This window comes from Myxocyprinus asiaticus, chromosome 1 (genome assembly GCF_019703515.2).
Source record: "Myxocyprinus asiaticus isolate MX2 ecotype Aquarium Trade chromosome 1, UBuf_Myxa_2, whole genome shotgun sequence".
In the NCBI taxonomy this organism is placed as follows: Eukaryota; Metazoa; Chordata; class Actinopteri; order Cypriniformes; family Catostomidae; genus Myxocyprinus; species Myxocyprinus asiaticus.
The window spans coordinates 67,131,881-67,198,270 of record NC_059344.1 but is presented as its reverse complement, the minus strand read 5'-3'; the positions used below and the strand labels follow the sequence as shown (position 1 = coordinate 67,198,270).

Sequence of the window (66,390 nt, the reverse complement as noted above, 5' to 3'; positions counted from 1 at the left end):
GGAAACAATATGAACGTCTAGTTCAATGACATGTTTATAATATTGTTTTTGTATTTTATAGTTTCATCTGTTGAAGATTAAAGTCAGTATGCAGTAACAGAGGAAGAAACTTCAATCTGAATCTCTTTAAAAACGTTCAGAAGACTTTTCTTACATTCCTGTTAATTATTTCACCACGTTTCATTTGTTGTATAATTGATTTATCATTCATATGATTTTAAAACATTGTATTTTGTGTTTCTGCTTTTATATGCTTTCTGTTTGAATCTTTTACTTGAATATTTCCTGTTCTGGATTAAAGTCACCTGTTTCATGTTCAAATAATTAATAACAGCATAAACACTTTAGTTTTAATCTTATCTAGTTTTATTGTGTGGATTTGTGTGTGATCTGATGTTTCGTAGTTTAATTAAGCGTGTCTTTGGGTTTTAAAATATTCTGGACTATATGCTTTCTTAAAGATTTAAATACTATCTTAAACTCTTGACTATTAATGTCATAAAGTAAATATATTTTGCACTGCAGAAAATAATTATTTCTTTAAAACAACTGAAGACATTTAAATTTGAACAATATTTGACATCATGAGTTGTTACACTCCTCACTCTTTATGTAAAACATGAGTATATAATATAGTGTCATTTTCATCTCTCTGTTTTTGTTTGTTTGTATACAAATAAAATATGGATGGAAGAGTTATGATGAAATTAAAGTTACATGATTTCTCCTGTTTGAAAGTCAACTCAGGTTTATTTGTATAGCACATATCACAATACATTTTGATTCAATGCAGCTTTACTGAAAATTGTGCCTTAAAAGTCCACAGTTAAAATAACCAACAGCGATTGTGGCAAGAAATAAACTCTATATGTTTAAATAGAGAGAAAAACCTTGAGGAAACACATTATATAATACAATAGTTACACTTATGGAAAGTTATTAATGGATACACTGTAGGAATAGGCCGATCGATGTATCGATACTCCCGATACTGATGTTGTATCAAAAATATCGACCTTCACACAAAAATATCGATTCTAAATAATACATTTATTTTTTAAACTAGGGATATTATTATTTGTTTACCACGAACAGTAATCATAAGCTTCAAAGTGAAATAAAAAGGATTAGGCTATATTAGCAAACACTTGTGCATGATGGGAACTGTTTCTTCTTCCGCTCATCTTAACATTCATAAATGCTGAAAGACACAAGCAGACAAGCGCTTGTGCCATCACAAGACTCGTTCAAACAAGAGGGATCAGTGTCTTGTAGAGGCAATGATAGACAATCAGAGAAACAGCTTCTGGTCGTGTAGTCTAGGGCATAAGCAGTCATACGTCGTATGTCCTCCTATCTGTTTTAGGATTTTGCGAATGCCCACCTGAAATAAGTGATGATACCTGTGGCCGCCAGAACAACGAGTAGTCTTTTGACCCGGAACTGTTTCAATCTAATAACGCGAGGCCGCAGTACCGTTGAGTGAATTGTGTTTTATTATTATTATTATTATTATTATTATTATTATTAAATGTACAGAGTCGGACTAGGCTGATCCACCAATCAGAACGTTCATTTCAGACGCGATTGGATATTTGCTAACCAATCATATTTTCTGTTTTAGTAAGGGGCGGGACACTTTACTGCTGTCGGTGGTGCCTTTTTCTCGTGATATCAAATAAGTAAAATTTATATTTCTAAGTAGGAAAACAATGTCACTCTACACAGAAAAGCACATAATAGTACACAAATAAAATAAAAAAATAAAAACATTAAATTTGATGTAGGCTATACATGTGTGTTAATGTGAACATTACTGCTCATATTAGCTACAATGCTTCACAATAAACTGTTTATTATGAATTAGTTTATTAGTTAGAATAATAATAAAGTATTAACAATTTTTATAGTAGCCTAATAAAAGGAACAATAATGACACCTATTAATTTAAATACATATTTAACATGAATGTATGAGTAGTCTATTAGTAATGAGTAATGTGTTAGTCCAGCAGGTGGCAGTAATGGATTGTATAAAGTTAAGTGCATTTGCTGAGGAAGCAGGTGTGGTCATTTGTATATGATGTGTGTTCCACGTGGAATAAAGACGCCAGCACCAGCAATCCTTTTCTCTTTATTTGTTGTCTAATGAACAATACAGTAGGCCACATTTTAAAATTATATTTTAATTCGCTATTTTTAATTTTACACAAATATTCCTGTCATGAGCCCTGAAAACACAGACGGGCGGAGTGATACTATATGAACAGTCAAGAAAACAGTTGGAACTTGTTTAACGTGACGTGCATGCTCTCTATCACGTCCGCACTCCCAACCCAGCGCTGTTGGGTTACTGAGGAACGGTTGCCAACCCAAATTGGGTCAAATCAACCCAGCTTTCTTACCCAACAGTCTCAACACTTCTGCGTTCAAGAAAAAGGTGGATATGTGTGTTGTTGTAATTATTACATTTATTTGAATGGACTCAAATCTTCAGGATCTTCAGATTAACTGATTACAGTCTAATTATTGTATTAACTTGTGTTTTATACAGAGAGACCAAAACCTGAAGTGACTGTAAATCCAGATCATCATGTGTTCAGAGGAGAGACAGTCACTCTCACATGTGACATACAGAGAGAAACACACACTGAGTGGAGATACAGCTGGATACTGACATAAAGTCTCTTGTGTTGTTATCATCATCTGCAGCAGTGACTCGAAGCAATATAGAAATACGGTTCAATAGATTCTTGTGTGCTGAAACATCCATGTTTTTTAATACACAAAGAAACCACTGCATAGTATTTGTTTTTTCTTCATGTTTTTCATATTAAAATAGAGTTTGAGTGTGAGACATCGGATGTTTTAATTTGTGTCATTGAGAAAGAGAGTGTCAGTGGAGTTCAATAACAGTTCAGTTTGTAAAGCAGGTGGATACACTGAACATTGAAATGATAAATACTGTATATGATCATTGAGTGGAGAAACAGTGAACTGATACGGAGCTCCACTGACACTCATTTCTTCTCCACATTTATAAATGCAAATGTCATTGCCAGAGAATCAAGTTTGGATACAAGCTCGTTTAAAGATAATGTGTGTGACTCTTAAAAGAGCCTTTGTGTTAATTGAGAAAACAGATGTTATTGTTCTTGGAGCTGGTGTATTTGGTGACGGTCTTTGTGCCTCAGACACGGTGTGTTTGTCCAGTTCAGCGGGCAGCAGCAGACGCATGGCAGTCTGGATCTCTCTCGATGTGATGGTGGAGCACTTGTTGTAGTGAGCGAGACGAGACGCTTCACCGCCGATGCGCTCGAAGATGTCGTTCACGAAAGAGTTCATGATTCCCATCGCCTTGGAGGAGACACCGGTGTCAGGATGAACCTGCTTCAGGACTTTATACACATACAGACCTGCCAACCTTGATAAAATATTTTGAGTACCAGAATAGTTGTAACGTTTAGTTCACAAGCTTTAGCATCACGGCATGGTCTGCAGCAGCTAACGGCAAGTTGTGTTCTACAATGAATGTAGTGAAAAGGGTTTCTGCCCGAATTGGTCTCAAATCGTGTGCTTATAGGAAGAATGTATTAATTCTAGGGGCTGAATCTGTAACAGTCACAATTTTTAAATGTTTTTTCCCTCTACATGGCATCGACAGTCTCCAACACACACACACACACACCTTTCTTCATAATTCTAGTTTTGACTGTTGAAGTGATCAAGCAAAATTTTATAATTTGACCCGATTCTAAAATATCACTTGCACTTGTCTATATTATAATAAACAGTGAAAGTCAAAAGTTTCAGAACACCTGCTTAAAACATTTTTATTTATTTTTTCATGATTAATTTTTCATTGTATGATATGTGTGCTTATACAATCTGATTACCATAATTGCATTCAGTTATTTAATAATAATGGAAATTATTTTACATATTTTAACGTTTTCATTTTCAAGTATTAACAGAAATTTGTTGTAATGTAAAAAAAGTAAAAAATAAAAACTTATGTTGTGAAGAACGGTACTATGAAAAAACACGTTAAACAGTCTGCGACACATCAAACATGTAACTTACCGTTATTAAACCTATTTCGTGTTGCTGTCGTGTTTGCAGTCTCTTGAAAAGATTAACATTACGTATTTGTCAATCATCCCCGCTTGATATTTGGGGGAATGAACCCAGCGCTCTGATTGGTCGAACTCTTCTTCTTCTTTTGTTTTTCGGCAGACTAGACGCTAGCGCCTCCTGCTGTAAGACTGGAGTACTGCACGAGCACAATTGAACACAAAGGCGTCACCAGCTTTTTGCGTAGTTTAGAGTGAAAAATCCTACCAGCGTACTTTGATGTTGAAATGCGTACAGGTTAGCAGGTCTGCACGTAGATAGCGGAACTCAACTTCCGGGACCTCTTGCGCTTCTTTCCTCCTTTACCGGCGGTTTTACTGACGGTCTTCTCGGATCCTTTCTTCGGTGCGGACTTCACTGGTTCCGGAATGTTTCCACAAGCGAGTAAACCAATAAACATTTATCGAAAATTCACGTGTATTTATAAGCTCGTTTATGCTCATTTCAAAAGGGACAAAAGGCTCTCTGTGATTGTGTGTCTTTATGGGTGAACCCCTGAAGCTTTCTTTGAACTTCAGAACAGCCAATCAGGAGCTTCTAAATGTTAGTCCCGCCCATCGTCTCGTGATTGACAACTACCATCACCAACATGATTCAGTTCCTTTATTCCTCCAACTTCCTCTTCCGCGCTTTATTATTTTTGTTACCAATTGGACACGAAAAGTGCACATAAAAAATAAAAAGAATTAAATAACAAAAAAAGTGAACTTGATGAATCCACGAAACACACAAGAGTAAAAATAACCTCTGATATCACCTCTAATAAAATCAGACCGGAAATGATCTGTCAGTGGGATTGAAGTGACTCTTAAAAGAGCATTTGGGGTTGATGTGTGTGACGTCACTGTGGATTTAAGCGAGTTCTCCGCGAATCCGGCGTGCCAGCTGAATGTCTTTGGGCATGACGGTGATCCTCTTGGCATGGATGGCACACAAGTTGGTGTCCTCGAACAGAACGACCAAATAATCCTCGCTGGACTCCTGCAGGGCCATGACAGCTGAACTCTGGAAGCGCAGATCCGTCCTGAAATCCTGAACGATTTCTCTCACCAGACGGTACCGGGCCTGTAACGATGAGGTTTCTTGACTCCACCGGTGGCTGGAGCGCTCTTACGGGCGACTTTAGTAGTGAGCTGCTTCCTCGGGGCTTTTCCACCGGTGGATTTATGAGCGGTCTGTTTGATTCTTGCCGTGACTTCAACGATCTCTTCTCTATTCTTCACAAGAAATGCAGATGTTCGTTACACCGCTGCTTTTTAAAGGCTAGTTCGAGCACGCGCTCTGTGTGGGGAGGGTGAAGAGGCTTGTGATTGGCTGATATGGACGTCTACGCATCAAAGTTGACCAATGACTGTACGGATCGTAATTTTAAACAAGCGGCGGCAGTTTCCCGCTCAAGATCTTTTGTTCAGTTCATCTCTGTGCGCATGTCACAAATGCTGCACATTCATTTCAGTATATTTCATACTCATGTAGTTTCATTTATTTGTTTTGAATAATTAATAGTCTTATGATTAGTAATAACAAATACATAAATAATAGTTAATGTGATCGGTTGTTATTAATAGGCTAATAATAATCCAAAGAAGTATTATAATGGTGAATAAACTATTTTATTTTATTTTTTGTGGTTGTTCACATAGATAAAAAAAATAATAAAAAATAAAGCAATCCCATTAGTGTCTCAATCACCTAAAGAAACATTCACTTTAATAACAATTTTGCATTGATATTCTTTAAACACTGTTTGTCCTAAAACCACTGAATTTGTATGTTAATCTATATTGTATACTGAACGTAATTAGAGGAACAACTATTAAAGGAGTATTATCTGTAATTTATGTTTCAGCATACACAATATATATATATATATATATATATATATATATATATATATATATATATAATATATATATATATATATATATATATATATGTTATAACTGTTTACCTAAACATGTATTTTACAGCCGATACTGTCCTATTTTATAGAGGTACAAATTAAAATGAACATATTGATTTCTCATGAGTTTACATTACTATGCAGTTTTTCCTCACTGCGTTTTTGTATTTTAAACATCCGCTTATGAAAAGATTGATTTTATATTTCAGTAGAAAAAATGACTCTTATAGTTCAAGTGTGTGACCTTTAAAAGAGTCTTTGGGTTTATATGAATCAGACTTTAGTCCATTTACTTCTTGGCGGGTTTCTCAGTCTTCTTGGGCAGCAGCACAGCCTGGATGTTGGGCAGCACACCATCCTGAGTGATGGTCACTCCACCCAAGAGATTGTTCAACTCCTCGTCGTTCCGCACAGCCAGCTGCAGGTGACGGAACGATACAAGTCTTCTTATTGTCCCGAGCGGCATTTCTTGCCAACTCCAGAATCTCAGTGGTGAGATACTCGAGTACAGCGGCCAGATAAACAGGAGCACCGGCATCAACGCACTCTGCGTAGTTTCCTTTGCAGAGCACAAACATCACGGTTCTATTAGCCCACAAGTTTGTTCTGTTTGTTTTGTCATTTTCTCTCCCTCGTGTTTCACAGGCACACTCCAATGGCATGAACGGAGTTTCCATGGGAATGTTCATTGTTCTCATGGCAGCACCGATCATGCCACTGATTAGCTTGTTGAGCAACACCTGTTCCTGCCTGATTTCACTCCCTACTTATGCCCTCATGTTTTTCTGTTTCTTCGATTGATGATTCTACTAAGTTGAGTACTAACCTCGCTCTCTTTGTTTAGCTGGTCCTGCCTTGTCACTCTGTTGGTTGCTCGCATTGTTCGGGTTGTGGTTTGCCTTCCAGTCTTTGCTGAGTTTCAGCCTGGCAGTCCATGGAGGAATTTCGGTCTATGTCTGCGTGCTGGGGATCAACACTTTTGCTGTTACTTGCATTGTACACTTGCATTACCTAACTTCTACTGAGGATATTTCCAAGCTTTGCCTGACTTCCAGGACGCACACGCTCCACTAACAAACACACTACTCATTACCCTCTGCGCGGTGGCACATGACTGAATTTCTACATATTATTGTGAATAAATATTTTGGAACTGTTTCCCCTGCTCCTGGGTCATTCTGTCCATCATTTACACGTCACACATTTCAAATCAAATCAAATCACTTTATTGTCACACAGCCATATACACAAGTGCAATGGTGTGTGAAATTCTTGGGTGCAGTTCCGATCAACATAGCAGTCGTGACAGTGATGAGACATATACCAATTTACAATAACATCAAATTAACACAACACAATTTAAACATCTGTTATACACATAATTACACTCAACAGTATACAAATAATAACATACACTGTACAGTATGCAATACGCACTATATAGATACACATTATTCAATAAAAATAAAAAATAAAAATATATAAAAAAGTATATATATATAGAATGTACAGTATTGTACTGTATTGACATTCAGGCTGTCGGCTGATAGTCAGTTGTTAAGAGAGAACATAATATAATAATAATAATATAATTTATGACAGTCCAGTGTGAGATATAAGAGTAAGGGTAATAAAGTGCAGTGCTGATGTATTTTGATCGTGGGAGATCAAGAGTTCAAAAGTCTGATTGCTTGGGGGAAGAAGCTATCATGGAGTCGGCTGGTGCGGGTCCTGATGCTGCGATACTGCCTACCTGATGGTAGCAGTGAGAACAGCCCATGACTCGGGTGGCTGGAGTCTCTGATGATCCTCCGAGCTTTTTTCACACACCGCCTTTTATATATTTCCTGGAGGGAGGGAAGCTCACCTCCGATGATGTGTCTGGCAGTTCGCACCACCCTTTGCGAAGGTTGAAAATGTCCGTAAAAATACCAGCCAGCTGGTTCGCGCGCGCTCTGATGATGCGGCCCGGAATGCTGTCTGGGCCCGCGGCTTTGCGGGTATTCACCCATCGGAAGGATCGTGTTACATCCGCTACAGAGACGGAGAGTGAACTAACCTCTGTAGCTTCAGCCGCGAGAGCTCTCTCCGCGAGGGCGGTGTTATTTCCCTCGAAACGAGCATAAAAAGTATTTAGCTCATCCGGTAGAGAGGCAGCGATGTTCATGGCGGAGTTTTTATTCCCTTTAAAGTCCGTGATGATGTTAATTTCCTGCCACATGCTTCTAGAGTTGGTGGTGTTAAACTGTCCTTCAATCTTACTCCTGTACTGGTGTTTTGCGGTTCTGATTTTTTGGAGGGCATAACTGGCTTGTTTATGCTCCTCCACGTTCCCGGAATTAAAAGCGGAGGTCCGCACATTAAGTGCCGCGCGAACATCGCTATTGATCCAAGGTTTCTGATTCGGATAGATTCGTACAGTTCTGGTTGGAACGACGTCCTCTACGCACGTTCTGATGAAGCACATTACGCTATCAGCGTAAAGCTCGATGTCGTCATCAGAGGCGGACCGGAACATCTCCCAGTCCGTGTGATCAAAACAGTCTTGTAGCGTAGAATCTGATTGGTCTGACCAGCACTGGATCGTTCTGAGGGTGGGTGCTTCCTGTTTCAATTTCTGCCTGTAAGCGGGCAGAAGCAGAATGGAAGAGTGGTCCGATTTGCCAAATGGTGGGCGGGGGAGGGATTTGTAGCCATCCCGGAACGGAGAGTAGCAATGGTCCAAAACTCGGTCCCCTCATGTGTTGAAACTAATGTGCTGGTGATATTTTGGTGCGACTGATTTGAAACTGGCTTTATTAAAGTCCCCTGTCACAATGAACGTGGCCTCAGGGTGCGCGGTTTCCTGCTCACTTATTCTCCCATACAGTTCCTTGAGTGCCCGGTCTGTGTCGGCTTGTGGGGGTATGTACACAGCAGTGATAATGACCGCTGTGAATTCCCTCGGTAGCCAGAGTGGTCGATACACACTTTCACTCTGTCCGCTCGGTGCACGGAGAACCCCGCGGGTTCAATGGCTGAGTCTGGAATCTCCGCAGACATCCAAGTTTCTGTTAGGCAGATAATGCAGCAGTCCCTTGTATATCGTTGGAAAGAGATCCGCGCTTTCATCTCGCAGAGCTTGTTATACAGAGACTGAACATTTGCCAGTAGAATAGTGGGTAGCGGGGGTCGATTTGCACGGCGTCTTACTCTGATGAGAACGCTGGCACTGTTTCCCCTTTTCCTCCTGCGTTTCCGCGGCCGTGCTGCCCAGACAAAGGACATTTCAACTAAATGGGAAGTACACATTTGTCACTTCTCACTCTTATTGTTCTTTTCTCACAGTTGAATTTGGCCCTTTTTTTTATTGGATGGCATGTAAAAATGTCTATCACTCAACCTTCAGAAAGTGTCTTGAGCATTTCATTGCTGCACATCTTTTCACTGGATCTGTTGCTATGTTAATTAAAATATCTAAAATACAAAGCTTTTGAGTGAAATAGGAACTTGAAATATTGATGTACAGTTACAGTTCTCTATAGTGTTATGTATCTAGGTAGACATTAAAACAATTTTGACAATACAATTAACTTATTTACAACAGATGCAATGAAGTCTTATGTCAGAAAGCAAAAAAAAAAAAAAAAAATCAAAGTGATTTAAATTAAAATTGTAAATGCAATACCTATATGTGGTATAAAATATGGAGAGCTTTTGATTTTCTTTTAAATGTATATATTGTATATTTTTTCCATGTTGTCATTTTATCTTTATGACTATCTTCTGTTCACATGTGGCTTTAAACATTCTCACTCTGTTTTCACAGCTTTTCTATTTGTGTTTGTTTCCAGGAACACAGAACATGTTGTGTTAGCAGATCTGGTACAGCAGTTTCACACTGTTGTCTTGACGGGTCAGACTTTCAGCATCTTCTTTAACTCCCTTAAAGAGTTCTGCTCTGTTTCTCATCACAGCTTCAACAGCTTGAATGCACTAAAAGAGAAGTTAAATATCTTATTTTTTGTTCTGCATGCATTGGTCTGTAGACCCTTGTCTTTCTCCCCGTGCCTTTTCTTTCTGTCTCTGAAGTGTGAAATGACGTTAGAACACAGGAAGGGTTTGGTTTAGACACACAGCACTGCTAAAACAGATCATTAATGTGACAGTATGGAGTCCAGTGTGCTGCGTCTTATACTCTGTGAGTATTTTATTATATTCTATATTATCTTCTGTTATTTCTGTGTGTGTGTGTGTGTGTTAGAAAATATATTCTGCTGAAGATAAAACAAATGATTGTGATGTGGGTGCACAGGTCTATACTGTAGATTTACTGTCTCAGTGTTCATGTATTCTTTATTCTGTTCATATATATATAATGTTTTGTGTTATAGTGATGATGAGAGTGAAGACTGCAGTTATTACTGTGTGTTACAGAACAAATGCATCTGTCTGTGTTCATGTGAAAGATGATGGACTTGTGTTTTAACTCTTCCGCTCAGTTTTGAGGTCACAACTGTAACGTCATCATAAGAAATAATACATCGACACGTACTGTTCACAGTATTTAAACGAGCTCGTCTGTCGCCTATTGGTTAAAGTCTGCAAAACATTTCAACCAATCACTGCACTTCCGTCTAAACTTCAAGCCCCTCCCCCTATCTTCCGTCATATGAGCCTTCAAGCGTTTCAACTCCGAAATATTTAATGTAAAAACACAAACAACAACAACAATAATAATAATAATAACAATAATAATAATAATAGTAGTAGTATATTTAACATTAAGTTTAAATATATCTGACCAAAAACAAAACAGATTTACTTCATTAGTATGAAAACTCAAAGACACAATCGCTCTTGAAACACACATGAGAACCATATAGACTCAACCCGCTCATCTCAGTGTGTGTGCGTTTTCTCCTCTCACATTTACAGTAAAACTGGAGTGATTCAATAGTTTATTGGACTGAAAACAATGTGAACACCGAGCAGGACTTCTGTACTTTATTTAGAGACAAAAACACATGACGATGTAACGATGTGACGTTTATTTCAGCGTCGAAATCAGGGGCGGTTCTAGAGTCAGTGAACATCCGGGGTTTATCCCACAGACATCCATGTGTGCATCATAATACACGAGATACACTTTAAAATATGTTTAAAAGTTACATCGGCAAAGAGTCCATTTTTAAATGAAGTAAAAGTCTTTCAATATTGTTTTTTAATAAAGAGTGAGAGAGTGTGTGCGTGCGTGCGTGCATGCATGTGCGTGTGTTCATGCGTGTTTTTGTGCGTGTGTCTTTCAGTGTGTGTGTGTGTGTGTGTGTGTGTGTGTGTGTGTGTTTGTGTTTTGGAAAGACTGCTGCTGTGTGAGGACTAGTCAGATACTTCACTAGCTTTTCTTCCTCAGAGAATTTTTATTATTATTATTATTATTATTATTATTATTATTAAATAACACAAAAATGAAAATAATATAATGATGAAATGTATAGTTGTCTCTTACAGTTTCAAGGCTGTTAAGGGACAAATCGTTAACCTCATTTGATAGTGCAATTAATAAGTAGTAGTTACACATACATGAAGCAGAATACATCTTGCTGTTGAAGTGCTGATGTTGACTGAGGCTGTTTTACTTATTTTTTTTAAAATGTCCATTTCAATATTCTAATAAATCTCCTCATCAAGACAAGTGCACACCTACACAACATTTGTCTCTAAAGCATCGAGTTACTTACATCCAAAAGTCACAATCTCATGGGCTGATCGTATTAAACTTCTTTACGAAGATTGGCCAGTTTACATGTCAATCAGTACTTCTTGTCTGATTGGGCGGTTCTTGTCAAGAGTGAATGAAGAGTATCCGCTTGTTAAGACATGACTGATCAACTATAGATTATGGATGTATAGCTTATGGGTCTGCGTCTAAAACTTTTCTGCAGAAAGTAGAAATAATTCGGTCACAGGCATTACGTATATGTTGTGGTGCTCTCAGATCTTCTCCTATTCCTGCCTTACAGGTAGAAATGAGTGAACTGCCTCTTGATATTTGAAGACTAAAGTTAATGTTGACTTACTGGATATCAGTAAAGGGACACTATGAAACTCATCCAATTAAAAAAGTATTGGTAAAATGCTGGGAATATGAGTCAGCCAAGTTAAGAAGTTTTTGATGGATTGCAGAAGAAGCCCAATCATGTGGAATAATAAATGTAGAAGTGAGCCCCACAGTAGTAGTGTCAGCTATTTCACCTTGGCTATTCCCTTTACCATTAGTAGATCTTAATCTGCAAGAAATTATTAATGATAAAAATAGAGTAATAGCAAAGGATGCAATGGTTAAACAGTATCTAGAGCAGAATTACTACTCAATACTTACAATTTTCATTGATGGTTCTAAAGATCCTGAAACAGGTCGAGCTTCAGCAGCTGTATATGTCCCACATTTTCAAGTTAAAATTGGTAAAAGAGTATCTGACCAAGTAGGAGTTTATTCAGCAGAGATGGTAGCAATATTATTAGCTATCAGGAATGTGGTGATATGCTCAGATTCATTCTCTGCTTTATCAAGCCTTGTTAGTGGGAGATCCTCTAGACAAGACATTTTATATGAAATTCTTTTAAGTATGTATAGAGTAACTAAGTTAGGAATTAAGATGTGTTTCCTGTGGGTTCCAGCACACGTGGCAGTGGATGGAAATGAGGAATTTGATCATTTAGCAAAGCAGGCGCTGAAATTATCACATATAGAAATGAATATCCCACTAAGTAAAGAAGAAGGCCAAAATCACAACAGCTATAAAAGGGAAATGGTAAGAAATTTGGAATGAGGAGGGAAGAGGAAGACATCTGTATCATATTCAAAATCAAGCAGGAGGTGAAAGAGGGAATTTTGGTAGTAGAAGAGAAGACTTCATTACCAGACTTCGCCTTGGGCACACAGCTCTAAATTATTCCCTATATAGAATGAACAAACATGATTCTGGGAATTGTAGATTATGTGGATCAGTGGAAACTGTAGATCATGTACTTTTAATTTTCTAGTAATTGCATATATTGTATATTTTTTCCATGTTGTCATTTTATCGTTATGACTATCTTCTGTTCACATGTGGCTTTAAACATTCTCACTCTGTTTTCACAGCTTTTCTGTTTGTGTTTGTTTCCAGGAACACAGAACATGTGTTAGCAGATCTGGTACAGCAGTTTCACACTGTTGTCTTGACGGGTCAGACTTTCAGCATCTTCTTTAACTCCCTTTAACACTCTGATACTGAGAGAGTTTAAGAGAGTTTTCATTGCAATCAAACACACTCAGAACTCACAGTCTAAAACAGTTCAGTGGACTAGTGTTTGTAGTTTCATGATGAAATACATCAAGGTGGCGCTGCGGATGGCCACCTCGGTGTGGAGTGCTTCTATTGTTTTGTTGTTTTTGTTTGTTTGTCCTGTGTTTAGTAATCTTTTTTTCAGTCAGTTTTACCAGAGACAACTGCTGAACATTCGACAGCATACACCAGTCAATCTTTTCCAGGATTTTGAATATTCGGACGTTTTGTTTGGCATTTTAGTCGGAGGTGCGGCTGTGTTGTTTAAACGCGCTATGTGACGCAGGCGAGGGAGAGGAGCAGGCGCGTTGGTCAAACTCCGTTGGCGCGGCTTTCGAACAACTCTGCCGAGCATTCATCTAGCAAATCTCCGCTCTCTCCCTAACAAAACAGATGAACTACATCTCCTCACCCGCACAAACAAGGACTTTTCAAACTCTACTGCCTTGTGCTTCACAGAAACCTGGCTGAGTGAAGCCATTCTGGACAGCGCGTTACATCTGCCGGGCTTTCAGCTGCTCAGAGCGGATCACATCGCGGAGTTAACGGGGAAAATGAGAGAAGGTGGAACATGCTTTTACATCAGTGAAAGTTGGTGTACAGATGTAACAACGTTAAAGAAGATGTGCTGTCCTAATTTGGAAGTGCTCTTTATTAACTGTAAGCCTTTCTACTCGCCGCGGGAGTTTTCCTCGTTTGTTCTGGTGAGTGTGTATATCGCACCAAATGCGTGTTTGAATGCCGCGCTGCAACAGCTGGCTGATCAAATCACAGACACGGAACAACAATACCCGGACTCAGTTATTATTATCCTTGGGGATTTTAACAAAGCAAAGCTCACATATGAACTGCCCAAATACAAACAGCACATCACATGCCCCACCAGAGACAGAAATATACTGGATCATTGCTACACAACATTAAAGGATGCATATCGCTCTGTCCCTAGAGCAGCTTTGGGACTATCTGATCACTGTCTGGTTCATCTTCTTCCAACCTACAGACAAAAATTAAAATCTGCTAAGCCTGTATTAAGGACTGTAAAGAGATGGACCAACGAAGCAGAGCTGGAACTACAAGCCTGCTTTTACTGCACTGATTGGAGTGTTTTTGAGGCTGCAGACACCAATCTGGAGGAGCTCACAGATACGGTTACATCATATATCAGTTTTTGTGAGGATATATGCATTCCTACTAGGACTTATTTAACATTTAACAACGACAAACCATGGTTTACAGCGGAACTCAGGCAGCTTCGTCAGGCCAAAGAGGATGCTTACAGAGTTGGGGATAAAGTCTTGTACAATCAGGCCAGGAACACGCTGAATAAGGGAATCAGAGTGGCTCAAAGAAGATACTCTGAGAAGCTGAAAAACAAGTTTTCAGCTAACGACTCTGCATCAGTGTGGAATGGCATGAAACAACTTAGGAATTACAGGACTCCTGCTCCCAGCCCTGTAGAGACCAACAACTGGCTGATGACCTGAATGTGTTCTACTGTAGATTTGAAAGGCCCAATCTCACACCCCACACCCACTCTGACCTTCACTTCACACAAACACCAACACCTCCTGCAACCCCCCTCCTGCTACTCAACCTGCATTTAACATCTGTGAACCCTTTCTAGATCCCCTTCAATTTGCTTATCGAGCAAACAGGTCTGTGGATGATGCAGTCAACATGGGATTGCATCATATCCTGCAACATCTGGACAGACCAGGGACATATGCAAGGATCCTTTTTGTGGACTTCAGTTCGGCTTTCAACACCATCATCCCAGCTATACTCCAGAATAAATTACACCAACTCTCTGTTCCCATGTCTATCTGTCAGTGGATTACCTGCTTTCTGACGGACAGGCAGCAGTTTATGAGACAGGGGAAACTCACTTCCAGCACCTGTACTATCAGCACTGGTGCCCCCCAGGGATGTGTGCTCTCCCCACTACTCCTCTCCCTCTACACCAATGACTGCATCACCAAGGACCCCTCTGTCAAGCTCCTGAAGTTTGCAGATGACACCACTGTCATCGGCCTCATCCGACATGACGATGAGTCTGCATACAGAAGGGAGTTTAAACAGCTGGCTGTCTGGTGCAGTCAAAACAACCTTGTCTGTTTTTGTTTGTTTCTGCTGTTGTTCAGATTTGTATTTGTTCTGCTGATATTTGTACTGACCACAAATGAGAAATGATATGTTTAACAAAATGTTTATTTATTTGTCATTTTTCGTTAAATGTTGATTTTTCACAATATGTAAATTATTTGGTTTGTAATTTGCAATAACAGTTGGGAAATTATGCGGCTATAATTTAACCCTATAACAGCACACATGAAAAAAAGAGTAATTGATAGCTCATTTTGGAACTATTGGTTATTGGCAAATATTAACGTCAATACTTCATCAATAGTTTGTGCTTGAGGGTTCAAGAGTATGACCGCAGCCTCTGGAGATTAAATTTAAGCAATCACTGACACATTGTGGGGATTTGTTGTGCTTAAATATGTCATTATTGACATTATTTGTCCAGATTTTTATCCTCACTTCAATGCATAATTTATTATTTGATTATATTGTTTTACAAAGAAAAAATAACTTTATGGAATTGTGCAGCATTCACTGCATGTTCATTGCATATTGATATATTCTAGGAATGTCAGAAAATATATTTTCCAGTCTTTCCAGCAGCTGGAAGCACCAACATTTCAAAATAAAAGTCCATTGTGTTTTTTTGGACTTGTTTATAGTTAAAAGTCCCTGTTATTCACCAAATCTTAATTTTTTCCTGGTTATTATGGGATTTTGGTTGCACAGTAACCATGTGCTATATGCAATAAATATGCAACATACATACAATCTATTTTAAAAACTATCGGCTCATTTATCGTTATCAGCATTTTCCACTGCAATCCTGTTATTGTGTGAAAACTACTGTGATTAAAGTTTGTTTGATTTTTACTTTGTGTTTAAATCACTTTGTCATGTTGTTAATATATTTATTTCATATTAGTTTTGTTTAATAAAAGAAATGAGCTCATAGTTGTGGTTTGACTTCTGCTCTGTTTCTCATCTGCAGCTTCAGTGTGGGAGGAACAAAAGATATTAATACATTTCTGCATCTTTGGTTGATATGTTCTAAATGCTACCACAAGCAGATTCACATCAATGTATTTTTACATCCCTCTTCTTAGAAATATGTGGTTTCAGCCAGTGTGTGAGCAGTTCATTTATTTTCCGTGTTCAGAAAGGCCTGAATGTTGCTCCTCTTCTCACTGTTATGGTTCAGCCCTCCTTTAGAGGAGAAATGAACAAGTTTTAATTCTTACTGTGAATCACAGACAGTCTGAATTTAATTCACTGCAGAGTCACTTGTGTGTCTGATTCAGTCAACATGATTTGCATGTGTGTGTTTAGATGTTCATGTTCAAGTCTTTACTCAAATTAAAGAGGAACACAGCTTCAACATCTTGAATGCACTAAAAGAGAAGATTTTATATATATATATAGTGTGTGTGTGTGTGTGTGTGTGTGTCTGTGTGTCCATTGGTTCCCCTCACCCTATCTCTGAAGTGTGAAATGACGTTTGAACACAGGAAGTGTTTGGTTTAGACACACACTACTGATAAAACAGTTCATTAATGTGAAAATATGGAGTCCAGTGTGCTGCCTCTTATACTCTGTGAGTATTTTATTATATTCTATATTATCTTCTGTTATTTCTGTGTGTTTTAGAAAATATATTCTGCTGAAGATAAAACAAATGATTGTGATGTGGGTGCTAGTGCTGCCCCTACCAAAGGTTTTACTAGTCGACTAGTAGAGGTTAGTTTAAGCCATTAGTCGACTAGTAGAGGTTAGTTTAATACATACATTTTACAAGTGCACGCACCAAGCGAGCCGCAGCGACACCGGCAAAAGCGGTAATGAAACCAGCAAGAAGACTGTCTGAATATTTTATTAATTTATAGAGAGAAATGCACATTAGGGTTGTGCCGACAGACTTTGATCTCGGGGATTAATGATGATCAGAGTGATTATTATTATTATTAGGTTATTATTATTATTATTAGTGTATTATTATTATCAAATTAATACTTTATTATATTATTAAGAACAGATGAGTCCGTCTCTGCGCATGTCTGACACACTGTTTGTACGGAGGCGTGCAGTCTCGTGGAGCACGCGCATGTTAAAGGTTCTTACTCTTTCTTTGTTTGTCTTCTGATATATTTTTTATTTTTATTTCTTTATTTATTTTGCAAGAATAGTATGGTCTATGAGAATGCTGCAAATGACCTCACACATCTCAGCTCAGGAGGTGTTTTGAGTTCAGTTCACTTTATTTCTACAGAGCAGTTCATTGTGAACACAACTCTGCAGCCTATACATCTGTGATTAAAACATAAATAATACAAAAACACCTCAAACCATGATTTATATTTCAGTGATTATTATCATCATTATAATTATTATTTTTACATGTATAATTGTTTTTATGTCTTCATTTGTGTAAGTAATTTTCCGCCTGCATGTTTAGACGGAGACTTGCCCGACGGTAAATGGAAAGGTGGTTACTTTTATATATATATATATATATATTATTCTTTTATCACTTCATTATTTTAATTGCTTATTCGTTTCATTTGGAGTGCAATTTGAATTTAGAAATGTGTTTAAGTTTTTCGTTTTTTAAATAATTTAATTTTCAATTCAAAATCAGTAAAGCAAGAATATTCACGATCCCTCAGTCCGGGTGTTGCCGATGTAATTGGATATTGCGATATATACAATACCATTCAAAAGTTTAGGGTCACTTACTCATTCTTTATATTATTATTATTATTATTATTATTATTATTATTATTATTATTATTATTATTATTTTCACATTTTAGAATAATAGTAAAGTCATCACAACTATGGAATAATAGAAATGGAAATATGGGAATTATGTTGTGACTAAAATAAATCTAAACTATTTTATATTTTAGCATCTTCAAAGTAGTCACACTTTGACTAGATTTTGCAGAAATGAACTCTTGACATTTTCTCAACCAACTTCTTGAGGTATCACCCTGAGATGCTTTTTAAACAGTATTGAAGGAGTTCCCATCTATATGCTGGACACTTATTGGCTGCTTTCTCAATTCTTAAAAAAACTTAACTATTTTTTTTTCTATATATATATATATATATATATATATATATATATATATATATATATATATATATATATAAAATTTTAGTTTTGTAATGAAATAAATTAATATGTTGGCACAATTATATTTTTGTCTACAAAACTAATTTCAAACATTTAAGCATACACCTTCAGATCAAAAGATTTTTAAGATCATGAGAAACTTTTCAGTCAAGTGACCTCAAACTTTTGACCAGTAGTGTGTAAATATCGTGAAGGAGGAAACAAAACGAATTTATTCACACACAAGATGTATTTTCCCGGACAACGAAATACCCGACCGGTAGAGAATGCACGGATGAAATAGAGATGTTGCCCTTCACAACTGTTGTAAAACCATCTTTCAAAAAGTTGAACAACACACATTAGTTCATATTCTCAACCTTCATTAAATACAAGCGATTAATTTGATTGTATTTTTGCCTTTACAGTTTCATGAAGCGTTTCTGGTCTCAATTTTGAGCTTCTTTATTATTTGAAATGTACAAATTTGTGAATGTTTTTGTTATGATGGCTCTTTTATATAACATTGAATCCTCTCTTCAAAAATGTTGAATATATGGAGAACATCAAATAGGCTATACTACATATCAGGGAAATTTAACATGACTGATAAAAATAGAAGTTTTTCGTGTTTAAATAAATTACTTTAAAGTTTAAAGCAAAATCAATCAATCTAAATATTCACGGACCTTGTTTTTATATAGTGTATATATATATATATATTATAATCGCATTTAAAATTTCGCGATATCCGATTGTATGATCAGTATAATCGGATATCGCAAAATGTTAAATGCGATTATCATTAAAATATTTTTTACATATCGCCCAGCCCAAAAGGGAAGTAAAATGTTTCATGAACAACTGTAAAATGAAGTAATTTTATGGAGACCTGCACAAACACGTGTACTCAATTCCATATTGCAACATGTTTCCTTTTCATTTTGGCATATTTGTTTGTTTTTGAGTAGTCAACCAAAAATGTACAAATTGGCTCCTTAGTGAAAAAAGGTTCCCGACCCCTGGTATAGACAAATGGTGATGACAAATGATCTGTCTCTTCCTCATCTGGGGTTTGACGTCTCTTAAAATATTTGTGTGTGCTCATTCTGAAAAGCAGGGTACAAACTAGAGATGTCAGTTTCAGCGTTTTATCTTTTAACGTTACCTCAGACTGCTAACGATAGCTAGCTAGTGAAGCTGTAAGCAGTGTGACGTCATGCCAATTAACCCAGTAACGCTAACGTTAATTTACGTTAATCATCATGATTCTAACTTCAGCAGTAATATTATCTGTTTGCTCTTGTACACTGATGATGATAAATTGTGTGTGGAGTAGTGTATAAATGCAGTGGATATATTTAATGTTAGTTAACGTTACTTACCTCAAAGATTTGTCGTCCTCCTCAACCAAATAACGTTAGACGGATCCAGGAATACTCCAGTGCATATATCTGCGAGTGTGTGTGAGCGCGTGAGTTTACAGCAGCGGGTGAGGAGCTGACTGAACTGACTGCAGCTGACTGGCGCGCGCGAGAGAGCGCAAAACACAACCTTTTATTTTATGTGATTATGAGACTGAGAAGTGCACAAATATTTGAAATGTTTTCGGTTCATTATGAGACTGTGGCGGGCCCAGTCTAGTCTAGTCAATTAACGGGAAACACTGAGGGAAGTACCAGGACACCGCAGGAAGATTGAAAAGTGGGAGGTGTAGTATAAACATGGAAAATTGTATGGCATCTGATCTTTTCTGTTTTTATTTTTTAGCCATTATTAAATGTTACTATTCCTTAAATGTATTAAGGGGGGCGGCAATCTAAACTCTGGCCTAGGGTGCCAACAAATTCTGGGCCGACCCTGGCAAGGACAGCAAATGTAAATATTAGGCCGTTACATTTCAGTGGTTTTACATTATAATGATGGAATTGAATTTATCATTGATTATTAATTGAATTTGAACATTTTTGCAACATACAGTAGGTATTCTGTTTTGTGACACTAGTAAGCAGGTGCACCTCTGATGTCAGATCTGTTATTGAGTCCTGCAGACTGCTCTCATTTCTCACTTAATTTTGAGAGTGAAACATTTTCTGAATATAGACATATACATGGTACTGTAACACCACGTGTCAACAATCCAAAACTCTTTGTTTCATCCTCACATGACAGTTTTGGCTCAATGCAAACAGAACTTGATTCACTCCATCAGTGAATTCACTTCTAAATTCACCTGTGAGTCCTGCAGATGTGTGTTTGATGAGGTCACACACTGAATCTCTAACATCAGTCGACTGATGAATCCACATAGAAATGAGTGGAAAACTATCTTAAGAAGAAGAAAATTAAACACTTATTTGAACTACAATAAACTTTAGACATAAACACTTAGTTTCAGTGTTTAATTTGTATTGAATTGTGTTGAATTAATGGAAATGTTTTTTGTTTATTTTTTATTTTCAGTGCTGATGTCTAACAGCTACTCTAAACATATTCCAGGTAATGCATAATTCATAAATACATTAATTTATCTTTTTTCTTGACTTATATCAATTTTAAAATTCTAAACTTTGACAAATAATAGTTTGATAATGTCTGTATATATCCAAATGCATATCTTGTGATAAAATATAAAATTGTTACAACAAGCCATCAGCCTACACAGTAGGTGTCTACAGTCATGTTGGGCCTCATGTATTCAGATAGAAGACAAAGGCAGGCCTAACATAGTCGTAAAACCTAACTCAGCCCCCACATACCAAGTCATAAATCTTACTGATAAAAATCACGCCAAAATCAAACAAAGGGAGTCCAAAACAGACAACAAATCCCATGAAGCCTTGCTCACTAAAGGATCGAACTCTCAACTTCTATTGGATGAGACACACAACAGAATGTCCCTCAACTATGACATCATCAGGAGTAGAAATACCTCTGAAATGCTTCCGGGATTTGCTTCCAGCAACTTTGCTTGCAGTGTGTATACGCAGCTCATCGCTGCTCTCAGGTGCAGCTTCTTGGCACAAGGAAGTAACGTCCGACTTGAAACTGTGGCCATACAATCTCCATCTCGCTGGACGAGTTGAGATTACTCTGTGTTCAACCGAACACTCTAATAGATCCGAAGGAGACCGCCGAGCAATCCGCATCTTCATCCGTTTGCCTGCAGAAGTGAAGAGATTAAAGATTTCTCTTTCATCTTCAATCAAGTCGACATTTCTGAGTTCTCCGCCAGTCCGCCGAGAATCAGCAGCCGTGCCCGCCGACAGAGTGAGGAAACGGCCTCCCGTCATCACCCGAGCCTCGAAGAACCAAGTCTGAGTTAAAGGACGGATGAACACACATTCTGCATCCTCATACGATTCAAGTAAGAGGTTTACATCTGGGCAGAGATAGAATATTATAGTGTGTTATTCTTGTGTTTCAAGGTTTTTGCTTGTACAGTTTACGGACCGCCATGTCCGCTCATTATTAATACTCAGGGTATTAATTATCACGAATTTGTTTTGCTGTATTGTGGTCCAACCAAATTGGACTGTTGTTCATTTTCGCCATTGCGGGTGAGACCGGCAAACTGAGTTTATCCATTAAAGAGTCAAAGAATGCGGGACTTTTACAAGCCGTCCACCGCGTCTCTGAGCAATAAACTAACAGCTGCTTTCTCTCCCACGATCGCGAAATCGGCTTTGGGGCCGTCACTTTATTCTCTCTCTCGTACTAACCACACACACACACACACACACACACCCTCATGTGTTATAGGATTATTTTATTTTCATATCTAATCATATCACTGTTTAGTTTGTAGTTGTAAGTCGGAAGTTTATTGACTGCATTGTATTAATTACTAATTGATATTACTGCATAAATAAACTTTGTTTATATTACAAAGAGAAGTGTTTTAGTTTGTTTTACATACGCCTGTGTCATGCTGACGGGATGTCAGTGCTCGGATTCAAACCTTCATTCATTGTTTTTTTTTCCCCGAAAATAGATTTTCTTCGGATGTCGATTTTCCTAAGAAAACAAATCTAATATTGAGACTGTTATACTATCTGGTTATTAATCCCTGATTCCAGGGTGGTGCCCCGTCAATGTTAATCCTTATTATTCTATTGATTTTTGATAATTGATAATTGTCTTTGATTGAATCTGAAGGATCAATAAGCTAGTGTTAATTTTAATTAATGTTTCATCAGTTAACAATTAACGATTATCTTTGATAATTGTTGATTTAAAGGATTAGAAAAAGCTAACATTGATTCTCATCAATGTTGTATTGATTTTAATAATTAATAATTGTCTTTGATAATTATTAATTATTGCTAATAACCAAACCCGCTCCTAAATGTAGCGCACTACATTTACTGGAGTCCCATATGAGGTTTTAATGAGTTAAGATTCAATTAATTAATTTAAATATTGATTAATAACTAAAGAAATAATTTGTAATTATTTCTGATAGTAACACTGATCTAAACAACCAGTAAAGCCCTACAGTCATCTACTGTCTGTTACTGGCATGACATGGTTTTCAAGTCATGTTATTTATATTTTGTTCACCAGATGGCAACAGTATGTCACATTATCCTAGTTTCCATCCACTTTTCACGCTATTTTGTTATCGACAAAGTGAAAATGCGTTAAAAAAAATTGCGTCTTCTGCCTGTTTCCATTCAAATGGCCTTTTATCGATACAAATGGTGTGCGTGATGACGTCATGCCTAAAAAAAAACACTGTCGCATAAATTTAGGTTTATTGCAAAGTAAATCTTCCCTTAAGCCGTTTCCATACAGAAATGTGTTTATCGCTTTTTCGCCTCCCAGATGTCTCTGTTTTTTTCCTCTGATGTTTTGGTAAAATGGGGAGATTATTGAGACAGTTCATTGAAATTAGCCAGCTTACTGTCATTTTAATGAATAAATGCAATCAGAAGATGAGGAATTGCAATCAAAAGGGAGCTGTTGCACGCCTATCGCAGGTTGCTTCCGGTTCCGACCCGAAAGCGAATCGTCATGACCCTGTTCAAGCTGGCAACCTGCACCAAGTAGTGGGGGAATCTTTCGGACTTAGTATAAGGAGCATCCATTTGATGTGTATATGCTGTGTGCACAGCTATTAAAGAAGAAATTTGATGCGGTGTAATATCAGGGTTTACATATATGATACATTCCTGATATTCAATAGTCCATTTTGAACAATCATCTAAAGCATCACCATCACAATTAGTGTCATAATGCAATTTACATGTTCTGAAGAAGCTCAGCAAATGCGATCAGAGGTAAAGAGGGTTAGATTTAACATATTTAAACGTTTTAAAATGTTCAAAAGTTGGTTTTCTGGAAGTGATCTCATTGGACAAATAGTTCTGATAGTTTACATCCTGATAATGTAATTCAGCTGACTTTTCTCATCTATAGAACAGGGTAAGGCTAATTTAAGTTTGTGTAAAGAAAAAGCGTATATAGGTCTAAAAATATATAATTTTTTCATTTGGTAATTTATTTAATTTCATACAGGGAATTTTGCTGGTATTTTTTCAAAAGTATAAACTATAATCTTAAAGAATTGGGCTCTTAGTGTTCCAAAAAGCACACTGAAGCTTTTCTCCTAGTATGTTTCTTGAATTAGAGGCAGGATTAATGCTGATATCTGATTGAGCAAGTTAAACTCACGTGACACAGTCAGGCAACTGGCCTTTTTCACTGTGAAAAGCCCTTTAAGGTGCGGCCGTGATGTTCAAGTGTTTGAGGCATCCTCCACATCCATAACAGTTGGCGCCGAATCTACAGCTGCCTATAATGTAGCTTGGCAATGACAGGCAGACAAAGACCATGATGATGATGTGAAGAACCCAAGTGCAGTTTATTCACATCAGTGATAATCAAAAACGTGAGCAAGAACAAAACATAAACTTGACTGGACCTGGACCTGGACCTGGACCTGGACCTGGACCTGGACCTGGACCTGGACCAACAATACCTGACGAAGGACCATGGCAAACATGAGGGTTTAAATATATGGACAAGACATAACAAGACAAACAATGAACAGACAGAACAATAAACAAGATAACAAGACTAATAAACTTAAACCAATGACAAACTAGAACTGATAACAAGTTAACAAGACAATAAACCAATGAAAACAAGACACATGAACATGGAGGGTAACAGGATATCACATGACCAGGAAACACATGACTATAAAACAGTAACTAGACTACCGAAATAAAAGACATGAACACATTAAACGTGACACTGCCATTCAAGTTTTTTATGTGTGATTTGATTTGATGGGAGTCACGAGACTCTCCTTAGCCAATCATGTTGATAGATCAAAATAAAATCAGGACAGGGAAGTAGCGAACACAGACGGTGGGAAAATAGCCCATTAAAGTTCAGTTACAGCACTTAAAATGTACTCAAGTAAAAGTATACAATTTTTAAACTACTTAAAAAAGTACAATTCCTGGGAAAAACTACTTAATTACAGTAACGTGAGTATTTGTAATTCGTTAGTTTACACCCCTGCTCACTACAAATGTTCTCAGAGATTGATCCTGAGTTCATGATTAACTCTGAAGCTTGTGCACATGAATGAGTGACGTTTGCCACAAACAGCCAATGGGTGAAGCTTGGAGAGAGTCGGCACGATTTACATCTCAAAATTCAATGTGATTTATGTCTCCATTATGAAAATCTGAAGAATATATTTATAGAGCAAGAAGAAACACCGCTGCTGCAGTGAAAGAAAAATAAAATGAATATGTAATTGAATTTATATAGACTCACAATAAGAACATACAGGCTAATTAATTTTAAAATCATAAAAAATCCATATATCCATTCAGGTGAAGAGACTCGTCACACAATAAATGCTTTAAATTGAGAATCTGCAAACATTTTTTTTTTCAAGTTTCTCAGCATCATGCACTGCATACAGGTTCAGTATGTACAGAAATGCAAATAAACTCAATAATACATTTTTAATGTGCTGCATTTTTAAGCTCCACTGATCTCTTAAATAAACCATTGTATAATATCTTAATGTGTAGGTCTAATATATGAAATCATAATATATAAATCTAAATAAATCAAACACATTTCCCTGTGAAGGGCACTTTATTTTGGAGTGAGAGATACATGGGGAGTGACTTCATTGTGTCAGAGATGTTACTTTACTCACAGCTGATTGGTTCAGTATAGGGCTGGACGATATGGACCAAAATACATATCTCGGTATTTTTAGGCTGAATAGCGTTACACAATATATATCTCTGTATTTTCTATGAAGTGAGCTAAATGTTCAGTTGTAAGTCAAAGTCACATGTGAGATGTCACAAACACTTTTATTAAAACAGACTGTGATTAAAATAAAATACAAAGACAGTGTTTCCTTCCCTGTTTGAAAATATACAGCTGCAAAACATGTAAATAAAAAATTATATAACATAAATAGCCTATATTAAATAAAAATAGGTCTATCTCTGAGCATGCTCCTTCAGTTGTTTTCAGCAACAATAACAGACTGATTAAAATACAATTACAGGTGTTCAGTGTGTGTGTACGAGTTTGTGCAAATGAAGTGCAATTACAAACGATACAAAATTAACTTTTTGCCATTCAACCTTTCTAATATAACACAATACAAGCTGCAACAAGCACAGGAAAACACAGTCAAAATAATCCATTTTTTGTAGTCATAATAAAATATTAATTCTTAAAAAAACAAAAATTATAACAGTTTTTTGCCCTTGACCCTGTCTCTGCACTGACAAAACTCAATCAACTTACAATAAAAAAATTTAAAAAAATGCTTAAGATGAAAACAGGGACCAGTTACAATTAACCATCTGCGTCTTCATGATTTTAATCCTGAAGAAAAAACATTAAAACATTTTAAAAATACATATTTCCCCCTTAACCCCGCCACTGTCAAAACTCAATACATTTGAAATAAAACAAAGCTATCAGAAGTTGTGATCAAAGTAGTGATGTGTGATCAAAGTCAGAATAATTTCATTTTGTTTTCATCACATGCACCACAATCTGTAAAAGAGAGACCAAAACCTGTTCTGACTGTAAATCCAGATCATCATGTGTTCAGAGGAGAAACAGTCACTCTCACATGTGACATTGATGAAACTGAGACATGATCTCAACATTACTGTCATATGTGTGACTCGATCAAATCACTATAATCTTCATTTAAACTTTCTTTAAATAACTATAAATGAAGACAGTTAATATAAAATGAATTGTATTGATAAAAAGAGAAATAAGAAAAACTAACAGCAGTTACTGCCATATAATCTGTAAATAATCTATAAATGTGTTATTTTTGTGCCTATTTTCATGCATTTCAATTCCAAAACTAATTTCCATCAAACTGAATTGTGTAATAATAATAATAATAATAATAATAATAATCAATAAAATAAAACAGGAATATATATTAGTTTTATTAATAGTTTGTTAAAGATTAGTTTATTATATTTGATGAAAATTTATTGTGAAATTGAAATGTGTAAATCTTAAAAATAGTATAAAGTATTTTATTTTATTTTATTTATTTATTTATTGAGTGATATGAGCAGAAAGAGAGTGTGTATTAAACTGTAGATGCTGCAGGTGTGTGTTGTGTAAAGTGAGAGTTGTGTGTTTGTTTCTGGTTCTTACAGAGAGAAAACCTGTTCTGACTGTAAATCCTAAAACATCACAGATATTCAGAGGAGAGACTGTCACTCTCACATGTGACATACAGATGACAAAAGTGACAGACTGGACATACGTATTGCAGTGTGATGGTGCTGATGTTCAACACTCTAATGAGAAAGAGTTCAAGATTACTGTAACATACAGCAGATACAGCCGTAAATGCTGGTGTTACGCTAGAAGAACATCTACACAAATCAGCACTGACTGGAGTGATGAAGTGTCATTTACTGTCATCGGTGAGTGATCATCTGTTATATTATAATCATATGCATCAGTCAGCAGATACACAGTTTTCCTGAGCAACTACTGGGCGACACCATGATGATTATAATTGCCTGTTTTGTGTTTCTGGTCTCGAGACACAATGTAAAAACTACCGAAACGAGCGATTCAGACGGAGAACAACAAACATTTAAGTGTTATTTGGAGTAAAAATTACTTTCAGGCTCAACTTGTGAAGTTGTTGTCTGTCATAACAACTCAAATTAGTGAATGATATCAACATAACAAACCTCGGACCATCACTTCATGACATCTACATACTCAGATGAAGCACTGTCAAAAAAACAACAAACAACAAACGTTCATCTCGACGGGGCGGTTCTAGAGTCAGTGAACATCCGGGGTTTATCCCACAGACATCCATGTGTGCATCATAATACACGAGATACACTTTAAAATATGTTTAAAAGTTACATCGGCAAAGAGTCCATTTTTAAATGAAGTAAAAGTCTTTCAATATTGTTTGTTAATGAATATAAAACATAAAAAGTATGTCTGAGCATAAAATGAGTTGGATTGAAAACATTTCAGATCTACAGACTGCTTTATTCCACCACTGTAGACAATCATCCACAATCCTCCTTAATAATAATGATCTATGCTATTATCATTTTTAATCAAACTTATTGAATATGTTTAAAACATTTCTTGTTGCAAGAAATACCAAAAAGCATCCCCCTTGTAAAACCAGCATCCCCCCTTACCATCCCCTTTAGATCAGTTGTGTCCTGTATTACTCAGAACTAATCATGAAAATAAAAGATTTAATATTTAATTTTAATGTGTTTGATAAATAACAGACTTTAAATAAGGGCGATTAGCCGGTCAGAATTAGATTTCAACATGTGTGAGGTTGCCAGATGTCTATCGGTGAAATCCCCCAATCAGATCTGGACACTTGTACAGTTTGGATATCTGCTGTCAGAGTGACGCTTTAGTCCCGCAATCTGGCAACCTTGAGTGCGCGAGCTCTCTCTCTCCACTGTGATAAAAGACACCGGTTTTCTGAAAACACTGGCAGATATGTTTGATTTGTTCTTCCTAGTGTTCACATGAAACTTACACCACAAGTTTTCAAATGTTTCACGCACTTTCAAACGTGGTCAAGTAGTAGATTGGAGTCGAAAAAATGTGTGTCTGCAGTGGGCGAGAGATCTAGAAAAAAACCTTTTTCATTCTTTTCATGAAATAAATCATAAAATACAATTACAGAGAGTAACAGGTGCATATTATGGTCATGTGTCCTAAAGGTCAATGAAGTCATGCTCATTTTTGTGTGTGTGTGTGAGTGTGTGTGTGTGTGTGTGTGTTTGTGTGTGTGTGTCTGTCTGTGTGGGTGAGTGTGTGTTTGTTGTGTTCATTTTTTAATAACAATAATGAAAATAATATAATGATGAAATGTATAGTTGTCTCTTACAGTTACAAGGCTGTTAAGGGACAAATCGTTAGCCTCATTTGACAGTGCAATTAATAAGTAGTAGTTACACATACATGAAGCAGAATACATCTTGCTGTTGAAGTGCTGATGTTGACTGAGGCTGTTTTACTTCTTTTTTTTAAATGTCCATTTCAATATTCTAATAAATCTCCTCATCAAGACAAGTGCACACCTACACAACATTTGTCTCTAAAGCATCGAGGTAATTACATCCAAAAGTTACAATCTCATGGGCTGTTACACTGACTGTATCAGGTGAGTGTTCACACTCTGTAGATAAACTCTGTTAAATAAATAAACTCTGTTGATTCCTTTATTGAATATGAAAAGAATGAATGATACACAGATTAACTGAGAAGCAACTGATGAAGACTGATTCTTAACTGATTCTTAAAGTCTTTGTCACTGAACTGTCTCATATACTCACAGATAAACCAACACCAGCTGTGATTGTGAGTAAATATTTATTTCTCTGTACAGATTTCCCCACAGCTAAACTGACTGTACATCCAGAAACATCCGTTTTCACTGGAGAGACAGTGATCATGAAGTGTGACATTGAGTCTGATTACAGTAACTGGAGATATGAGTGGTATAAAGACAGAACTGTAGTGTCTGAGTCTGAGCGTTACACTGTAAACACAAACACTCTCACTATCAGAGGAGCTACTGAGTCTGATCAACATCAGTTCTGCTGTCGAGGAAAGAGAGATGAAAGACCAGCAACATCACAGAACACAAGTGTTATTAACCTTCTGTAACGCCCACATCTAGAAAACAGACACTCCCACCTCTGTAATAAACACGGAGATCTTAGTCCCGTCCCAATCAGTACATGAAATCACAGACGCCGGGTGATAATAACTGTAACTCAAGTGTCATTTAGAAAACTAATCCTGTCCGAATAGTGCTAATGTCTGACATCCAAATATTTTCTCTTCACACACTAAAAGAGTCTGGGTTACTTTATCTACCCAAATGCTGGATTGAGCCTGTTGGGTTCCCCAAACTTTGCAATAATAAAATATGAATAAATGTGTCTGTCATGTTCTCCAGTCTCAGACGGTTCATCTACTCGTCTGGTGATTTGGGTGGTTGAGGGTCTGAGTATCGCCTTGTTACTCATCATCTTACTGATCCTGCTGTGGAGATACAAAAACAACAAAGGTTTGTTCATAGTATTGTATGATCAGTACTAATGTACACCACCAAATGAAGTCAAACAGAGAAATGTTTTGATAGTGCCACATAGTCACAGTGTTTCCCTTTTGAGTGAAATCAACATACAAATACTTTATTTATAGTTTACTCTGCATATTAAGGGACACAAGAAAGTATTTTAACATGAAATGAAATGACACACATTAGCTTTAAGAGAAGTTGACATGTCGACTATATCATTGATCTTTGTCTCTATCTACTGTAGATCAGCAGTGTATCAACCAACAGACATCAGTTCAGAATCAGAGGACACGACCTGGAGAATCCCAGACAGAAAACTGTCCTCTACAGTCTGGTCAGACTCAATAACACATTATTCAAGTGTTTACCTGTAACACAGCTGTGTGTGTATCTTTAATCCTCAAACACATGTTTGCTGTCCAGCAGGTTGTGATCACATTTATGATAATCTGGATACAATCTATAAGAAGAGCACAGGTTGAGTCTTAAACATTTAGTTACTGAAAAAAAAAAAAAAAAATCATTATAAAGAAATACAAAAATATTGTTCATCTTTAAAATGCCCATCTGAAGGCTAACTTGTTTTGTTTTGTTTCCTGTGATCCAGGAGCATCAGCAGATGAGGTCACATATTCAGAGGTCACTATTAAAAACAAGATATCTGTGGATAAAGGTAAAATAAATCCTCTTTACTGCACCTGTTAAGAATTAACATTTATTAAGCAAAAACATCAATCATCACTGTATTTCTATTTGATAAAATATCAAAACACATTTTTTTTTTCATTTATTTAATATATTCTTTTTGTTTTGTTTTTATGTAATGTATTATTTACATTCTTTTTTTTTTTTAATTGTATTTATTTAATTATTTTTTCAGATAATGCCATGCCCGTGGCAAATAATGTGATATATTCAGAAGTCAGAACAAAAGTGAAGAAATTCAAAAGTAAAGGTGAGAAACTGTTTTTCCTAAAGTCGGATGTTCCTGTATGATCTAAATTATTTCACTGATTTTCTGTTCTGTTTCAGACGTTGAGACTGCAGGACCCGCCGATTTGACTTTCGCCCAGATCAATATACACAACACAAAGAAAGCCAAGGGCAAAGGTCAAAACTCAACAAACTGTATCTAAACACAACAGTCTGAATGTTATAAAATCTTTAATCTCAAACTAAGGGTCTGTTCCTAAATTTAGTGATTCACCTCGCTGTCTCCTGCCTACATAGGCAGCTGTCTTCTATGTCAGTATCTTTACTGAAACGATTCCTCATAAGAGAGTGATTTGGGACACTCTACACAGGCAGCAGCTCCGCGCATCATTTCAATAGTGCTCCTCACACGCAACGCACGGGACACTCGACTCGCAACTGATCTCAATACAGCTGACGCAAGAGAAACGACACGATCCTCTAATGAGGATAAATACACACAGCACACACACATTGTGGGTAAAATAGTCGTTTTGTGTCATATTAAACTGTTATTTATCGATACTTTTCTGTAGATTTTAAGTATATTTATAATCAGAATTCTTCTCGCTTTGTCCGCCATCTTGAATTTATTTTTCCGCCAAGCTCATCACGGTGCATTCTGGGATCACCTACACGGGGAAGGATACATACAATGATACATTAGAATTTGGCCAAAACTAGATATCTTAAGAGGCAGCATAATTGAAAGAGGTATTAGGGAGGCCAGCAGGGGGTGCTCACCCTGTAGTCTGTGTGGGTCCTAATGCCACAGTATAGTGACGGGGACAATATTCTGTAAAAAGACACCATCTTTCGGATGAGATGTTAAACTGAGGTCCTGACTCTCTGTGCTCATTAAAAATCCCAGGGCACTTCTCATAAAGAGTAGGGGTGTAACCCTGGTGTCCTGGCCAAATTCCCCCCATTGGCCCTTCTCAGTCATGACCTCCTAATAATCCCCATCCATTAACTGGCTCTATAACTCTGTTCTCTCCTCTCCACCAATAGCTGGTGTGTGGTGGGTGTACTGGTGCACTATGGCTGCCGTCACATCATCCAGGTGGATGCTGCACACTAGTGGTGGTTGAGGAGAGTCCCCCTATACTATGTAAAGCATTTTGAGTGCTTAGAAAAACGCTATACAAATGTAAGGAATAATAATAATGATGATAATAATAATAATAATAATTAACATATTTACCTTTTGGAACAGCCTTTACGTCGGGAGCACGCCTATGATGTCTTAAAATGGTGCTTCTGCAGGACACTCACTAGGTTTTGGAACAGATCCTACTGTATATCAGAGTTTAACAAGTTGTTTGGCTTGGATTTTAATAAGCCGATATAATAGCTCTAAAGCCATCATTTATAATTATATAATATTGGGGAGCAAAATAACAGTCTCTTTATTGAGTTAACATATTAAAGGTTATCGATTGTACCGATCAAACAACAGAACAACAACAGTAATGTTTGAGACTGTTATTTTCTGTTATTTTCTATGATAGATGCTGGAAAAAGAGATGTTTTAACTGAAATGAAAACTAAGGACAATCAAAGATGTAAGTCATAATAAATAAGCCCTTTAATGTTATAATTTAATATCATATAAAGTATGTAAATATTACAGGTCACATCTGATGTTAAATAAAATACACAAATCTGTCAGTAATAGAAATGTTTAAATTAGTCTCATTTAAATATACTTAATATTTATAATTAATGCAAAATAAAATATAGTTGCTTTTAACTGTATTTTTTTAAACATTATTTTTGTTTACTACATTTTAAAGTTTTATACTCCTCAAGTTTAATGAAATAATTCACATTTATATTACTCAGTTCAGATGGGAATTTGTCCTGTAAATCTTAAAGAGTAGATTTATAAATATATAAATATAGATATATTCATATTGTTTTGAGTGTGTAAGGTTTTGGATCTGCTGTATCATAGATTATGAATTATTATTGATATGTATAATGAGTATGGTGTTATGTTGTTTATGACTCTCTGTTGTTCACTATCAGGGAAAAGCAGTGAGTGTGGAGACACTGTTTACTCTGATCTGAAGCAGAACACAGACAGAGGTGAGAGAAACACACATATAATATCACCATTCAAAAGAGACATCACAATTACAGTTCAAATGATGCACGGTGAATGTGCCAAATACAGATGAAGCTTTTTACTTTTATTATTATTATTCATTTGTGCCTTTTAGGTGACAGTGCTGGAGTCCATGCAACTTATGCTCAAGATTTTAATCACCAAAAGAAAAAAACCCGGAAGTATTGATCAAGTTCAACTATTTTAAAATACACACATTTACATGTAGAAGAAACGCTGAAATCAATCAATGATCAGCTCATTAATTAAAAAAGACACCTGACAAGATAAAACTGGATTTAGATGAGATTTTGAAATGAGATGTTTTTTATCCAGTCTTGACGTCAACATGTAATGAGAGAATGATGTTAAACATCATTTACATGCAAAAGTTCTGATCATTTTTCTTGTATTTTGTGTCGGGAAGTTTGTACACAAACCTTCTGCTTTTTATTATGCGCTTATTTTAAATGTGTGTTTAATAGTGGAACATTTATTGTAGTTGGGAACACACTTTCTTGTTTAAGCTCAGAATTTGCACTCTTTCATGTAAACTGTAAACTAACTCTTAAATTATAAACCTGTGTATGTGTGTTTCTATGTTTCTATAATGTCATTGTACACTATATTGCCAAAAGTATTCGCTCATCTGCCTTTAGACGCATATGAACTTAAGTGACATCCCATTCTTAATCCATAGGGTTTAATATGACGTCGGCCCACCCTTTGCAGCTATAACAGCTTCAACTCTTCTGGGAAGGCTTTCCACAAGGTTTAGGAGTGTGTTTATGGGAATTTTTGACCATTCTTCCAGAAGCGCATTTGTGAGGTCAGACACTGATGTTGGACGAGAAGGCCTGGCTCGCAGTCTTCACTCTAATTCATCCCAAAGGTGCTCTATCGGGTTGAGGTCAGGACTCTGTGCAGGCCAGTCAAGTTCTTCCACACCAAACTCGCTCATCCATGTCTTTATGGACCTTGCTTTGTGCACTGGTGCACAGTCATGTTGGAACAGGAAGGGGCCATCCCCAAACTGTTCCCACAAAGTTGGGAGCATGGAATTGTCCAAAATCTCTTGGTATGCTGAAGCATTCAGAATTCCTTTCACTGGAACTAAGGGGCCAAGCCCAGCTCCTGAAAAACAACCCCGCACCATAATCCCCCCTCCACCAAACTTCACAGTTGGCACAATGCAGTCAGACAAGTACCGTTCTCCTGGCAACCGCCAAACCCAGACTCGTCCATCAGATTGCCAGATGGAGAAGCGTGGTTCGTCACTCCAGAGAACGCGTCTCCACTGCTCTAGAGTCCAGTGGCGGCGTGCTTTACACCACTGCATCCGACGCTTTGCATTGCACTTGGTGATGTATGGCTTGGATGCAGCTGCTTGGCCATGGAAACCCATTCCATGAAGCTCTCTACGCACTGTTCTTGAGCTAATCTGAAGGCCACATGAACTTTGGAGGTCTGTAGCGGTTGACTCTGCAGAAAGTTGGCGACCTCTGCGCACTATGCGCCTCAGCATCCGCTGACCCCGCTCTGTCATTTTACGTGGCCTACCACTTCGTGGCTGAGTTGCTGTCATTCCCAATCGCTTCCACTTTGTTATAATACCACTGACAGTTGACTGTGGAATATTTAGTAGCGAGGAAATTTCACGACTGGACTTGTTGCACAGGTGGCATCCTATCACAGTACCACGCTGGAATTCACTGAGCTCCTGAGAGCGGCCCATTCTTTCACAAATGTTTATAGAAGCAGTCTGCATGCTAGGTGCTTCATTTTATACACCTGTGGCCATGGAAGTGATTGGAACACCTGAATTCAATTATTTGGATGGGTGAGCGAATACTTTTGGCAATATAGTGTATATATATTCATGTTTAAATTAATTACACTGCAAGTAGTACATTTTCTGTCTGTGTTCTGCAGTGTCTCAAAGTTTCAAGAATCACTTTAACTGCAATATCAGTTATATTTTCATCAGTTAAACACAGTCTTCCTGTCTGTATTGAAGATGTGCCAGTATTTATGAGGAGGATTTTGCCAAGAGAATAAGACTTTTATTTAAGGTTTATTTTTCATATGATTTTGGATCAGTTGATTGTTTTTGTTTGATCAGTTTCTCAGATTTTCTGTCATTTTGATGTAAAATAAAAACATAAACAAAGCTGATGTTCTTCTCATGAGCATTTATCACACTTAAAAGAGTTCACCACGGGACAATTTTTAACCCTGGGTTAACATAATCTGGGGCTATATTGTTTTATATGCATACTCATACTTTACACAGGATTTGTAATTGACACTTATTGCTGTTGCACATTATCTAGAATTAAAAACAGTGATAACCCCCTTTAAGAATCACAGGTGTGAAATCTTGCAGAACCCAGTTTAAAAGTAGCCAGAACAGGTAAGATTACTTCAGGTAAATGTTAGTATGTTTTGGGCGGGGAGTCGATTCCAAAACTAATTAATTCTTTGATTCTGAGGTGTTGGGAATCGAGACAAATGCAAAGCTGATTGCATTTTTTTTTTTTTTTTTTTAATACACGTTTTGTCCTTATGACAATGGAGCCGTTTGCTCTCACAACATCACAAGAGTCAATCTAATTGATTCTAAATTATTCTGATTTACTCAATTCTTCATTCAGGTTGGAAACTGTATTAAAGGAATATTCTGGATTCAACACAAGTTAAGATCAGTCGACAGCATTTGTGGCATAATGTTGATAACCACAAAAAATTATTCTGACTCGTCCCTCCTCTAGTAAAAAAAAAAAAAAAAAAAGAGTAATAATCGAAGTTACAGTGAGACATTTACAATGGAAGTGAATGGGGCCAATGTTTTTTTTTACATTAAAATACTTTTTTTTTTTTTTAACTTGCATAGTTTTCCATTAAATTTGACCAGATTATTATCAAAACACAAATACTATTTACTCTAGCATAACTGGATGATATTGTATCTTTCATATAGCCTACACAATGTGTTTTAATTGACAAGTATGTCTTTTTGTGGTTTGACAGTTTAAATGAAGCCTGTTCAAGTCTACATAAAGAGAAATTGCATAATAAACGTCCCCATTTTTAACGGTACAGATTACACAGGTACACCAGTTTCATACACTAACCTGCAAAATCATCAACTTCTTTTTGATCATTCTTGAAGTACAAAACTTTCGTAACTTTTGTGTGTATGGTGATTAGATCCTCAACTTTGGACTGCAATCTGTAGTGCATCGACACTTCCTGTGTGTGATACCTGTGCCCTGTGTTATTTCACCCTCTTGCGGTCTCCTTAAGCTATTATGCCAGACTACATAAATCAGCGGCCACTTGACAGTGAATTGGAAAACACATAAATAAGACTCCTAATTTGAATGTCAGCTATTAATGCCTCAAAAACATAAAGAAAATAATGTGCCGATCAATGATCAATATTTTATGACATTACTAGTTTTTTAACACTAGGCTATTTAACACAACATTTCACATCTTACAGCATTAAACACAATTTAAACAAATATATATTATGGATGATTTACTAAGAAAAACTGTGCAAACAGTTCAATAGCTACACATGCAAATATGTTGGACACACCCTCCAAAAGGATGTTTATGTGTGTGGAAATTGCACCAATAGCAGGCTCACTTACACTACGGCTCTCATTAAATAATATTTTATTTTCATTCAACATAATAGTTATTTTTAATAAATATATGCATTAAAGGATTATACATTGTCATTATAAATCCCTGCTATTTAGCAAGTGTACGAGTTGTTGAAGAGAATCATTATATGACATTTTTCTATTAAAATGTTTCAGACAGATTGTGGAGCAGATTGTGTTATTTCATAACTCAGAAAGAAGAAAATACAGTATTATGTACACAATAATCCATTGGGTCACTGATGTATCCTACAGTGAAATCTGCATTTGAAACCGCACGTATTTAAACCATGGCAAAGTTGCTTCTCAGAGAAACACAATATCTGGCCAGTTAAAAACAATATCTTGGGTATCTATTGTAATAGGTTATTTTTAACTTTGGAGTTATAAAGCATGATTATCAGTATATTATCAGTTATGGTTTTGAGTTTTAAAATAATTTGATATCACATTAATCTGTGTCAGTGTTTTTCTATGCATTCTCTGATTTCTCAGTTTTTCCACAATGGCCTCATGATGACACAAGGATTAAGAGGGGGAAAATGAAGTGTAGCCCACATGGGTAGGCCTAAAGAGTAAAAATAGGAAACATAAATGTCCAAGGACATTGTTGAAAGACTCATGAATATTATAAGGAATACTGTAAGTTAGTGTTTTTAGACCGCATGTTAAAAGTAATATATGGTCATGTCATCAAACAGCTTTTCATAAAGATTAGGCTCTAACTATTATTGGGGACAGGTCCGACTAAGCTTTTTCTCTTTTTGAGCTCCTGCTTTTAGGAAGGTTTAGACAGATTTGATTTAGGACAGATCGTTTTGGGAAGACTGTTCCCTGAAGTCATAAGGACTGAACAGCTGAAACAGGAATAGAAACATAGCATGTACTGTATTATAAATATATAGGTATTATTTGTTGCCTTACAACCTAAGATTGTAATGAAAATTAAGTTGATTCTGATAAACTCATTAGATGCACAGTCACTATTATTAGACTTTAATCCATTTCAAATAAAAGCATCTTTAAAATATAGTAGAAGTTGTTAACTGTCTGTAAAAAGAAATTGGCCAATATTCCAGTTAGTTTGTATTTTAATATTTAAGTTGATTTTTAAGTCCTGAAGCAGGTTCATCCTGACACCGGTGTCTCCTCCAAGGCGATGGGAATCATGAACTCTTTCGTCAACGACATCTTCGAGCGCATCGGTGGTGAAGCGTCTCGTCTCGCTCACTACAACAAGTGCTCCACCATCACATCGAGAGAGATCCAGACCGCCGTGCGTCTGCTGCTGCCCGCTGAACTGGACAAACACACCGTGTCTGAGGCACAAAGACAGTCACCAAATATAAACTCCAGATGAAAGTAAATAAGACAGAAATAGATTATCATTGTATACCATCCTGAGACCCAGCAATTTATTCTTATTTAAATTTATCTTACTCTATGCTTGCCACAGTAATAAATATTTTTATCCACACTAAATGCACTTAATATTTAACAATATAAAAAGAAAATAAATAATAATAATAATAATAATAATAATACTGCATCATACTGTATTATAATGAAAAACTGGACAACAACGAATAATTGTTGGGTTATAATAATAATAAATTATAATAATAATAATAAATAAACAACTGATTTCCAAAATGTTAGTGAATGAAGTAGTCTTCTAGGATCCTTTCTTCGGTGCGTATTTCACTGTTTCCGCCTTACTTTCACACTCGAGACAAACAATGAGCAGCAACCGGAAGTTCACGTGTATTCTTAAACTCATTTATGCTCATTTCAAACGGGTCAAATGGCTCTCTGTGATTGTGTGTCTTTATGGGTCAACCCCTGAAATGATTTCATTGGACACATTCAGATTTCTTCGAACTTCAGAACAGCCAATCAGGAGCTTCTAAATGTTAGTCCCGCCCATCGCCTCGTGATTGACAACTACCATCACCAACATGATTCAGTTCCTTTATTCCTCTTACTTCCTCTTCCGCTCTTTATTATTTTCTGTATTATTCTGATTGACAAAATTAACCGTTTAATCATCGACTCTTTAGTGTGAGAAGATGTGTGGCTCTTAAAAGAGCGTTTAGTTTCTCCAGAATAAAGTCGTTTATCCTCTGAATCCGTACAGAGTTCATCTCTGTCGTTTCAGCTCGTACACAACGTCCATGACAGTGACGGTCTTTCTCTTGACGTGACGTCATCACGGATAACGTTCTCCAGAAACATCTTCAACACACCCCGAGTCTCCTCATAGATCACGACGAGCGAGACGACGAATAACGAGTTTGATGATTCACTGAATATTATCACGCAAAACTTTACTATTCACTCGAAAGTGACGCGACAAACAGAGAGGATATTTACATTCGCCTACAGGACCTAGTAGAAACACATCACTGAAGGAGGAGCCAAAGTCACGTCACGTGTTTATGTCTTGCTCACAGGAGTTTATTTCACTCGAATTATTAGTTTTTTCTTTTCTTTTGAGAATATATTAAAATCTCAATGTTTAAAATATACATTAATATATATAAAATAATAGCAAAAGTGAACTTGATGAATCCACTGGACACACAAGAGTAAAGTCATATAACTTCTGATATCACCTATAATAAAATCAGACCGGAAATGATCTGTCAGCGGGATTGAAGTGACTCTTAAAAGAGCTTTAGTAGTAAGCTGCTTCCTCGGGGCTTTTCCACCGGTGGATTTATGAGCGGTCTGTTTGATTCTTGCCGTGACTTCAACAATCTCTTCTCTGTTCTTCACAAGAAATGCAGATGCTCGTTACACCGCTGCTTTTTAAAGGCTAGTTCGAGCACGCGCTCTGTGTGGGGAGGGTGAAGAGGCTTGTGATTGGCTGATATGGACGTCTACGCATCACAGTTGACCAATGACTGTACGGATCGTCTTTTCAAACAAGCGGCGGCAGTTTCCCGCTCAAGATCTTTTGTTCAGTTCATCTCTGTGCGCATGTCACAAATGCTGCACATTCATTTCAGTAAATTTCATACTCATGTAGTTTCATTTATTTGTTTTGAATAATTAATAGTCTTATGATTAGTAATTACAAATACATGTATAATAGTTAATATGATCAGTTACTATTAATAATTACACGCTTATGAAAAGATTGATTTTATATTTCAGTAGAAGAACATGACTCTTATAGTTCAAGGGTGTGACTCTTGAGCCTGGGTAGCTCAGTGGTAGAATATGTTGACTACCACCCCTGGAGTTCACTAGCTTGCTAGTTCAAATCCCAGGTTGTGCTGAGTGACTCCAGCCAGGTCTCCTAAGCAACCAAATTGGCCTGGTTGCTGGGGAGGGTAAGTAGGGTTTGTTCTCATTGTGGTGAGTTGAGTGTGGTTGCTGTGGTGGATGGTGTGAAGCCTCCACATGTGCTATGTCTCAGTGGCAATGTGCTCAACAAGCCATGTGATAAGATGTGTGGGTTGACTGTCTCAGATGCAGAGGCAACTGGGATTCATCCTCTGCCACCTGGACTGAGGTGAATCACTATGTGACCACAAGGACTTAAAAGCACATTGGGCATTCCCAATGTTTTTTATTCCAAATAAAAAAAAAAAAAGAGCCTTTGGGTTTATATGAATCAGACTTTAGTCTGTGCAGCAGCACAGCCTGAGCAATGGTCACTCCACCCAAGAGTTTGTTCAACTACTTGTTGTTCTGCAGATGCAGATGATGGGGAATGATGCAAGTCTTCTTGTCCTGAGCAGCCAACTCCATAATCTCAGTGGTGAGATAAACAGGAGCACCAGCACTTAAAATGTGTGATATTTATTCACATTTATGTTTGCACCTTTTTTCACATATCTCAGCTAAGCTGGGGTCAGAATGCAGGGTCAGCCATGATACAGCACCCCTGGAGCAGATAGGGTCAAGAGCCTTGCTCAAGGGCCCAACAGTGGTATCTTGGTAGTGCTGGGGTTTGAACCCCCAACCTTCTGATCAGTAAACCACTGAGCCACCACTGCCCCAATACACAGAGCACATCGCTCTTGTTTTACAGCAGGTTTTACCTCTGCTGCTCATTTTTGATTTGAGGTCACAAATGCAACGTCATCATAAGAAATAATACATCGACGCGTACTGTTCGCAGTATTTAAATGAGCCCGTCTGTGGCCTATTGTTTAAAGTCTGCAAAACTTTCTAACCAATCACTGCACTTCCCTCCAAACGAGCCAGGTGTGAAAACGCTCTAAATCTTATTCACTCTTATTGTTGGAATTTGGCTTTTTTTTTTTTTTTTTTGAAAGGGAATGGGAGGGTTATGGACCTGACGAGAGGTGTTGGGTCCCGGCTCGGGACATCTTGGACCACGCCCTCATTGATTAGTTTCACCTCTGTGGGGATGGGCACTGTCACAGTTCTGTAAGCCTGCAGGTTTATTCTGTTTGTTTTGTCCCTCATGTTTCACAAGTGCTCGACTGGCATAACGGCATTTCCATGGGAACGTTCATTGTTCTCAGGGTGGCACCGATCATGCCACTGATTAGCTGGTTGAGCAACACCTGTTCCTGCCTGATTTCACTCCCTGCTTATGCCCTCATGTTTCTCTGTTTCTTTGCCAGATGATTATACTAAGTTGAGTACTAACCTCTCTCTCTCGCTGGTCCTGTCTTGTCACTCTGTTGGTTGCCCGCATTGTTCAGGTTGTGGTTTGCCTTCCAGTCTTCGCTGAGTTTCAGCCTGGTAATCCACAGAAGAATTCCGGTCTATGTCTGCGTGCCGGGGATCAACACTTCTGCTGGTACTTGCATTGTCTGCTGGACATCACTCACATTACCTAACTTCTCCGGAGGATTCTTCCAAGCTTCTCCTGACTTCCACAACGCACACACTCCGCTGAGTAACACACTACTCACTACTCTCTGCACGGTTGCACATTATTGACTTTATACATATTATTGTGAATAAATATTTTGGATCTGTTTCCCCTGCTCCTGGGTCATTCTGTTCAACATCTACACATCACACATTTTAACTAAACCGAAGTACACATTTGACACTTAGTCTTTTCTCACTCATTGAATTTGGCTTTTTCTTTTTTTTTTTTTTTTTTTGGAAAGGCATGTAAAGTCAGTCACTCAACCTTCAGAAAGTTTCTTGAGCATTTCATTGCTGCACATATTTTCACTGGATCTGTTGCTATGTTAATTAATGTCTAAAAATTTTTTTTATTTTTATTTTCTAGTAATTGCATGTATTGTTTTGCCTTGTTGTCGATTTATCGTTATCACTATCTTCCCTTCACATGTGACTTTAAACATTCTCACTCTGTTTTCACAGCTTTTCTGTTTGTGTTTGTTTCCAGGAACACAGAACATGTTGTGTTAGCAGATCTGGTACAGCAGTTTCACACTGTTGTCTTGATGGGTCAGACTTTCAGCATCTTCTTTAACTCCCTTAAACACTCTGATACTGAGAGAGTTTAAGAGACTGTTATGGTTCAGCTCTGCTTTAGATGAGAAATGAACATGTTTTAATTCTTACTGTGAATCACAGACAGTCTGAATTTAATTCACTTCAGAGTCACTTTTGTGTCTGATTCAGTCGACATGATTTGCATGTGTGTGTTTAGATGTTCATGTTCAAGTCTTTACTCAAATTAAAGAGGAACACAGCTTCAACAGCTTGAATGCACTAAAAGAGAAGTTAAATATCGTACTTTTTGGTCTGCATGCACTGGTCTGTAGACACTTGTCTTTCTGCACCCCTTTTCTTTCTGTCTCTGAAGTGTGAAATGATGTTTGAACACAGGAAGTGTTTGGTTTAGACACACAGCACTGTTAAAACAGTTCATTAATGTGACAGTATGGAGTCCAGTGTGCTGCCTCTTATACTCTGTGAGTATTTTATTATATTCTATATTATCTTGTGTGTGTGTGTGTGTGTGTGTGTGTGTGTGTGTGTGTGTGTGTGTGTGTGTGTGTGTGTGTTAGGAAATATATTCTGCTGAAGATAAAACAAATGATTGTGATGTGGGTGCACAGGTCTATACTGTAGATTTACTGTCTCAGTGTTCATGTATTCTTTATTCTGTTCATATATATATATAATGTTTTGTGTTATAGTGATGATGAGAGTGAAGACTGCAGTTATTACTGTGTGTTACAGAACAAATGCATCTGTCTGTGTTCATGTGAAAGATGATGGACTTGTGTACATGTTGTAACTGATGTCTTTCGTCTCTTCATATTTTATATACTTGTATCTTATTTTATTGTAATAATCTTTGGATTGTGTGTTGAATCAGACATATTTCTGTTTTCGTGAGTTGGTGTTGTATGTGTTGTATCTTTAAATAGACTCTCTCCATCTTGAGCTCTCAGATCACTCTCAACTTCTCTATTAATCTTCGGTCTGTCTGTTGTTCTTATTGAACATGTTTGAGTAATGTGCAGGAGGCCCTATTGCTGTAATATTGTCTTCATTATCTGGCTGAGAGACTATAAGCAGAAACTTTACAAAAAGTTGTGAAATTTGACTTAAATAAGTCATATAATTATTAAAGTGATTTTCAAACCATACTGGTCAAAAGTTTTGTTATAAAATATTTGTTGATTCTTCAAACTATTTTCCTGTAATGTGCGAATAAAGGGGACAGGAGGACCAGGGGCGGGCCGTGGCATTGGTGTCATGGCCATGGGGCCACACGAGAGGAGTTTTTTTTGTTTTTGTTAGAAGTGTGCCCTCTTGTGACGACTGTGTGCCCTTCTACCCCTGTGTTGAGCAAAATGAGCCACTAACACCCGTACATTACTGATAAATGGTTGCATACAGGGGTGTAGACCACTCACATTTAATGTAATTTTAACGGTGCTGTCTTTATTTTCACACATTCATAAATTGAAGATTATGATTTGTGCATTGTATAAGTATTGTCTTTTGGGTTTCACTCTTTCATTGCACTGGCTTTCTCTTCTTGTTGAACTCAAAAGCTGGAATAATGCTGAAATACACATATGAGAGATAGCAGAAGACTGTCCTTATGATGCACATTTTGCGAGAGAATGGAACAGATTTGTGACAGCATGCACAAATTCTCAAGAAAACGCAAAAGCATTTGCTAAATTTATTTTCGCCACTACCTTGACCCTTTAGGGGCTCCGTAGAAGACAGACTCTTGACATGAACTAATCATTTCTGTTTCCTTTACAGATCATATGTGTCCTGCATCAAATGAACGAATCACTTTATGAGACTACTCGTTCTTTCGAGTCATTTAAACGTTTTGTTGAAAATTAATGATTCGTTCAAGAACGACTCATCTGTCGCTTGAGTGCCCTGTATGTCTGTTTGTAAAAAGATCGCCAGATTGTTTTTCAGCTAGAAAAATCAATAATGTAATTACACTTTTAAAAGTATGTTCCCCAACTCTGTGAATTGTTGAATAGAACAGCTGTTTCATCAAACTTGAACTTGCCACGCATTGTCATTTTCAGCTGAAAATGTTGAATGTATCGAGAAAATCAAATAGGCTATACTACATATCAGGGAAATTTAAACTAACATGACTGATGAATATACACCATGATGGGAATTTTACAACTGGGTCCGTCAGATAATTGTAGTGCAACCTCTGTATGGGAACTGAAAAGCTGGAACTTTCATATCAATGGAAAAAAATAAAATAAAATAAATTAATAAATGTAACAAGCACAAAATGGCAAAAGAGCATTGGTCAATAGAATTTGATCTTCAGTAAAAGTACCCGGGCTCTGCAGGAAGACCGGAAAGTGGGAGGTGTAGTATAAAAATGAAAAATGTTATGGCATCTTTTCTGTTTTAATTTTTCAGCCATTATTAAACGTATTAATGTTACTATTCTTTAAATGTATAAAGGGGGGCGACAATCTAAAATCTGGCCTAAGATGCCAACAGAGTCTGGGCCGGCCCTGACAATGACAACAAACTGAAATATTAGGCTGTTTCTTTTCAATGCTTTTACATATTAAGATAATGGAATTGTATTTATTTTTGATTATTAATTTAACAACATACAGTAGGTATTCTGTTTTGTGACACTAGTAAGCAGGTGCACCTCTAATGTCAGATCTGTTATTGAGTCCTGCAGTCTGCTCTCTCTTCTCACTTATTTTTGAGTGTGAAACATATAGTGGGGGGCAGTGGTGGCTCAGCAGTTAAGGCTTTGGGTTACTGATCAGAAGGTTGGGGGTTCAAGCCCTAGCACCACCAAAATGCCACTGTTGGGCCCTTGAGCAAGGCCTTTGACCCTATCTGCTCCAGGGGCACCATATCATGGCTGACTCTGACCTCAGCTTAGCTGGGATATGTGGGAAAAAAAAGAATTTCACTGTATATGTGCAAATGTATAATGTGTGATAATTATAATTAATTATTCTGAATATAGGCATATACATGATACTGTAATGCCACGTGTCAACAAACCAAAACTCTTTGTTTCATCCTCACATGACAGTTTTGGCTCAATGCAAACAGAACTTGATTCACTCCATCTGTGAATTCACTTCTAAATTCACCTGTGAGTCCTGCAGATGTGTGTTTGATGAGGTTACACACTGAATCTCCAACATCAGTCGACTGATGAATCCACATAGAAATGAGTGAAAACTATCTTAAGAAGAAGAAAATTAAACACTTATTTGAACTACAATAAACTTTAGACATAAACACTTAGTTTCAGTTTTTAATTTGTATTGAATTGTGAATTAATGGAAATGTTTTTTGTTTGTATTTTTTACTTTCAGTGCTGATGTCTAACAGCTACTCTGAACATACTCCAGGTAATGCATAATTCATAAATTGTTGATTTCCAATGTTTTCTTGACTGATTTGAAGTGTATTGAATTATTTATAATATTTGTGTTGTCACATCTTCACACACTGCATGATGGTCTGAGACCAGGTTGTGTCTGTGTTTAGTTTCTCATGCAGCAAAACCCTTTGCCATCATTTATTTCATTAATCTATGCATCATTCAACCAAACAAACAATAATGCAATTTGATGTCTAGTTACACATTCATTTTAACCCTCCTATTATTAACCCTAATTTTTTTTAATTGAATAAAAATGGTTTAAATTATCTGAGCAGTACGAGACTCCATTTGCCATCTGAACATACAAAAAAAGACTAACAGGTTGTAAAAAAAACAAAACAAAAAAAAAAAACGACACCTTTTGTATTCGCGGTCAAAATTGACCGACCATTGAAAATGAATGGGAAACATATAATGTGTAATTTATATAGGCTCACAATAAGAATATAAAAGCTAATTAATTTGAAAAGCATAAAAATCCGTATATCCATTCATGTGTGGAAAGACTCGTCACACAATAAATGCTTTAAAGTGAGAATCTGCAAACAGTATTTTTTATTTTTATTTTTTTTTGTGTTTCTCAGCATCATTGTGTCAGAGATGTTACTTTACTCACAGCTGATTGGTTCAGAATCTGTATGTGATCTGTAACCCAGATAAAACTTGCTCTGGAGCAGGTTAGCCATTGACATAAGTTGCTATAGTGATGAACACCCGTTAAACTGACCCGCCTTCTTGAGACAGAAAAAACAGAGTTTGCTCAAACTAAACTTAAACTTACCTGGGTAGCCACAGAAACCGGCTTCCTGCAACAAGCCTCACTGAGAGGTTTGTTTGTTTGTTTGTTTGTTTATCTTCATGCAGTTTAAAGTGAACTCAGTATTTTATTGTATTTTTTTATATGTCATGTTGAGCCCTATTCGGACAGCAATTGTTTCTCAGGGTGACGTCTGTAAAAGTTCATTTTAATGGCTCCTCTGTGATAAAACTCATGTGTTCAGATGACAATTAAATCACAGGAGACGAGTGAGACTGTTTGTCGATCACATGATTGCAGTTGCACTTGTTATATGTAAAATTCATCAATGCACAAACTGTGTCCTCTGTATTTGTGTTTAAATATGTTTGGAATAACGCTAAAGTGAAAATAAATGTTTAAATCATGAGGGAACCGCGCTGCAAAGTGCTGCGGACATTTACAGTGTACATTTTCACATACGGAGCAAGACAAAATTCTTGTGAAGAGCAATTAAACGAATCAAGAATCTGTAGAGACAAGACTGTTTATCAACGCAGACAAATAAATCTGTCAATGGGGGTACATGTTTCATCACCCGCATCACCTCAGTTGCACCTCTAGCTCATTCTCTCCTAATCGCACACAAGCAGAGATAGAAGACCACATATCAAGAACAGTAAAGATGATTCAAATGAAATATATTGTACCGATAAAAAGAGAAATAAGAACAACTAACAGCAGTTACTGCCATACTAATATACAAGAGTATTTAACATCTTTACATAAAAATCCATCTTTACCAGTCAGATTATTTCACCAAATATATGATTCTATGTAATTCCCACCACTGTTCTTCTTGAGATATCTTCTTCTAATCATAATGGTGGTCCTGATTTAGGTAACTGGAAAGTGCTGGAAAAGTGCTTGAATTTCACTCTATGAGATTCCTCTGTTAAAACAGTCACTCAGTAAAATAATCTATAAATCAAACAATGTGTTATTTTTGTGCCTATTTTCATGCATTTCAATTCCAAAACTAATTTCCATCAAACTGAATTGCGTAATAATAGTAATAATAATAATAATAATAATGATAATAGTAATAATAATAATAATAATAATAATAAAATAAAACAGGAATATATATTAGTTTAATTAATCAAGTTTGAAAGAGATTACTTAATTAAATTTGATGAAAATGTGTGGGGAAATTTTTTTTTTTTTGAGTGATATGAGCAGAAAGAGAGTGTGTATTAAACTGTAGATGCTGCAGGTGTGTGTTGTGTAAAGTGATAGTTGTGTGTTTGTTTCTGGTTCTTACAGAGATTCCTAAACCTGTTCTTACTGTAAATCCTAAAACATCACCGATATTCAGAGGAGAGACTGTCACTCTCACATGTGACGTACAGATGACAAAAGTGACAGACTGGACATATGGATGGTTTTGTGATGGTGTTGATGTTCAACACTCTAATGAGAAAGAGATCAAGATTACTGCAGTATACAGCTGTAAATGCAAGTGTTACGCTATCAGCACATCTACACAAATCAGCACAACTACACTAATCACCTCTTACTGGAGTGATGAAGTGTCATTTACTGTCATCGGTGAGTGATCATCTGTTATATTATAATCATATGCATCAGTCAGCAGATACACAGTTTTCCTGAGCAACTACTGGGCGACACCATGATGATTATAATTGCCTGTTTTGTGTTTCTGGTCTCGAGACACAATGTAAAAACTACCGAAACGAGCGATTCTGTGTGTGTGTGTGTGTGAGGGAGAGTGTGTGTGTGTGTGTGTGTGCGTGTGTGTGTGTGTGTGTGTGTGTGAGAGAGAGAGAGAGAGTGTGTGTGTGTGTGTGTGTGTGTGTATGTGAGAGAGAGAGAGTGTGTGTATGTGTCTGTGAGTGTGTGTGTGTGTGTATGTGTGTGTGTGTGTGTGTGTGTGTATGTGAGAGAGAGAGAGTGTGTGTATGTGTCTGTGAGTGTGTGTGTGTGTGTATGTGTGTGTGTGTGTGTATGTGAGAGAGAGAGAGAGAGTGTGTGTATGTGTCTGTGAGTGTGTGTGTGTGTGTATGTGTGTGTGTGTGTGTGTGTGTGTATGTGAGAGAGAGAGAGTGTGTGTATGTGTCTGTGAGTGTGTGTGTGTGTGTATGTGTGTGTGTGTGTGTGTGTGTGTATGTGAGAGAGAGAGAGTGTGTGTATGTGAGAGAGAGAGAGTGTGTGTATGTGTGTGTGTGTGTGTGTGTGTGTGTGTATGTGAGAGAGAGAGAGTGTGTGTATGTGTCTGTGAGTGTGTGTGTGTGTGTATGTGTGTGTGTGTGTGTGTGTGTATGTGAGAGAGAGAGAGTGTGTGTATGTGTCTGTGAGTGTGTGTGTGTGTGTATGTGTGTGTGTGTGTGTGTGTGTGTATGTGAGAGAGAGAGAGTGTGTGTATGTGTCTGTGAGTGTGTGTGTGTGTGTATGTGTGTGTGTGTGTGTGTGTGTGTGTATGTGAGAGAGAGAGAGTGTGTGTATGTGTCTGTGAGTGTGTGTGTGTGTGTATGTGTGTGTGTGTGTGTGTGTGTGTATGTGAGAGAGAGAGAGTGTGTGTATGTGTCTGTGAGTGTGTGTGTGTATGTGAGAGAGAGAGAGTGTGTGTATGTGTCTGTGAGTGTGTGTGTGTGTGTATGTGTGTGTGTGTGTGTGTGTGTGTGTGTATGTGAGAGAGAGAGAGTGTGTGTATGTGTCTGTGAGTGTGTGTGTGTGTATGTGTGTGTGTGTGTGTGTGTGTGTATGTGAGAGAGAGAGAGTGTGTGTATGTGTCTGTGAGTGTGTGTGTGTGTATGTGTGTGTGTGTGTGTGTGTGTGTGTATGTGAGAGAGAGAGAGTGTGTGTATGTGTCTGTGAGTGTGTGTGTGTGTGTATGTGTGTGTGTGTGTGTGTGTGTGTGTGTGTGTATGTGAGAGAGAGAGAGTGTGTGTATGTGTCTGTGAGTGTGTGTGTGTGTGTGTGTGTGTGTGTTTTGGGATGACTGTTGCTGTGCGAGGACTAGTCAGAAACTTCACTAGGTTTTCTTCCTCAGAGAAACAATTTATTTTTTTTAATAACACAAAAATGAAAATAATATAATGATGAAATGTATAGTTGTCTCTTACAGTTACAAGGCTGTTAAGGGACAAATCGTTAGCCTCATTTGACAGTGCAATTAATAAGTAGTAGTTACACATACATGAAGCAGAATACATCTTGCTGTTGAAGTGCTGATGTTGACTGAGGCTGTTTTACTTATTTTTTTTTAAATGTCCATTTCAATATTCTAATAAATCTCCTCATCAAGACAAGTGCACACCTACACAACATTTGTCTCTAAAGCATCGAGGTAATTACATCCAAAAGTTACAATCTCATGGGCTGATCGTAATTAACTTCTTATCAGTGATTGGTCAGTTTACATGTCAATCAATACTTCTTGTCAAGAGTGAATGAAGACACTGTTTGATGTGCAGCGAGGAGAATAGCGGTTCTAATAAGGATTATTTTTTACTGTGTGAATGAAAACTCTGTGATTAGTACATGTTTTTAGGTTATAAAAATATTCAGGGCTTTTGCTGAAACATCTGGGGCTTAAGCCTGCATCTCGACTCTGTAAACTATCGGCACTTTAAAGTCACATGTTTTAGAAAATGTTTACAAATGTAATACTTTAAACATTACATTACCCGTTAAGAATATACACCGATGTGAGTGAAAACACTGGAGACCGGAAATTAAAAACAGGCGAATCGTGAAACACTTCTGCGTTCAGGAAAAAGGTGGATATGTGTGTTGTTGTACTTATTACATTTATTTGAATGGATTCAGTTCTTCAGGATCTTCAGATTAACTGATTACAGTCTAATTCTTGTATTATTTTAAAATAGATGAATATTTACTTGTGTTTTATACAGAGAGACCAAAACTTGTAGTGACTGTAAATCCAGATCATCATGTGTTCAGAGGAGAGACAGTCACTCTCACATGTGACATACAGAGAGAAACACACACTGAGTGGAGATACAGCTGGTTTAAAGATGGTTTAGTCAATCCAGTCAGCACTGAGAGAGTGTACAGAATCACATCTGACAAATCTCACAGTGGTAAATACAGCTGTAGAGGAGAGAAAATCAGTGACTCACAGAGATCAGACATCAGTGATGCTGTTACACTGACTGTATCAGGTGAGTGTTCACATTCAACTCTGTAGATAAACTCTGTTAAATAAATAAACTCTGTTAAATAAATAAACTCTGTTGATTCCTTTATTGAAGATGAAAAGAATGAATGATGCGCAGATTAACTGAGAAGCAACTGATGAAGACTGATTCTTAACTGATTGTTAAAGTCTTTGTCACTGAACTGTCTCATATACTCACAGATAAACCAACACCAGCTGTGATTGTGTCGCCCCAGAGTTCAGTGTTCACTGGAGACACAGTTACTCTGAGCTGTAAGTTCATAAACTCAGCAGGTGAACTCTTTTTATTAATGACGCAAATGTTCTTCACCACAGACTCAAAGCTCAATCCTGAACTCACATCAGATACTGCAGGAGCTGCACTGACAGGAAACACGGTGACTCTGATCTGTCACATGACTCAGACCGCTGGATGGGACTTTTACTGGTACAAACACACACAGAACTCTGAGAAAAAGAAGACAGAAACAAACTCCTACAGAGTCCATATTGATTCAGTGTCTGATGGAGGTCAGTACTGGTGTAGAGCTGGAAGAGGAGAACCAGTTTACTACACAAACTACAGTGATGCACTGTGGGTCAATGTCACAGGTGAGATTGAACATACTGTATACTTCTTTTTTACCAGTGACTGTGTTTGTAAATTGTGTTTGCACTAAGAGATCCTAAAGACAATGTGACCATAAAGCCTGATTTGCTGCTCCTCACACATATGCTCCTCTAAAAACGTGATTTTCTGTCACTCTGTACAATTAATGATGTGAGCCTCTTATAAACCTGATCATAGGTGACATCTTTCTGTTCTGAAAATATCAGGCTTGGAAACTCAACCTCTGAGAATACAAAGTAAATCTGATAGATCATCCTAAAAAAAAACAAAAAACAATCCTAGACATGTTTTACAATTATGTTGTATGTAGTTGTCAAATGTATCTGTTCCACCGCAACTTTGCATGATGTTTATTTTAGATGCAAGAGTGTAGCCAGGAAATTACTTTTTTGGTGGGCCACAATAAAAATGGATGGGCCAAGTTTTCATCCCCAGAGAAGTGGCACATTCAGAAAGTTCTTTCACACTTTCAGAAATCAGAATTCATGCATTTTTGAACTATCTTATATATTAGAAGTCAAAGAATAATCTCTAATATTTTTGGTTAGGTCACTGTTTAGATGTATTTAGCTCAAACATTCACAATAGTCCTATTTGGACGGGACTCATTTTCCCTGAGGAGGTCAGAGAAATTTGTGTTTCACAGACGTACTTTGTGATTTTAATCCCGTCTGAATTTGACAAGTTTGTGTTTTTCTCACACAACTTCTGTACAAATTTCAGAGTAAATTACTTACTGTTTTTCGGGTAACTCAAGGGTCCTCTGAGAAATCTAATCCCGTCCGAATGGAAAAATAAAACAAATAAAATTATAAAAGAGAGCCATATTGCGGGTACCTTGTTGAGCGCGTTACCGCGGAGACATAGTGTGTGTGGAGGCCCACTCTATTCTCCACGGCATCCACGCACAACTCACCACTCGCCCCACCGAGAGCGAGAACCACATTACAGTGACCACAAGGAGGTTACCCCATGTTTAGGCTTCTGTCCGGTGCGGCTGCGAACCACCCCTGCTCCCCTCATCAGTTTTGTAAAGCTATCTTTGTAACTCTATCGTAATACCTGATTTGTATTTGTGTTTAACATGATTAATAATACTCTTGTGCTCTTTTGGTGAGGTTTCTTAATGCCCAATTTTGCTCCATTTCATTAAAAACTCGGAAGCTGAAATCCTGACCAGATCTTGATCAACATGATCACTCCTATCCTGGAGTCTTTGCACTGGCTCCTTGTCAGTTTTCATGTAGATTTTTCACCTATAAGTTTCTACAGGGATTTATCTTGCAGTATTTGTTTGAACTTCATTTCAGCTCAACGTCCCTCAGTGTCTCTGATCATCAGTCCCAGCAGAAGTCAACACTTCTCATCTCACTCTCTCTCTCTGAACTGTGAGGATCACAATAACTCTACTGGATGGACAGTGAGAAGAAACACAGACAGTGAGAGAATGAAAGATTGTTCATCTACAGGATCTACATGTAAAATCAGCTCCCTTAAAACATCTGACACTGGAGTGTACTGGTGTCAGTCTCAATCTGGAGAAAACGGTCAACAAATTAAAATCACAGTACATGGTGAGTCTATATAACACCAGATATAGTGTAATGATACTTAAAACAGAGCTGAATGTGTTAGTTTAAGCATTTTAATATTCTGTGATATCTTAAACTTCTTCCAGCTCTTTGTCCATTTCCTCTGTTGTGTAGATGGTGATGTGATTCTGGAGAGTTCTGTTCATCCTGTGATTGAGGGAGATACTCTGACTCTACACTGTTTACATCGATCTACAAACTCCTCAATCCTCACAGCTGATTTCTATAAAGATGGATCACTCCTCCAGAAACAGACGACAGGAGAGATGAGCATCCCTACTGTCTCAAAGTCACATGAGGGTTTCTACTCCTGCAAACACGGAGAGAGAGGACAGTCACCCGAGAGCTGGATCTCAGTCACAGGTGAGAGTTTATTCTCTCTTTTCTATTCATTCATGTGCACTTGTTCAGATATTCTCAATCATCATGTGTTTGTGTGTCTCTTTTTCACATTCATCAGATCAGATTTCTGTCTTACACACTCTCAGTTCTCTTCTGGCAGTTTGTCCATATCTGATCGTGACAGTCGTGCTGGTTTTTAAATGCTACAGAGCGAGAGGTAAAAGAGATCAATATAATCAACAGATGAAATGTTTGTTCACAAAGACAATAACAGCAGAGGAAACAATATGAACGTCTAGTTCAATGACATGTTTATAATATTGTTTTTGTATTTTATAGTTTCATCTGTTGAAGATCAAAGTCAGTATGCAGTAACAGAGGAAGAAACTTCAATCTGAATCTCTTTAAAAATGTTCAGAAGACTTTTTTTTTACATTCCTGTTAAATTACATAACTTTTATTTTATCATAAATGTTTCATTCTTTTTTTAATTACTTTATTTTGTTTGTCAATATATATAATACATTTGAAATACAGTATTACATAACCTTAAAATACATAAGTTTATGTTTTTATGTGCTGTTATCTGGGCTTTGTGATGTTTGTCTGTTCTTAATTCTGATCTTTAAACATTAGTTTCATGTTCTAGATTGCATTTAACTTTTTGTTGTTCAAATAATTAGTAGGATAATATATACTTTTGTTTTATTATGTGGATTTGTGTGTAATCTTGTTTCTTAAAATTAATTAAGTGTGCCCTTGGGTGAGCTCTTTTGGTCCATACAGTGCAATTGAATGGGTGCCAAAATTTTGAAAAGTCAACATAAAAGTAATCCATAAGACTCCAGTGTTTTAATCCATGTCTTCAGAAGTGATATGATAGGTGTGGGTGAGAAACAGATCAATATTTAACTCCTTTTTTTCTTGAAATTCTTCTCCCTGCCCAGTAGGGGGCGATATGCATGAAGTATGTGAATCACCAAAAACACAAGAAGGAGAATGTGAAAGTTAAAGTGGAGACTGACTGAGCAGGGAGGAAAATTTATAGTAAAAAATGACTTAAATATTTATCTGTTTCTCACCCACACCTATAATATCACTTCAGAAGACATGGATTAAAACACTGGAGTCTTATGGATTACTTTTATGCTGACTTGTGTGGTTTTTGGAGCTTTAAAATGTTGGCACCCATTCAATTGTATTGTTTGGAACTACAGAGCTGAAATATTCTTCTAAAAATCTTAATTTGTGTTTTGCAGAATAAAGTCATACACATCTGGGATGGCAAATTATGAGAGAATTTTCATTTTTGGGTGAACTATCCTTTTAAGAGCGATTTATACTTCTGTGTCGAACCTACGGCATAGCCTGACATGCATCTCTTCTAAAATGTAACTGCACGCTGCGTCGACACATACCACAAGTCTCTGGTTACAAAGAGGACCAATCACAGCTGTTGTGGTCCATTATATAGGCCTTTATCACAGTCCGCGTGTCATCATATCCAGCTCTGAATAGAAGCATAACCAAACATCCACCCACCCATCAATCTGTCTATGGATGATCGCAGTTATTCTAAATAAATGTAGCCAACTTGGATGCACTTGGCAGTAAACTTCAGCCGTTTAATCGATTCTTTGGATTAACTCAGCACTTCACTATGTGTACATTTGCACTGTACATAACAGATTTGTATTTACACTGTACATAACAGATTGTATTAGATTTGCACTACCCATGTGTATGCATGTATGTGTGTGTCTGTACGTATGTGTATAATTATTTGTTATTTTTTATTTTTTATTATTATCTATGTCTTACTGCTGTTTTTGTATTGTTTTTGTATGGTTGTACACTGGAAGCTCCTGTCACCAAGACAAATTCCTTTTATGTGTAAGCATACTTGGCAATAAAGCTCATTCTGATTCTGATTCTGATCTAGCACTTTAATGTGTAATAGTATCTGAGCGAGTTACAGTTTTCCCAGTTCATGAGGAGCTGCGCGTGCTGTTCAGCTCAAGTCCAAAGGGACGGCGTTTAAGTGTTTTAATGTTGCCGTTTTCCCTGTTGCAACATGCTCATCTCCCGTTTGTAAATATAATACAGTTGTAGACACTGGGACAGTTTCATCTCTGGTTTATTTACATTGCATTCAGTCGTGACTCACGAGTGGACACTTCATTAATCATTGTAATCAAACCACAAAGATATAACTTCCTGTTTCAGAGGGGTATAAATATGAGTTAACACACAGGCCAAATTCCCTTAATCATCCATCACAGTGGGTTAGACTAAAGAATATAGCTCTGATGTGTAGCAAAATGTTGATGAGCTTCACAAAATGGAAAATGGCTATAAGAAAATAGCGAACGTATTGAAAATGCCCATTTCCACCATCAGGACAATGATTAACAAGTTCCAATAAACTGGAGATCTTAAGAATCGGCCTGCTATTTTCAAGGGTTTTCCAGGACTTCAATTTGAAAAAGCCAAATTCAAGTACTTCAGGCACCTTGAACGAACCCTGAACACATTAAACTCACACAAAATATTAATACAGATTTATTTATTTATTATTTTAACCTTCTGTAAAACACAAGGAACTCTTTAAGTAAGAACATGAGTGGCTCTTAGAAGAGCCTTTGGGTTAATTGAGAAAACAGATGTTCCCTATCTGTCACTCACTTGACGTTGTGTCGATGTAGTGAAGCTAGGGGTCACTCTTGGGAGCCCGAAACACCTCTGGTCTTTGAAAAAAGGCCAATGAAAATTGGCTAGGGGTATTTTGATACCACTCCCCCGAACATACGGGTATAAAAGGAGCTGGTATGCAACCACTCATTCAGATTTTCTCTACGGAGCCGAACAGTCGATGCTCACTGAGCTGAAATCTCACAGCTGTTCATTCACCTCTGCTGGATCTGACGGCGCATTTCAGCGGCTTCTCCCCCTCTGCACTGGTGCACTGCAGAGAACGCCCCTGGGCGCTTCAGCAGAAATGAAAGAGTATATTCTTTTTAAAAAAAAAAAAAAAAGGAGTATATTTCTCTAAAAGAGCAGCACACACGGAATGTCTTTTTAAAGATGCCTTTCCGTTTGTGTGTTATTCCTGGTTGCGGTCATTATCTCTCGCCTTCTGACGGTCACGATCGCTGTCTTTCGTGTCTGGGCACTACCCACGTGGAGACAGCATTCGAGGATGGGTCATGTACTCGTTTGCCCCAATCGGGCTTCTGGATGTGTCCACCAGCTCGTCTCAGGGTGAGTTCAGCCTCTTGTTCGGAGCCCGCGAAGGTGATGAGCTCTCGAGCACAGCATCGGAGAGCGGGCTCGTCCAGTCGGACGCAGAAGCCTCAGCTGGGCTCCCCCCCCCCCCTCGGTTATGGTCACCCAGTCACAGGCTGATGGACATGCTTTCCTGGGCAGCCGCGAGCGTTGGGCTAGAATGGAACCCTCCGCTCTCCCCTGAACCCTCAGGATGTGAGCACCGCTCACAGCCACGCCCCAGTTCCTTTCTTCCTGGAAGTCCACGAGGAGCTGACAAGGTTGTGGGAGGCACCTTTGACGCCCCCATTTCCCAGGTTGGGCTGTTTGGTGACACCGTCGAGCACTTTGCCCAGCAGTTCTCAGCGGTGAAGGAGCAGACAGAGATTTTACAATATATTCTGCCCCAGCCTGCCTTAAGACCCCGCACCTTGTCTGCTCGTTGCCAAGGGCATCCTCCAGCAGCAACAACACCGGCTCAGCCACAGCCCGGCTCCGGCGTGGATCCCTCTGCAGGAAGCAGACTCTACCCGTCTCACGGTCGGCCGCTAAGAACAAGAGGAAGGCTTCGAAGCGCCCCCGAGACATGTGACCCAGGGGTGAGGAGATCCACTTCTCTGGGGCTGGTCGACAGACCACTCCATCCCCCGGTGGAGGGCCGGGAGGAGAATCTTGTGTAGCCGCATGCCCAGGAGGCTGCGGCACCCAAAATCCTGACAAAAGAATGGTTTCTTTGTCTCCTGGGTCACACATCTGTTGCGCACAGCCGTCGTCACGACCACCGTCCACCATCCCATTTTGGCAGGTATGGCACTCCAGTGGCGGACCCCCCGCCCCTGTGCGCCCAGCTGTGGCACAAACACGCCCACAGTGTTTGTTCGAGTGGACTAAGGGAAGAGATACCTCCTTCCCCCTCCTCGACCAATTTTATGGTGGGCGGCAGGAGCCAGGTAAGTGCTTCGAGTCCCCTTGACGTGGCACCTCGAGCTCCACCCCGCCGTGAGGCCCCACCCGCCGGTACGTCCAATGTGATCATTCCCTTGGTCCCCCTTGCCCGGAGTTTGGATGCGTGGCTCACGCTTTCCAACCCGTCACGATGGCTGACCCGGACCGTCCGACTCGGCTATGCGATTCAGTTCGCCAGGCGCCCGCCCAGGTTCAGCAGTGTCTGCTTCACCTCGGTGAAGGGCGAGAATGCCACTACCTTGCGTGCTGAGATCGCTACCCTTCTGTGCAAGGGCACGATAGAGCCTGTCCCTCCAGCCAAGATGAAGAAAGGGTTCTATAGCCCTTACTTCATCATACAGAAGAAAGGTGGTGGGTTGCAACCAATCCTGAACCTGCTAGTACTGAACCGGGCTTTGCACAGACTCCCGTTCAAGATGCTGATGCAAAAACGCATTCTAGCGAGCGTCCGACATCTAGATTGGTTCGTGGTGGTAGACCTAAAGGCCGCGTACTTCCATGTCTCGGTCCTACCTCGACACAGATCCTTCCTGCGGTTTACCTTTGAGGGCCGGGCGTACCAGTACAAGGTCCTCCCCTTCGGCCTGTCCTTGTCCCCTCGCGTCTCCACAAAGGTCGCGGAGGCAGCCCTTGTCCCGCTAAGAGAAGTGGGCATCCGCATCAACTATCTTGACGATTTTTTAATCCTAGCTCACTCTCAAGAGTTGCTGTGCGCACACAGGGACCTCGTGCTCCGGCACCTCAGCCGACTGGCGCTTCGGGTCAACTGGGAAAGAGCATCTCTTTTCTCGGTCTGGAGTTGGACTCAGTCTCGATAACAGCGAGACTCACGAACAAGCGTGCACAGTCGGTGCTGAACTGTCTGAAGGCATTCAGACAGAGAGCAGCAGTCCCACTGAAACATTTTCAGAGGCTCCTGGGGCATATGGCATCCTCAGTGGCGGCCACACCGCTTGGGTTGATGCATATGAGAATGCTTCAGCACTGGCTTCAGACTCGAGTCCCGAGATGGGCACGGCGCCACGGGATACATCATGTAGCCATCACGCCGATCTGTCACCGCCTCTTCAGCCCGTGGACCGACCTTGCATTTCTATGGGCAGGGGTTCCCCTAGAGCAGGACTCCAGGCATGTAGTGGTTACAACAGCCGCCTCCAAGACGGGATGGGGCAGCGTATACAACGGGCACACAGCCGCCGGCTCTTGGACTGGCCCGCGGCTGCGTTGGCACATCAACTGCCTAGAGTTGTTGGCAGTACTGCTCGCCTTGTGGAGGTTTTGGCCGTTGATCCAAGGCAAGCATAGTGATGGTAGCTTACATCAACTGCCAAGGCAGTCTACACCCCCATCGCATGTCACAACTTGCCCGCCGTCTCCTCCTCTGGAGTCAGCAGTGCCTCAAGTCACTACGATCCACTCACATCCCGGGCGACCTCAACACCACAGCGGACATGCTGTCACATCAGGTTACCCTAAGGGGAGAGTGGAGACTCCACCCTCAGGTGGTCCAGCTGATTTGGAGTCGATTCGGTCGAGCACAGGTAGACCTGTTTGCTTCCCGTGAATCCTCCCACTGCCCACTCTGATATGCCCTGATCGAGGCACCCCTCAGTATATATGCGCTGGCACACAGCTGGCCCCCTGTACTACACAAATACGCATTTCCCCCAGTGATCCTACACAGACCCTGTGCAAGGTAAGGGAGGACAGGGAGCAGGTCATCCTAGTAGCACCCTGCTGGCCCACCCAGACATGGTTCTCAGATCTCATGCTCCTCACAGGACCTCCTTTCTCAGGGACGGGGCACCATCTGGCACCTGCGACCAGACCTTGGAATCTCCATGTCTGGCTCCTGGACAGGATGCGGAAGACCTAAGTGGCCTACCTCCCGCAGTGGGTGACACAATCGCTCAGGCTAGGGCTCCCTCTATGAGGCACCTGTATGCCTTGATGTGGCATCTGTTTGCTAAGTGGTGTTCTTCCCGACATGAAGACCCCCAGAGATGCGCAGTCGGATCGGTGCTTTCCTTCTTGCAGGAGAGGTTGGAGGGGCCTTAGGGAAGCATGACCTGATCATCAGGTTCCTGAGAGGCACCAAGAGGTTGAATCCCTCCACACCGCACCTCATTCCCTCATGGGACCTCTCTTTAGTTCTTCAGGGTCTTACGGGGAGCCCCCTTTGAGCCCCTGGAGTCAGCTGAGCTTAAGGCACTCTCTTTAAAGACTGCCCTCCTGACTGCGCTCACTTCCATCAAGAGAGTAGGAGACCTGCAAGCGTTCTCTGTCAGCAAAACGTGCCTGGAGTTCGGTTCAGGCTACTCTCACGTGATCCTGAGTCCCCAACCGGGCTATGTGCCCAAGGTTCCCATGACCCCATTTAGGGCTCAGGTGGTGAACCTGCAAGCGCTGCCCCAGGAGGAGGCAGACTCAGCCCTGTGTCTGGTGCACACTTTATGCATCTATTTGGATCGCACGCAGAGCTTTAGAGTCTCTGAGCAGCTCTTTGTCTGCTTTGGTGAACAGCGGAAAGGAAGCACTGTCTCCAAGCAGAGGATCGCCCACTGGGTCATTGACACCATAGCAATGGCATATCACGCTCAGGAAGTGCTGCCCCCTGCAGGGCTACGAGCCCATTCTACCAGGTGTTTGGCGGCCTCCTGGGCCTTGACCAGTGGCACCTCTCTAACAGACATTTACAGCGGGACAGCGGGCTGGGCAACACCCAAAACCTTTGCGAGGTTTTACAATCTCCGGGTTGAGCCGGTTTCATCCCATGTCTTGCAAGGTACGAACAGGTAAGTCCAGGACAGCTGGCCGGGTGTATAACTTGTGCATAGTGCCTTTCACCTCCCCTGAGCTGAAGACGTGCACTGTTGACTCCCAGCAGTGTTCACAAAGTGTGTTCCCTGGATGACTTCCTCCTAGCCCTATGGCAGACTAGTTTGCGGAGAAACTCGCTGCCGGCTCAGTACATGTGCTAACTAAGCTCTGTACTGGGGTAGGTGCGCCGCATGTGTTGGTTCCACATAGGTGACCCCATGCGACATATATCTTCCGCTAAATCGTTTCCCTGTTGGTAAACTGCGTCTTTCAGGGGCAGAGGCCCCTCTGACATACTTCCGACAAGGCTCGGCAAGACCATGTGATATATTTCCACTCAAAATACCCCCTCACCCCCCCTGATGTAGGTGGCCCCAGTCGTTTAACAAATTTCACTGTTTTTTGGGGAGAGAAAAAAGAGGATAAGAGGCCATGACTGGGCTAGCCTCTCCCTATTTTTTGTGCAGTCAACTTGTCCCCGAAGGGCCGTTCAACGCTCATAACAGCGTTGGGGGAGGTTACATGTTGGCCTGGTGTGCTGGCTACGAGGCACACAGTGGTCTGCCCGTCTTGCAATGCCAGTTCAAGTAACATAGTTCAGCTAGTTGTGGCGTTTCGTATAGGGACCCCTAGTGTCACTATATCGACACAATGTCGAGTGAGTGACAGACAGGGAATGTCCTGGTTACTTTTGTAACCTCCGTTCCCTGATGGAGGGAATGAGACGTTGTGTCCCTCCTGCCACAACGCTGCTGAAATGGCCGGGACCTTGTCTCGGCTCCTCAGCACAAAACATGCATGAGTGGTTGCATTCCAGCTCCTTTTATACCCGTATGACCATTCTGGCTACCAAGGGAATTCACAGCGGTCATTATCACTGCTGTGTACATCCTGCCACAAGCCGACACAGACCGGGCACTCAAGGAACTGTATGGGATTATAAACAAGCAGGAAACCGTGCACCCTGAGGCCGTGTTCATTGTGACCGGGGACTTTAACAAAGCCAATCTCAAATCAGTCGCACCAAAATACCACCAACACATTAGTTGTAACACACGAGGAGACTAGGTTTTGGACCATTGCTACTCTCCCTTCCGGGATGGCTGCAAATCCCTCCCCTGCCCACCATTTGGCAAATCGGACCACACTTCCATTCTGCTTCTGTCCGCTTACAGGCAGAAACTGAAACAGGAAGCACCCACCCTCAGAACGATCCAGTGCTGGTCGGTCCAATCAGACTCTACGCTACAAGACTGTTTCACGCAGACTGGGAGATGTTCCGGTCCACCTCTGATGACGACATCGAGCTTTACGCTGATAGTGTAACGTGTTTCATCAGAAAGTGCGTAGAGGACGTTGTTCCGAGCAAAACAATACGGATCTACCCAAACCAGAAACCTTGGATTAATAGCAATGTTCGCACGGCACATGATGCGCGGACCTCCACTTTTAATTCCGGGAACGCGGAGGAGCATAAACAAGCCAGTTATGCCCAGAACATTATATCAGAACAGCAAAATGTCAGTACGGGAACAAGATTGAAGGACAGTTTAACACCACCAACTCTAGAAGCATTTAGCAGGGAATTAACATCATCACGGACATTAAAGGGAATAAAAACTCCTCCGTGAACACCGCTGCCTCTCTCCCGGATGAGCTAAATACTTTTTATGCTCGTTTCGAGGGAAATAACACCGACCTCATGGAGAGAGCTCTCGCGGCCGAAGCTACAGAGGTTAGTTCACTCTCCGTCTCTGTAGCGGATGTAGCCTGATCCTTCCGACGGGTGAATATCCGCAAAGCCACTGGTCCAGATGGCATTCCGGGCCGCGTCATCAGAGCGTGCACGAACCAATTGGCTGGTGTTTTTACGGACATTTTCAACCTTTTCCTCTCTTTGTCTGTAGTCCCCACATGCTTTAAAATGTCCACCATTGTGCCTGTTCCAAAGCAATCCAAAATCACTTGCTTAAATGACTGGCGTCCTGTAGCTCTGACCCCCATCATCAGCAAATGCTTTGAGAGACTAATCAGAGATTACATCTGCTCTGTGCTGCCTCCATCACTGGACTCATTGCAGTTTGCTTACCACAACAACCGCTCCACTGATGATGCCATTGCATCTACAATACACACTGCTCTGTCCCACCTGGAAAAAAGAACACTTATGTGAGAATGTTGTTTGTAGACTGCAGCTCAGCATTCAACACCATACTGCCCTCCAAGCTTGATGATAAACTCTGGGCTCTTGGCTTAAACAGCTCACTGTGCAGCTGGATCCTGGACTTCCTGTCAAGCAGACACCAGGTGGTTAGAATGGGCAGCAACATCTCCTCATCACTGACCTTCAACACTGGAGCCCCGCAGGGCTGTGTTCTCAGCCCACTCCTGTATTCCCTGTACACACATGACTGTGTGGCAATACACAGCCCCATCACCATCAATGGAGCACAAGTGGAGAGAGTCAGCAGCTTCAAGTTCCTGGGTGTCCACATCACTGAGGAACTCACATGGCCCATCCACACTGAGGCCATTGTGAAGAAGCCTCATCAGCGCCTCTTCTTCCTGAGATGGCTGAGGAAGTTTGGAATGAACCGCCACATCCTCACACGGTTCTACGCCAGCACTGTAGAGAGCATCCTGACTGGCTGCATCTCCACCTGGTATGGCAATAGCACCGCCCACAACCGCAAAGCCTTGCAAAGGGTGGTACGAACTGCCAGACACATCATCGGAGGTGAGCTTCCCTCCCTCCAGGAAATATATACAAGGCGGTGTGTGAAAAAAGCTCGGAGGATCATCAGAGACTCCAGCCATCCAGGCCATGGGCTGTTCTTTACTGCTACCATCAGGCAGGCAGTATCGCAGCATCAGGACCCGCACCAGCCGACTACATGTCAGCTTCTTTCCCCAAGCAATCAGACTTTTGAACTCTTGATCTCTCATGATCAAAATACATCAGCACTGCACTTTATTACTCTTATATCTCACACCGGACTGTCATAAATTATATTTTCTCTTAACAACACGCTGGCAACTTACTATCAACCGACAGCCTGAATGTCAATACAGTACAATACAACCTACTGTACATTTTATATATACAATATATACTATTTTTATTGTATAATGTGTATTCTATATTGTGTGTATTGTATAATGTTCATTGTATGTTATTATTTGTATATTGTGTTATGTGTAATTATGTTACACATGATTACATGTGGAATGGTGTGGTGTAGTGGGCTAAAGCACATAACTGGTAATCATTAGGTTGCTGGTTCAAGCCCCACAGCCATTACCATTTTGTCCTTGAGCAAGGCACTTAACTCCAGGTTGCTCCAGGGGGATTGTCCCTGTAATAAGTGCACTGTAAGTCGCTTTGGATAAAAATGTCTTCCAAATGCATAAATGTAAATGTATGTGTATATTAGATTTTAAATTGTGTTGTGTAAATCTGATGTTTATTGTAAATTGGTATATGTCTCATCACTGTCATGACTACTATGTTGCTCGGAACCTCACCCAAGAATTTCACACACTATTGCACTTGTGTATATGGTTGTGTGACAATAAAAGTGATTTGATTTTGATTTGATTTGATTCGTATGTTCGGGGGAGTGGTATGCAAATACCACTCGCCAATTCCCATTGGCCTTTTTTCAAAGATCAGAGGTGTTTCGGGCTCCTAAGAGTGACCCCTAGTGTCACTACATCAACACAATGTCTCGTCCCCTCCATCAGGGAACGGAGGTTACGAAAGTAACCAGGACGTTTTCTGGGTCAGTTGTGTCACTCAGTTCCAGTTTAATCTGAAAACCGCGAATTTGCATGTATGTGAGTTTCTGCCCCACTACACATATGTTTTATCACTTGTAGAGGCATGTTTGATGACTTGTCAAGTAAATAAATAAAGATTATTTGAATTTAAGGCATTATTTGAAGATGTTCAGAATCAGAATCAGAATCAGAATGAGCTTTATTGCCAAGTATGCTTACACATACAAGGAATTTGTCTTGGTGACAGGAGCCTCCAGTGTACAACCATACAAAAACAATACAAAAACAGCAGCAAGACATTGATAATAATAAAAAATAAAAAATAATTATACACATACGTACAGACATACACATGGGTAGTGCAAATCTAATACAATCTGTTATGTACAGTGTAAATACAAATCTGTTATGTACAGTGCAATTGTTTTTTGTTGTTGTTTTTTTTCAAGAGGAATGAAATGGCAGAAGAGGTTGGATGTGTTGGATAAATATAAGAAAGACTAAACTGTGTATTGCACATAGTTATTGCTCAATGGGGCAATTTAACTGTTCATGAGATGGATAGACTGAGGGAAAAAACTGTTCCTGTGCCTGACGGTTCTGGTGCTCAGAGCTCTGAAGCGTCGGCCAGAAGGCAACAGTTCAAAAAGGTAGTGGGCAGGGTGAGTGGGGTCCAGAGTGATTTTTCCAGCCTTTTTCCTCACTCTGGAAGTTTATAGTTCTTGAAGGGGGGGACAGGGGGCAACCAATAATCCTCTCAGCAGTCCGAACTGTCCTTTGTAGTCTTCTGATGTCTGATTTCATAGCTGAACCAAACCAGACAGTTATTGAAGTGCAGAGGACAGACTCAATGACTGCTGAATAGAACTGTATCAGCAGCACCTGTGGCAGGTTGAATTTCCTCAGCTGGCGAAGGAAGTACAACCTCTGCTGGGCCTTTTTCACAATGGAGTCAATGTGGGTCTCCCACTTCAGGTCCTGTGAGATGGTAGTGCCCAGGAACCTGAATGACTCCATTGCTGCCACAGTGCTGTTTAGAATGGTGAGGGGGGTCAGTGTTGGGGTGTTCCTCCTAAAGTCCACAATCATCTCCACCGTTTTGAGCGTGTTCAGCTCAAGGTTGTTTTGACTGCACCAGACAGCCAGCTGTTTAACCTCCCTTCTGTATGCAGACTCATCGTCATCTCGGATGAGGCCGATGACAGTGGTGTCATCTGCAAACTTCAGGAGCTTGACAGAGGGGTCCTTGGTGATGCAGTCACTGGTGTAGAGGGAGAAGAGTAGTGGGGAGAGCGAACGTTCTAAAGGCTTGCTAGTGTGTAACGGCATTTAAAACGTTCAATTTGATGCGTCCAGTGAAGACAGCTTCAAGCCATCGCGGCGTATTGCATACCCAGTGTAGACAGCAACATTGATTATGCCAGACAATCGGCCAGAAGTCTGAAAAAAAGGACAGGCTCAAGTAAAAGAGGATGCCGTCAGCCTATTACTGCTTATGTGTGGCTGTTGTTTGTGTGTTGGATGTTAAGTAGCCTACTTCGATAGAGACAAAATGTGATCAATTATCTGCTGAGCGGAACAAACCAATTCGGTGAGAATCGCAACATGACCATATACATTTTCTTATTTGAAATAAAAACATTGTCTAAATACATTTTCTAACAGGAATATGATGATTATCATGTAAGCTATTTTGCGTGTGACAAAATGCATTATTTGTATTTGCAAACTATTAGTATATTCTGGCAGATTTGATTGGGTGGACCAGCCGTCAATCTGGGTGGACCAGTGCTGCTCGTCATAGTAACATCATTTTATTTGTGCATATCTTTATAAACATTTGTAATTCACCTCCCTGGAAATGTTTAAAGATATATTCATCTTAATAACTACATAATTACATTTTGTTTTGCAATAGTTTTGTGCAGAAAGACTGTGTATTTCTTTTACACAGTCAATGCTTCATTCATCAGGTGTGCATTTATGTGCATTTGTAATTTTAAGTTTTCACAAATTGTTCTGTGGATCGACATAAAAGCTCCCAGGATCAATTAACACAGTGGAGGCTGTATAGTCCTGCCAATGACATTAATTGATTATAAATCATCATGTTATTGCGGAGCACCAAACAAGAAGACATGTGGAACCTGCACTTTAGGTCTGCTTTTTACTCCTAGAGATAACAGAAATGTGGTGTTGCACAACGCGTGGTGCGGGCAGGAGCACCCTTGGGTGTCAGAAAGGAAGAGGAGACGATGAGAAAAGTCATTTTCTGCTCTCTCTGATTTTATTTT

General features: G+C 39.1%; 2 protein-coding genes and 1 pseudogene across 3 annotated transcripts in view; 2 read left to right on the top strand and 1 right to left on the bottom strand.

The window, feature by feature from the left end:
* LOC127447923 (Fc receptor-like protein 1) overlaps positions 1-209 on the top strand; it is a 23,586-nt gene extending 23,377 nt beyond the window's left edge. Inside the window, exon 5 of one of the 2 annotated variants that reach the window (XM_051710147.1) lies at positions 62-209. In XM_051710147.1, the coding sequence (XP_051566107.1) occupies positions 62-81 (20 nt within the window). In that variant the 3' untranslated portion in view covers positions 82-209. The remainder of the gene's footprint in view (positions 1-61) is intronic. The other variant, XM_051710156.1, reaches the window with a different exon arrangement.
* A 5,863-nt stretch (positions 210-6,072) lies between these two features.
* Positions 6,073-42,753, bottom strand: LOC127448088 (histone H2A, sperm-like; annotated as a pseudogene).
* On the top strand, positions 16,972-54,094 carry LOC127440298 (uncharacterized). Its single transcript, XM_051696807.1, has 23 exons — positions 16,972-17,025; positions 21,010-21,045; positions 27,231-27,503; positions 30,044-30,154; positions 30,414-30,503; positions 30,596-30,646; positions 30,777-30,842; positions 31,050-31,124; positions 31,202-31,279; positions 32,653-32,706; positions 33,173-33,232; positions 33,367-33,437; positions 38,052-38,249; positions 40,631-40,694; positions 42,248-42,334; positions 45,691-45,726; positions 47,824-48,108; positions 50,436-50,705; positions 51,038-51,313; positions 52,643-52,906; positions 53,039-53,287; positions 53,376-53,483; positions 53,606-54,094. The coding sequence occupies exons 1-23, from the start codon at positions 16,995-16,997 to the stop codon at positions 53,662-53,664; spliced, it is 2,892 nt and encodes a 963-aa protein (XP_051552767.1). The 5' UTR covers positions 16,972-16,994; the 3' UTR covers positions 53,665-54,094.
* The last annotated feature ends 12,296 nt before the right edge of the window (positions 54,095-66,390 follow it).

Bases quoted from the DNA above. Each gene is read 5' to 3' on its own strand.
- LOC127440298 (XM_051696807.1), top strand. From the start codon at position 16,995: ATGGAGTCCAGTGTGCTGCCTCTTATACTCT. The intron at 17,026-21,009 runs GTGAGTATTTTA...TTTTATTTTCAG, and splicing joins TGTGCTGCCTCTTATACTCT to TGCTGATGTCTAACAGCTAC. The intron at 53,288-53,375 runs GTGAGAGTTTAT...TCTCTTTTTCAC, and splicing joins GAGCTGGATCTCAGTCACAG to ATTCATCAGATCAGATTTCT.